General features: G+C 39.6%; 1 pseudogene; it reads left to right on the top strand.

Annotated features, from left to right (window-relative positions):
* Positions 1 to 30,939: 30,939 nt before the first annotated feature.
* Positions 30,940 to 52,861, top strand: LOC145045798 (uncharacterized; annotated as a pseudogene).
* The last annotated feature ends 19,228 nt before the right edge of the window (positions 52,862 to 72,089 follow it).

The following is a 72,089-nucleotide window of genomic DNA, read 5'->3' as shown; positions in this document are numbered from 1 at the left end:
TAGAGTTATGTGACAGAGTTATCGTATGCTATTATGTGATGTATTGTACTGTATTATTTCTATGTGGTTATATCATGTGTATATCAGAGTTAGAACCGAAAGGTTTACAGAGTTAGGACCAGAGGGTCCACAGAGTTAGGGCCCACGGGCCCACAGAGTTATAGCCTCGAGTGGCTAGTATGTGTTATGTATGGTATTTTGGGGAACTAACTAAGCTTTATACTTATAGTGTTATGTGTTATGTGTTTCAGGTACCAGTGATGATCGCGGGAAGGCACCCGCATGATTCGTACACACGCATGGATTTTTATGTATTTTGATCTTGGGAAATATTTTGTGAAACAAAGTTATGATACAATGGGATTTTGTTGATAAATGTGTTTTGGAAAAATGTGTTTAAAAATGTGAAAATTTGTTTTAAATTTTACGACGTTACAAATTGGTATCAGAGCCTTGGTTTGAGGGATTCAGATGCATCTTCGGGCGTATCTGAACTCAAACTGAGGATTTGAGGAAAAATTTGATAATAAAGTAATTTTTAAAAAAAAAAAAGTGTAAAAAGAGTTTTGAAACAGACAGAGCATAGTCGTGTGTACGACCAGCCAACGCCTAAACGGTGATTTCCCAAAATACCCTTACAATAAGTTGTAAAAGAAATGTTATGCTATGCTATATGAATTATATTATGCATGCTAGAGTAAGACTAGGTATTCTTATTAGGAGTAGAGTGGCCTGATATATGATACCTTAGTCTAGGGATTTTGCTATTAGGAATGCTTGAGAGTGTTGAGATAGCAGCAAGTAGTTTATGAGATATTTGCTAGCGAGTAGCACATGATCAGAGAGAATAGCGTACTTGGGATTTGTGGCTCTAGGAGGAGGACTTGGTGTGAATGTTGAGTCGGTGTGGTCGGTAATGCTAGGCCCGTACTATCGAAGGCACCGGGTCAGTGCGCAACCCAAGTAAGAATCCTTACGACACCAGAGATCAAGTAGGGTTGGGATATCGAGTGTGTGTACATCCGAGCAAATTACTGATATATTATGTTGTATTTTAGAGAGGCATCATGGTAGGGACACGTCACAGACCAGGGACCAGTGGAGGGGGTGTGAGCGACGAGGAGCTCCGCCAGATGATTCATGATGAGGTGGCTGCTGCCATCCGTGATGATATTCCAGAGATGTTCGGGTCTATTAAGACCATCCTGATAGAGACATTTGATGAGAGATATGCTGCTCTTTCTAAGGCTGCTGTTGTTGCGGCCACTGCAGCTGTAGCTGCAGCTAGACTGCAGGGTGGTGATGCGTTGCTGTTCCGGGAGTTCAACAACACAAAACCACCGGAGTTTGATGGGACCCAGGACCCGATTGCAGCGATGAGGTGGATATCAGACATAGAGGGATGTTTCTTTACTTGCTCATCTCCTGATCATTTGAGGGTTCGGTTCACGATGAACCAGCTTCGCTTAGGAGCGAAGGATTGGTGGAAGTTTGTGACGGCACATTATTCGTCTACTGAGCTTCAGGAAAATGACCGGAAGAGGGTGATAGAGCTGGAGACCCGGGCTAGGGAGGAGGCTGAGTCTCAGGCAAGGGATCAGGCGAGGGATCGACGACCGGCACAGTCTCAGCCGGCAGCCAAGCGGGCCAAGCTCACTGATTCGCGATCTAGGAGTCAGAAGGGCCGCACTTGTGGCAAGTATGGCAAGAGCCGCGAGGGGGTGTGCAGAGCGGGGTCTTGCTACACATGTGGCATGGAGGGGCATATGGCCAGGGATTGCCCTAAGGGGTTTCAGTATGCTTTCACTGCAACCAGACCGGACACCGCAAGGCAGAGTGTCCACAGTTACGAGGGACTACCCACGAAGCACCTCAGGGATCTACCCATGTTTCTATCAGAGCTACTGAGAGCCGGCCAGTGATGACCGAGGTACCGAAGGCGCGAGGGAGAGCCTTCTAGTTGACTGCAGAGAAGGTCCGCGCAGCACCCGATGTCGTGGCTGGTATGTATTCTTTCGTATATTTACTTTTCTGTTGAGATATTGTGCTTATATTATGATATGCATAGATACTTTTCTTGTGAATTCTTTACATGCCTTGGTGTTATTTGACTCGGGTGCGAGTCGGTATTTTGTATCTTTGGCTTTTAGTCAGCATATCAGTATTAGTCGAGAGGTGATGAGTCGACCTCTAAGAGTTTCCATAGCTGACGAGAGAGCGGTGTATGCCACCAAGGTGATCCGAGGATGTGTACTCGAGATTTTCTGTGTCGAGTTTCCGATTGATCTAGTTCCTATTATGATGGGAGATGTATGTGTCATCGTGGGTATGGACTAGTTGAGCAAGTTTGGAGTGGTTATTGAGTGCGAGAGATAGCTAGTGACCATACAAGACCCCAGTGGGGGAGTTCTTACCGTGTACGGCGAGGGTACGCATTCTGGGTCGGCATTTTGTTTAGCCGCTAGAGCGAGACAAAGTCTATAGCAGGGCTGTAAGGGGTTTGTAGCATATGTGATGGATGCAAGGGTTGATTCAGAGAGACCGACGTCAGTTGATGAGGTTCCGATAGTGCGTGAGTTCCCGGATGTATTTCCGGAAGAATTACCGGGTGTGCCTCCCGAGAGGCAGGTTGAGTTCAGCATCGATTTGGTTCTGGGAGCTGCACCTATCGCCAAGGCACCTTATCGCCTTGCGCCTCCAAAGATGCAGGATTTATCCTCGCAGCTTCAGGAGCTGCTGGGAAATGGGTTTATTCGTCCGAGCAGTTCGCCATGGGGAGCGCCTATCCTTTTTGTTAAGAAGAAGGATGGCTCACATCGAATGTGCATTGATTACAGGGAATTGAGCAACCTGACGGTCAAGAAATGTTACCCGTTGCCGAGGATCGATGATTTGTTCGATCAGTTACAGGGAGCATCTTGGCTCTCCAAGATCGATTTGAGGTCGGGATATCATCTGGTAAGGGTGCGAGATGAGGACATCCAGAATACAACGTTCAAGACTCGTTACGGGCATCACGAGTTCGTGGTGATGCCTTTCGGGCTCACCAATGCGCCGGCGGAGTTCATGGACCTCATGAACAGAGTATGTAGGCCGATGTTGGATCGGTCGGTGACCGTGTACATTGATGACATATTGGTGTATTCGAGATCCAAAGAACATCATGAGGAACGTCTGAGAGAGATCCTCGGAGTTTTGAGATCGGAGAGGCTTTACGCCAAATTTTCCAAGTGTGATTTTTGGTTATGAGAGGTCCAATTCCTAGGGAATCTCGTTAACCAGAAAGGGATATTGGTCGATCCGACCAAGATTGAGGCGGTGATGAGTTGGGAGGTGCCGAGGTCACCTACAGAGATAAGGAGTTTTCTAGGATTGGCAGGCTATTATCGGAGATTTTACAAGGATTTCTCCTAGATCGTCGTGCCAATCACCATGTTGACCCGGAAGGGTGTTGGTTTTTCATGGGGCCCAGAGCAGTAGGCCTCCTTTGAGACACTTCGTCAGAGGTTATGCGAAGCACCGGTGTTAGCCCTTTCGGAAGGAATGGAGGACTTTGTGGTATATTGGGATGCATCGATATCAGGGTTGGGAGCGGTGCTTATGCAGACGGGGCACGTGATAGCATATGCATCGAGGCAGCTGAAGCCTCATGAGGCAAGGTATCCCACCGACGATTTAGAGTTGTAGGTAGTGGTGTTTGCCCTCATAATCTAGCGTTACTATCTGTATGGGGTCCGGTGTACCATATACACGGATCATAAGAGCCTGAAGTACTTGATGGATCAGCCCAGCCTAAACATGTGGCAGAGTAGATGGTTGGATGTGGTAAAGGATTATGATTGTGAGATCCTATACAACCTAGGTAAGTTTAACGTGGTAGCCGATGCCCTGAGCCGTAGGACGGAGAGTGTCCCGATGCGAGACGTTTTTATGAGATTGACAATGATGGCTCCGGTGTTGGACACCATTCGAGGGGCCCAGGCCAAGGCTGTGAGACCAGAAAACCAAAAGATGGAGCGAGTTATCGGGCAGGTATCGGAGTTCGTTACTGATAGTTGGGGACTTATGACATTTTAGGGTCGGATTTGGGTGTCGTTTGTGGACGGGACGCGTACCATTTTGATGGAAGAGGCACATCGATCGAAGTTCTTGATCCATCCTGGGGCCGCTAAGATATATCTGGACCTAAAGAAGGAGTATTGGTGGCCCTGTATGAAGAGGGACATTGCATGGTTCGTTGAGAGGTGCTTAACCTGTCGCTGGGTTAAGGCCGAGCACCAGAGACAGCATGGTAAGTTGCAACCATTAGAGGTTCCCGAGTGGAAGTGGGAACAGATTACTATGGAATTTATCACCAAATTGCCAAGGACAACGAGGGGCGTCGATGCAATTTGGGTGATTGTAGACCGGTTGACGAAGAGCCTCACTTCCTTGCTATTAGTGAGAGCTCTTCTACGGAGAGGCTGGCAGAGTTGTATGTGAGAGAGGTGGTCTCGCGGCATGGAGTTCCGATCTCGATTGTCTCGGATCGAGATGTGCGTTTCACTTCCAGATTCTGGAAGAAATTTCATGAGGAGTTGGGTATGTGGCTGCATTTTAGTACCGCATATCACCCACAGACTGACAGGAAGAGTGAGGGGACAATTCAGACGCTCGAGGACATGCTCCGACCATGTGTGTTGGATTTTGGAGGGAGTTGGTGTTGGATTAGTGTCTAAGTCCATAACTATTTTGGTATGTACTTGACCCGATGGTGCATGGTCCTTTTGGGTTGCCTTCACCAAAGCAACTTGATAGGATGAATTATGGAGAGAAAGGATTAAATATGATTTATTAATATATTATGGGAATAATATATTAAAGGAGAAATCATATTGTTTAATTAATATTAGTCAATAATTAATTGGTAATTAGTTTTGTGACTAAAAGAGATTAATTAAACTTAAGGGACTGGAATTGTAATTATAACATAATTGCAATTTGGGCCATGGATTGCCTTATATTGTAAGGTGGACGAATTCTATGGGGAAGCCTATATGAAATTGTCCAAGGCCTTAAAGAAAAGGCTCCATGGGTTGCTTAGGGCTTAAGCATCCAAATTAGGGTTTCCTTGTTAGATAACCCTAATAGCCTTACTATATATAAGACCCTTATGTCCCAAAAACGGGGCTAATGATATTTCTAGGGTTTCACACGTTTTTGGGTAGCCTCTAACCTTTCTCCTCTTCATCCTCTTGCTTATGGTGTTTGTCAACCATTAGAGGAGTGACACTTGTGACTCTAAGCCTTCCAAAGTCAATTCAAGGAGATTTGGGATTGTTATTGCTACATAACAATCAAGGTAACATTATAAACTCATTCTTATGTTAATATGATTACTTGCATGCTAGAATTAGGGTTTATAGTCTTGGATAACTTGCATGTACAATAGAGAAACCTAGATCCAAGCATTAGGGTTTGTATGAGCATATAGGATGTCTTATGACCAAAACCCATCAGCGGTATCAGAGCCTAGACTGGTTTCTATTGTATTGATGCATTACATGTTCAAAAAATTCGATTTTTGGTGTTTTGGAGGCTGGACTCGCCGAGTCCATAGCTGAACTCGCCGAGTCCATGCAGACTCGACGAGTCCAAGCCTGACTCGACGAGTCAACTCGTCAGATGGAGGGTATCTCGGGTTTTCTTGCTGTTTTTGCTTATGGATAGTTACCTTATCATGTTAGATCAATATTAATCCGATTATATGATATATTTAACTATAATTTTGATATAATTGAAGATATTTATCAATTAATAAGATAATTGTTTCCTTATGTGATAATTGATTAATTATTTTGAGTAAATTGATAAATTGTTTTGCAAGAAATCATTAAATAAATCAATATGGATAATTATCTGATTAAATGTTAATTTGAATTATTTGTTATTTGATCCTTGTTGTTATGAAAAGTTTCATATTTTGCCCCTTAGGTTTTATAGTTTAAATTTGAACCAAAAAGTTTGTTGTTTTGAAATTTAAATAGTTGAAACCCTAATGTTTGAAAAAGGTTCAAAACTTGCCCTCAAGTTTTGGAATTTAAAAGTTGATTAAAAGTTTAATTAGGAATGTTAAATTCTAAAACCCTAGTAATGTTTTGAAAAGTTCAAATCACACCCTTATGGTTTTATTAATTAATTAAGGTGTATAATTAAAAGAAGTTTAATAAATCCATAAAAGTTTAGGTTTACAATTTAATTGAATTAAAAGTATAATTGTTAAATTTGATCACCTAATATTTTAAAAGTGTAAAATACACCCTATACTATATATATAACATTAAAAGTCTAACATTATATATATGTATGAGTAAAAGTCAGTCTTATCGTTAGTAGGCCTCATTCACGAAGCTGGTCTATAAGGGGTGTTTAAGGAAATTGCCTATAATATGGCGATTGAATGGGTATCCACTCTTACCCACCGCACTCTTGACTAGTGGAGGGTCATTAGCCGAACGGGTAGGATAGGACGAAACCTTCCATTATAAGTATAATGAAATACAAAGTAACTAAATGTTTTTCAATTTCCCAATCTTAGTTACTTAGGCAAAAGTGAATTGATGCAATTCCATGAAATTACACTTTGTGCCCTTGCGAAGACGTTAGTGGAGCATGTATGGTTTATCGGCACACTAAATGGTTCTAAGCAAAGGTAGCAAAGGGTGACTCAATGTTTGTCATAGTTCGGTGGAGCGTGTGTGGTTTACCGGCACATCGAATAGGTGACTGTAACATGTGAGGGCACCATGTAACTTTGCATGGTTATTCACACCCGCTTTGTGATCCTCGGCATCCCGGTCACAAACAAGAGGGGCATATCGAGATTTAAACATGCCATTGAAATGTTCAATGAATCTCAAAGGATCTAGGAGTTTTCATAGATTTAAAACTTAAATTTCTTTTTCGTTTTTCATGGTGGAAATTAGTGCATCGTCATTCACTTACCTTCAAATATTTTGCCACTAGATTACGGCATCCCTTTTCTAGGTTGTAGCGTATTGTGTTGGGTCCTAGCCTTAGTATCTCATTTGGGTGATTTACTAAGGACTCAATCGATCAACTAACTTGAATTTGTTTTCTCCCATTTTGTAGATGTCAAAGTTCAACAACCATGGTCTTCCCAAATCCCGTGGAACAAGCATTCCACATGAAGATGGTATTCCACGATTCGATCGAGGAACAAGAAATCATGCTTCACTTCTTCCACCTCCTCCAATTGTTTTTCCTAACCCACAAGATCGAAGAATTGAAAGGTTCAATATCACTAAGGCCCTATTGGAAATGAAACATGAAGATGGTAAATCCGTGTGTGCTCACATTCTAGGAATGAAATCACACATCGATAGGTTGATTATGTTGGGTGTGTCATTTCCCGATGAGTTGGCTGTGAACTGGGTTCTGCAATCACTCCCTGAATCATATAATGAGTTCAAAAGAAAATATTATATGATGGATCATGACGAAAACCTCATTGACCTAACTTACATGCTCATTGCTGCTGAATCAGAAATGATTTGGCGAAGCAATGGAGCATATTTGTTGGGAAAGTCCACCAACCATGCTTCCGAGGACGTTCTAGGAGAACCGACCTGCGTTTGCTACCAAGAGAAAGGGCGTTGGATAGAAGTCTGCCCCAAGAGCCTGAAAATTCCAAAGATGGGAGAGTCAAAGAGTATGACTGCGCTTCAGGTAAAATCCACTATCTAACTTCGTTAAGTTCCTATTCATTGATTCAAATACATGATGTGATAAGATTGCATTTGAATGTTTTGCAGGATCGGTGAAAAGAAAGGAAGCTTGGTGAAAGAGCAAGATGAATCTAATCACAAGAAATGGATCTTGATCGCATGGACTTGAAGATTAGATTTTGAGCTTAGATAGTTATAATAGAGTTGTTAGAAATTTTCATTTTGAAATACATAGTTTTCAATGGATTTTGCATTGTAAGGACAAATGTTTTCCGCTGCTTTTATAAATAAAATAAATTTTGGTTTGACTTATTTATTTGTTTACTTCCTTGCAATGAAATTGTTATGAAAATTGATGTTTGAATATTTTTTTTCAACAAATGGATATGATTCTTATGGAAAAAGTCGAGATTTTACCAAATAGGGAGAGTTTCTCATCACCCAAATTTCAATTGGACAGAAATTTGGAATCACGCAACTTGGTTGCATGATGAATGAGAAATTTCATATTTGGAAATTAGACTAATTCGTTGACAAAGTGTCAAGTGAAAGGATTAGGAGATCGAGCACACAAAGTTGTGTGTTGATCAAGTCCACCATAAGAGTAACAAAGATATTCGTCATAATCTACTAAAGGTTTAGTAAATATGATTATACTCATAAGATTAAGTGTAATTCTGAATTGATTGAAAAAGTTTAAATCAAAAGCAAAACGAATAAAAATCAAGTAGGCAGCCAGATAAAAGTTTCTCCATTCTAAGAAGAAGGGAGAGTACCTTTTATGCTTTATGATAGGTCTTTATAATTAAGAACCATATCTCAATTGATCCTCTAAGTGAGTCTTAGTACAATTGTATGTTTAAGAAGAGGAATCAAGAATTGAAGAAATGGTTAAATCAAAAGGTCAATTATACTTCGTTCCAATAACAAGTCTTAAAGTTAAGATTGTGACAATGAGTGAAAAGTATTAAGAAGGTTTATAACATTCATCAAATATGGAAAGTTGTGATGTCTTGGATAAGACAAAGGCCAAATAGGATGAATTTATGAAGTGTTTTGATAAAAACTACACTAACTCTTGAATATTTGTTTGTCAAGAACTGTTTATTGACAAGAGAATCTTATATGTCAATGAGTCAGTGGGAGTCTTAATGGTCTTGAAATTTTCAAGAACAAATCAAATAAACCTTATCGATCATCACTAGCACACGAGTTGAGGTTTACAACCTATCATGTTGAGAATATTTTGATTCTGTGCTGTTCCAATTGAGTTAATTATGCATGTGAGTCCTATGAGTTCTCATTTTGAACGCATAAAAGGCAAAGCACTTTAATCAATGGAAGGTACATTGATAGGAAAAGGTGAGCTCCTTAACTACTTGGAAGACGTGGTGGGAAGCTGTGCTACCATAAGGCAAGAAATCAAGATTAAGAAAGTTCGGTCCATATGAGTTTGAATTTGTCGTAAACTCTGGTTTTAACAAATTCACATGGATAGGAACAAATACACCGCTTTAAATCTAAGTGTCATAAGATTTCCTCCTTCATGAAAATGATTGTGAGGAAATGCTTTCACTAAGAAAGATTTTAAGAAGATAGTGATTGTAAAATTGCATTTTCGAATTTGATTATGGTTACGGTATCCCTTTCCATGATTTGAATTGTGTGGTTTGGCAATTAGTCTTAATTGTTTAGACACACATATGATGTAGCACTTGGTTCCTGGTATGTAAATCTTGATTGGGTATTTTTCCTTTTTAAGCCTTGGACTCGGCGAGTCATAGGTCCGACTCGCCGAGTAGGGATGGGACCCGGGACATGTTTAAGTTGGCGACTCGGTGAGTCCATATCCTGGACTCGGCGAGTCACCGCTGTTGGATGAAACCCTAAGTTTCAGGGGTTTGCACCCTATTTAATCCCCCTTTCCGCCCCCAGCCAACCCCCATTCACCCTAAGAGCCATATACCTCGTTCTAAGCTTTGTTTTTTGGATTTGAAGCCATTTGGTGTGTCCTCTTGGAGATTGGAGTGTGTAGGGGAGGAGATCAAGAAGAAGAAGAGGAGGTCAAGCACTTGGGAGCAATTTCAGTGTGATATCTAAGTTATAGCTCGTTTTTCCCCTTGTCTCCATGCTTATGGCCCCATTAAAGTCCATCATGGCTCATTTCCAAGCTTGTATGTGCATAATATTTTGAAATTAGTTGATTGGTCCCTAGATCCAAGCATAGTTGAGCTCTAGGAGCTCAGATCCACTACCTTTATGAGCCCATATTTCATATAAACCTTAGATCTACTCTTTTGGTGCATTTTGAACCCTAAAAACCCCATAGATGGATATCTCCACGTAATGTTGGAAACTTTACGTGTTATTCATGCTCTAGGAGCCCAGATCTATGAATGACATGGATTGGATTCGAGCAAAATCGCATTTTTTAGCTCTTGCATGGAGCGGACTCAGCGAGTCGCTCATCTGACTCAGCGAGTCCAGTCGCGAGTCTTCGGGTTTGTCCCCTTTTTGTTATGTCGAGTCGTGTGGTGAGTCCAGGAGGGACTTGGTGAGTTGGAAGCCAAAACTCACCCATAGTGGAACTCGGCGAGTCGATGCCTAGACTCGGCGAGTTCAAGGCAATCTCCTTAGATCAAGATCAGACTCGGCGAGTTGTTCATACAACTCGGCGAGTCACAGTATAACTTGTTCATCGGATGAAGGTGAACTCGACGAGTGGGATGAAGAACTTGAACATCAGTTTGGAAGGAGAACTCGTCGAGTAGACGCCTAACTCGACGAGTAGAAACAGAAAATGAGGTCAGTCATTTGGACATGGACTCGGCGAGTTGGCGAGCCAACTCGGCGAGTCGGGTCAACTGGAAGTTGACTCTGACTTTGACTTAGGGCATGATTAGGGTTAAAATGGTCATTTTACCCGAAGGTCAGTTAGCAGTTTTGACTAAGTGTTTGGTGGGAATACAGCCGGAGGATTTCTAGAACAGCAGCAGCAGTCAGACTATTCCCACGAAGATCAGCAGCTACTCCGAGGTGAGTTACCTTCCAGTAGCGTTGGTCTAAGGCCACAATGCCGGCCCACCAGTAGGAGATGTATGATTAGATGATTGTCTCTGTGATATTCATCTAGGGTTGCTACTACCTGTGTTATGTTTATGTGGTTGTATGATATGTGATATATGTGCTATGTGGTAGTAGTAGGGGGTGAAATAGTCCCCGATACCCGATCGAGAGGACCGAAGGGGGGCCAGGACCCAGATATGCTAGGCGGTATCCGATCGAGAGGACCGAAGGGGAGGCCAGCACCCAGATATGTTAGGCAGTATCCGGTCTAGATGACCGAAGGGGTAGGTCGGGCACCCAGATATGTCTGACAATTTATGTATGTTATGTGATTGTATGGTTTGCGGTACAATGGGGGAACTCACTAAGCTTTGTGCTTACATTTTACAGTTTTGGTTTCAGGTACGTCTTCATCGAAGGGGAAGGAGCTGGCTTGGTAGCGGCACATCATGCACACACATTGGGTTCCACATTTATTAGATTTCCTTGGGATTTATACTATGATGTTTCGATTGGTTGTATGACTTAACTTTTGAACATGGTTATGTTGTGATGTAGTCTGGTCAAACAATGTTTTTATCTATTAACATTTTCTAAAGTAATGTTTTAAAAATGAAATTTTTGGACGTGAAAATTGGGTTGTTACAAGTTGGTATCAGAGCCCTGGTTTGAGGGATTCGGACACACCTTCGGGGGTGTTTGGACTCAAATCGAGGGATTAAAAGATTTTGGAAAGAGAAAATGTTTTCTAAAAGGGTTAAGTAAAGGGTTTTAAGAAAGAATAATGTGTGTGATGTGCGCAACCAGCCAAGCTCAAGTAAGTATTCCCCAATGTACCCATACAAGTTTATTTATGTTTATCAGTTTCTGTAGAACAGCATGCTAGAATAGGACTAAGGATCTAGGAATGATGCCTTATGTGCCTGCTTTATGTGCTTCAGTGTATGAAAGAGCTGCATGCTAGAGTTGAGTAGACAGCAGTAGGGTAGCCTATTTAGGTTATTCCTGATAATACGAGTTTAGCATTGTATGTTAGTTCAGTTCTCTCTTTGAGGATAGAGTTGCTTGAGATTGTTTTCTTACGTCCAAATGTTGTTTGCTTTGTGCTATGTGGGCCTTGAAGTGATGGGAGTTAACTGTTAGGTGAATATGTTTAAGTCACATGTGATCAGGGTTGAATAATATCAGAGTATTGGATTTGACTCTATTGCATAGCTCTTGTTTGAGTCTTAATCGTTGTAGAGATGAGTCCCTTACTCGAAGGATTATCCGAGCCTTAGTGAATGTGATTGTATTCAGGTAATAGTTAATTGGCTTCACCAAGAGGCCTTCAGCAGCTGAGGGCTGGGTTGGGTGGAGTTAGAGGTTTCCTAGGGTAAGCCTAGGATAATGAGTAGTAGTGATCAGCAGTAGGGAAGGGACCTGGTCGAGTCGAGGCGGTCTTTGGGTAAGGTACGGATAGATGTGGAAGGTAGTATGGGCCCGTACTACTGGAAGCAGAGGATCCGTACCCGAACCGAGGAAGGCTAAAATAAGACTAGGGAACTAGTAGTGGGTGGGCTCCCTCCAGGGGTATCAATATCGCTAACATTTGTTATTTCTTTGTATTTCAGAATGGTGGTACTACGGCCGAGACCAGCAGTTGGCAGTTCAGGAGAGGGATCAGGTTCGGGATCAGGTTCTGAGCCAGTAGATGAGAGGCTACGCGAGTTCATCGTGTCAGAGATCACCAGAGGTATCTTTGAGTCTACCCCCATTATCTTCGGGTCGATCAAGGAATGGATCATCGAGTTGATGGAGGATCACCTCGTGGCATTCAGGAGCGACATGGCATCTGGCCAGTCGGGATCTCCCACGCTGTCCTTTAAGGACTTCAGGGGCAGCGGTGCGCTGGATTTCCACGTTGTGAAGGACCCCATTTTTGCCAGGCGGTGGATTGCAGACATCGAGTCTGCGCAGTTGACTAGCTTCTGCCCTGAGGGGTCGAAGGTGAGGTATGCAGCAGGGTGTTTACGAGACCGAGGTCGAGATTGGTGGGAGTCAGTGGGTGATTCTTTGGGAGCCTCAGCTATTGAGGCTATGACCTGGTTGGACTTTGTGACCAGGTTTAGGGCAGAGTTTGCGCCAGCTGTCGAGCTTTAGCAGCTGGCCAGGGAGTTTTTGGATATGAGGTAGACGACTGAGACTGTGGCGGAAATCACCGCCAAATTCAGGGAGAGGGCTTTGTTGGTGCCCCAGTATGCAGGTGACGAGTATATGAGGAGGACCCGTTATCATGATATGCTTTGGGCTGACATCCGAGAGCATGCTAGTTTTTCAGCTTGCCCCACCTTGGACTCCATGATTACCGGGGAAAGGGAGAGGGAGATAGATTTGGAGCACATCCGGAAACGGAAAGCAGAGGAGGGGCAGCCAGGAGGGGCTTCAGGGAAGAAGCCCAAGGGATCAGATGTGGGGACAAAAGGCCAACAAGGACGGGGCCGCTGCAGGAAATGAAGAAAGACGCACGAGGGGTCGTGCAGGTTGGATCATCCGGCTACTACAAGTGCGGAAAGTTTAAGCACTTTAGCAGGGATTGCACTGCTCCGGCAGCAGTTATTCAGACATCGGAGTTGCTGTGTTTCCACTGCAACCAGAGGGGCCACAAGAAGGCCAATTGCCCCCAGTTGATAGGTTCAGCGCTGGTAATGGCGCCAGCTCCATCGACCCTGCGGATCACTAATGGCCGACAGGGCAAGGCAGAGGCTCTAGTGGTGAGGAGCCGAGCATTCCAGCTGACCACCAAGGAGGCATGCGCAACACCCGATGTGGTGACGGGTATGATTCTGTTCTCTCTCGTTTATTTATATGATGTTATGATATTGATATGTGCCCGGTATATATATGTGTTAGGAAATGCGGCAAGTTTGGTCACTTTAGCAGGGATTGCACTGCTCTGGCAGCAATTATTCAGACATCTGAGTTGCTGTGTTTCCACTGCAACCAGAGGGGCCACAAGAAGGCCAATTGCCCCCAGTTGACAGGTTCAGTGCCGGTAAAGGCGCTAGCTCCAGCGACCCTGCGGATCACTAATGGCCGACAGGGCAAGGTAGAGGCTCCAGTGGTGAGGAACCGAGCATTCCAGCTGACCACCTAGGAGGCACGCGCATCACCCGATGTGGAGACGGGTATGATTCTTTTCTCTCTCATTTATTTATATGATGTTATGATATTGATATGTGCCCGGTATATGTATATGTGTTAGGATCGTTCCATGTGAACAGTATCCCAATCCAGGTGTTGTTCAACTCGGGTGCATCTCGATCGTTTGTGTCCCTTGCGCTTAGCAAGAAGTTTCCTAAGTCTTCGGGCATGCTGGATTGTCCTTTGGAAGTAGAGATTGCTGATGATCGATCGGTGCGAGCATCGATGGTATTTCGGGACTGCGTATTACGTTTGTTCGAGGAGCGCTACTTGGTGGATTTGGTTCCCATTCCGTTGCGTGGGAACAAGGTGATCATAGGCATGGACTGGTTGAGCCCTAATGGGGCGGTGATAGATTGTGCGCAACAGCTAGTGCGAGTCAAGACCCCAGGTGGGGGAGAGTTAGTGATTCGTGGCGAGGGGCCACAACACGGACCCGCTGTATGTTCAGCAACGAGGGCTAGACGTTACCTTCAACAGGGATGCGCATGATATGTTGCGTACGTGATGGATACCCGGGAGGCGGGTAATGCGACCGTGAGCGAGGTTCCGGTGGTGCGAGACTTCGCAGATGTTTTCCCAGAGGAGCTTCCTGGGATACCTCCTGAGTGACAGGTGGAGTTCAGGATTGACCTCGTTCCTGGTGCAGCCCCGATAGTGAAGGCACCATATCGGCTGGCTCCTCCCGAGATGCAGGAGTTGTCTACGCAGCTACAGGAGCTGCTAGACAAGGGATTCATTAGACCGAGCAGTTCACCTTGGGGAGCCTTGATTCTGTTTGTGAAGAAGAAGGACGGGTCGCACCGGATGTGTATAGACTATCGGGAGTTGAATAAGGTAACGGTGAAGAACCGTTACCCACTCCCGAGGATTAATGATCTTCTTGATCAGCTTCAGGGAGCATCTTGGTTCTCCAAGATTGATTTGCGTTCGGGTTATCATCAGATGAGGGTCAGGGAGGAGGATACGCAGAAGACCTCGTTTCGGACGCGCTATGGCCACTATGAGTTCGTGGTGATGCTGTTTGGGCTCACCAATGCTCCTGCCGCGTTCATGGACCTCATGAACCACGTATGCAGACCGATGTTGGATCGATCTGTGATAGTCTTTATCAATGACATCTTGGTTTATTCCAAGATGTAGGAGGAGCATGAGGAGCATCTGAGAGAGGTTTTGCAGACCATGAGTAGGGAGAGCTTGTATGCCAAGTTCTCCAAGTGTGAGTTTTGGTTGCGTGAGGTGCAATTTCTCGGACACCTTGTCAAGCAGAACGGGATTCTGGTCGATCCGGCCAAGGTCGAGGCCGTGATGAGATGGGAGGTTCCGAAGTCTCCACCTGAGATTCGGAGTTTCCTAGGTTTGGCGGGCTATTATCGGAGGTTCATTCAGGATTTCTCCAAGATAGCTGTACCCCTGACACGACTGACGAAGAAAGTCGTGGTCTTTCGGTGGGGGCCCAAGCAGCAGGCAGCATTTGAGATACTGAGACAGAGATTGTGCGAGGCGCCCATCTTAGCCCTGCCTGAGGGTGTAGAGGATTTTGTGGTTTATTGTGACGCATCTATTTCAGGGTTGGGCGCGGTATTGATGCAGAGGGGGCATGTCATTGCCTACGCTTCGAGGCAGCTCAAGCCTCACGAGGAGAACTACCCGACGCATGATTTGGAGTTGGGGGCAGTGGTTTTCGCCCTCAAGATTTGGCGGCATTACCTCTACGGGTTTCGGTGTACCATTTACACGGACCATAAGAGTCTGAGGTACCTCATGGATCAGCCGAATCTGAACATGAGGCAGCGTCGGTGGTTGGACGTGGTGAAGGATTATGATTGTGAGATCCTTTACCACCCGGGAAAGGCCAACGCGATGGCCGATGCGCTTATCCGCAAGGCGGCGCCGATCAGGGATTTTTGCATGAGGATGACTATAGTGACTCCCCTGTTAGAGTAGATTCGGGAGGCTCAACAGGAGGCTATCAAGGAGGAACATCGGAAGAGAGAACGTGTGGTGGGTCAGATTTCCTCCTTCGATTATGATAGTCGAGGACTATTGACACTACACCGCAGGGTGTGGGTGCCGTATCACGGAGGCGTGCGCCAAATCTTGATGGAGGAGGCGCACAAGACCCAATTCTCTATTCATCCCGGGGCGAAGAAGATGTATAGGGATCTTCGTCTAGATTATTGGTGGCCCTGCATGAAGCGGGATGTGGCATGGTACGTCGAGCGGTGCTTGACCTGCAGGAAGGTCAAGGCCGAACATCAGAGACCGCATGGGAAGATGCAGCCGTTGGACATCCCGTTGTGGAAATGGGAAGACATCACGATGGATTTTATCGCAAAGTTTCCCAGGACTGCGCGCGGAGTAGATTCGATTTGGGTCATCGTGGATCGATTGACCAAGAGCGCCCATTTTATTCCGATCCAGGAGAGCATCTCGGCCGAGAAGTTGGCCGATATCTACATCAGGGAGATGGTAGCACGACATGGGGTGCTAGTGTCAGTGATATCAGACCGAGATGTGCGATTCACTTCCAGATTTTGGAAGAAGTTTCATGATGAGTTGGGCACTCGTTTGCATTTTAGCACCGCCTTTCACCCGCAAACGGATGGTCAGAGCGAGCGGACCATCCAGACTTTGGAGGATATGTTGCGGGCATGCATGTTAGATTTCGGTGGTAGCTGGGATACCTACCTTCCCTTGGCTGAGTTTTCATACAACAACAACTACCACGCGAGTATTGACCGTCCCCCATTCGAGATGTTGTACGGACGGAGGTGCAGGACCTCGATATGCTGGGGTGAAGTTGGCCAGAGGGTCATGGGGAGCACCGAGGTGGTGCTCGAGACGACCGAGAGGATCCAGCAGGTTTGGAGCAGGCTTCAGACTGCTCAGAGTCGGCAGAAAAGTTATGCCGACAAGCGTCGATCAGACTTGGAGTTCCAAGTCGGGGATATGGTTCTCCTGAAGGTGTCGCCTTGGAAAGGCGTCATTCGATTCCGGAAGCGGGAAAAATTGGGCCCGAGATTTATCAGACCGTTTAGGGTTGTAGCCCGAGTGGGCAAGGTGGCGTATAGATTGGATCTGCCGGACGAGCTCAGCCAGATCCACAGCACTTTCCATGTCTCTCAGCTGCGGAAGTGCTTAATGGATGATTCAGCAGTAGTGCCATTGGAGGATATTCAGGTTGACGACAACCTGAATTACATTGAGCGCCCAGTTGCAATCCTCGACAGGAAGTCAAAGGATTTGAGAAACAAAAGGGTGGAGTTAGTGAAGGTGCAATGGCAGCACCACAAGGGTTCGGAGTGGACTTGGGATCCGGTGGATGAAATGATGGAGCATTACCCCGAGCTGTTCCAGGATCAAGCAGCAGACTTCGAGGACGAACTCGAAAATAAGTGGGGGAGATTTGTAGCACCTGGTTCCTGGTATGTAAATCTTGATTGAGTATTTTTCCTTTTTAAGCCTTGGACTCGGCGAGTCATAGGTCCGACTCGCCGAGTAAGGACGGGACCCGGGACACGTTTAAGTTGGCGACTCGACGAGTCCATATCCTGGACTCGGCGAGTCACCGCTGTTGGATGAAACCCTAAGTTTTAGGGGTTTGCACCCTATTTAATCCCCCTTTCCGCCCCCAAGCCAGCCCCCATTCACCCTAAGAGCCATATACCTCGTTCTAAGCTTTGTTTTGTGGATTTGAAGCCATTTGGTGTGTCCTCTTGGAGATTGGAGTGTGTAGGGAAGGAGATCAAGAAGAAGAAGAGGAGGTCAAGCACTTGGGAGCAATTTTAGAGTGATATCTAAGGTATGGCTCGTGTTCCCCCTTGTCTCCATGCTTATGGCCCCATTAAAGTCCATCATGGCTCATTTCCAAGCTTGTATGTGCATAATATTTCGAAATCAATTGATTGGTCCCAAGATCCAAGCATAGTTGAGCTATAGGAACTCAGATCCACTACCTTTATGAGCCCATATTGCATATAAACCTTAGATCTACTCTTTTGGTGCATTTTGAACCCTAAAAACCCCATAGATGGATATCTACACGTAAAGTTGGAAACTTTACGTGTTATTCATGCTCTAGGAGCCCAGATCTACGAATGACATGGATTGGATTCGAGCAAAATCGCATTTTTTTAGCTCTTGCATGGAGCGGACTCGGCGAGTCGCTCATCTGACTCGGCGAGTCCAGTCGCGAGTCTCCGGGTTTGTCCCTTTTTTGTTATGTCGAGTCGTGTGGTGAGTCCAGGAAGGACTCGGTGAGTTGGAAGCCAAAACTCACCCATAGTGGAACTCGGCGAGTCAATGCCCAGACTCGACGAGTTCAAGGCAATCTCCTTAGATCAAGATCAGACTCAGCGAGTTGTTCATACAACTCGGCGAGTCACAGTATAACTTGTTCATCAGATGAAGATGAACTCGGCGAGCTGTTCATGCAACTCGGTGAGTGGGATGAAGAACTTGAACATCAGTTTGGAAGGAGAACTCGTCGAGTAGACGCCTAACTCGACGAGTAGAAACAGAAATCAGTTCAGTCATTTGGACATGGACTCGGCGAGTTGGCGAGCCAACTCGGCGAGTCGGGTCAACTGGAAGTTGATTCTGACTTTGACTTAGGGCATGATTAGGGGGAAAATGGTCATTTTACCCAAAGGTCAGTTAGGAATTTTATGACTAAGTGTTTGGTGGGAATACAGCCGGAGGATTTCCGGAACAGCAGCAGCAACAGTCAGACAATTCCCACGAAGATCAGCAGCTACTTCGAGGTGAGTTACCTTCCAGTAGCGGTGGGTCTAAGGCCACAATGCCAGCCCACCAGTAGGAGATGTATGATTAGATGATTGTCTCTGTGATATTCATATAGGGTTGGTACTACCTGTGTTATGTTTATGTGGTTGTATGATATGTGATATATGTGCTATGTGGTAGTAGTAGGGGGTGAAATTGTCCCCGGTACCCGGTCGAGAGGACCGAAGGGGGGCCAACACCCATATATGCTAGGCGGTATCCGGTTGAGAGGACCGAAGGGGAGGCCAGCACCCAAATATGTTAGGCAGTATCCGGTCAAGAGGACCGAAGGGGTAGGTCGGGCACCCATATATGCCTGACAATTTATGTATGTTATGTGATTGTATGGTTTGCGGTACAATGGGGGAACTCACTAAGCTTTGTGCTTACAGTTTACAGTTTTGGTTTCAGGTACCTCTTCATCGAAGGGGAAGGAGCTGGCTCGGTAGCGGCACATCATGCACACACATTGGGTTCCGTATTTATTAGATTTCCTTGGGATTTATACTCTGATGTTTCAATTGGTTGTATGAATTGAATTTTGAACATGGTTATGTTGTGATGTAGTCTGGTCAAACAATGTTTTTATCTATTAACATTTTCTAAAGTAATGTTTTAAAAACGAAATTTTTGGACGTGAAAATTGGGTCGTTACATATGAACTATCTAAGGCAAAGGTGTATAAGTTCAAGGAGCTTTGATAAAGGATTATCAAAGTACTAAGTATTAGAAACATTGACTTAAGAAATTCAATAGGTATTGTTTTCTGAAAGTTAAGATGTTTATGAATACATGTTGAAGCTAGTGGGAGCATAAGTGTTATGTTTTATAATAATCATCATGATAGTGGGAGCATAAATGTTATGATTGTATGATTATTCAGGAAAGTATTGCAAGTTTGCAATATTAATTATAGAAAACAAGAGTCATTCTTTGCAAAGTTGTAAGGATGGAATAGTTGTTTTGCTATAATTAAGGGAGAGAATATTATGCACCATTTCAAATCTAAAGGATTAGGTTGAGAAATATTGATAAATTTAGTTAAAGGTACATAGTGTGTTTTTAAGATTTCGATTATGATTACGGCATTCCTCTTCACAATTAGAATTTTGAGAACATAGGAAATAAAACATTATGCGTCGTATCCTATACACTTCGGGTATAGGATCGATTGCAAATGCTTTAATATTTGACCATTCTAAAATTTTCCAAATGTCTAGCGCATTTAGAGGAAAAAGGGACTAGAATTGGTTTTGACTAAAATAATTAAACAACTATCAAAGGACAATCCATAGTTCGACGAGGATTGGTTGCTTATGAGTAGTTGGAAGAATGGTATTGGATGGACCATATCGACATCATTACGAATAGATAAGATTCTATTAAGAATGAGTTGTCATATGGAAAATATGGAAGCTTGTCCATATTGGGAATTGAATATTGAAAATCTATGTCTAGATTAGAAACTTTTATGCAAAAGAATGTTCAAAGGAATGTACTTTGAGTGAGAGACATCGTATCTAAGGAATTGTCTTGTAACAATCTCCGATAGAGGACTTTGTAATATCATTGGCAATTGTCTTTGTGACTTTGGTGCAGTGACATTACAAAAGGATCATTGCATAAAATGTTAGAATCTAGCATATTCTATAAGTAGCGAGAATTTGGTATTCTTTTACACTTATGAAAAAGGATTAGCAGTTGTGAAATGAGAATGATTGGAAATGTGCTCAATTTGGTCTATTTCACAAAGTAAGAACCATAAGTAAACATTGTGTGCATGCTAGGAGCATGGGACAAGTGTAATAATTCAGGTAAGAAGTTGATTACCCGAAACGACAAATAATGAGTAATTGATATGGTGATAAATAAAAAGGAGTTTTATTTATACTCAAAGGGTTGAGGCCATATGAGATTAGTATTATTCTTGTATTTCACTTTGCATGTTTTGACTTCCTAAATAATTTAATTGGTTTAGAACAGTCAAATTATTCAAATGGGCCACAGTCGTTCATATGTTGGAAGTAGGTATGAATGAAGACTATCGTGAATTGGTGTGTGGATTGTCTAAAAGAGTATTAGACATAAGCAAATGTTTGCTGCAACGTTCATGAGTGCTTATGAATATGAATTTGAGCATTGGATTAAACCCACGCTCATTTAGATCACTCCATGAATTGTATCACGAGTGATTGGTGAGACGATAACATCTTATATTCTTGAAACCGAGATGTGTGAGTTGTATCTTGCTAATCGGTTGCATATTGATAATATGAAAACACACTAGTAACTTGGTGTTATAAAACATATTATTGTGTGTGATTTGGTGAGTAGGTGCAAGCGAACATTGTATCAAAGTTTATCCTTTCCTTTTATCCAAAGAAGGATAAAAGCGATATCTTTGGGCCCCTCGATGATTTAGTGATGACAAACGTAAATGCTCGGACGGGCTAGGGATAATTTGATTTGTTCAATTAGTCAGTCGTCATAAATCGGAGATCGAGAGATAGTACAAAGAGAATGATTAGAAATAATATCTCATACGATATCTAGAATTGAGGAATATATGATCCCTTATCTAAGGACACACGTATCTGATAGGATCAGAGTTGACAGCGGCTTTGGAAAGCTACGATTGCAGATCAGGATCTGAAGTCATACACATAATAGTTATTAGACTTATCCAAGTGGGAGACTGTTGGATTAGTGTCGAAGTCCATAACTATTTTGGTATGTACTTGACCCGATGGTGCATGGTCCTTTTGGGTTGCCTTCACCGAAGCAACTTGATAGGATGAATTATGGAGAGAAAGGATTAAATAAGATTTATTAATATATTATGGGAATAATATATTAAAGGAGAAATCAGATTGTTTAATTAATATTAGTCAATAATTAATTGGTAATTAGTTTTGTGACTAAAAGAGATTAATTAAACTTAAGGGACTGGAATTGTAATTATAACATAATTGCAATTTGGGCCATGGATTGCCTTATATTGTAAGGTGGACGAATTCTATGGGGAAGCCTATATGAAATCGTCCAAGGCCTTAAAGAAAAGGCTCCATGGATTGCTTAGGGCTTAAGCATCCAAATTAGGGTTTCCTTGTTAGATAACCCTAATAGCCTTACTATATATAAGACCCTTATGTCCCAAAAACGGGGCTAATGATCTTTCTAGGGTTTCACACATTTTTGGGCAGCCTCTAACCTTTCTACTCTTCATCCTCTTGCTTATGGTGTTTGTGAACCATTAGAGGAGTGACACTTGTGACTCTAAGCCTTCCAAAGTCAATTCAAGGAGATTTGGGATTGTTATTGCTACATAACAATCAAGGTAACATTATAAACTCATTCTTATGTTAATATTATTACTTGAATGCTAGAATTAGGGTTTATAGTCATGGATAACTTGCATGTACAATAGAGAAACCTAGATCCAAGCATTAGGGTTTGTATGAGCATATAGGATGTCTTATGACCAAAACCCATCAATTGGGACACATATTTTCCCTTGGTAGAGTTTTGTTACAACAACAACCATCATTCGAGCATTGGTATGCCACCCTTTGAGCTGTTGTATGGGAGGAGGTGTCGAACCCCCATTTGCTGTGGAGAGGTAGGGCAACGTGTGATGGGTAGTACAGAGATTGTGCTTCAGAGGACTGAGCAAATACAGTAGGTCAGATAGAGGTTGTTGACCGTTCAGAGTCATCAGAAGAGTTATGCGGACAGGCGTCGGTCCGAGCTCGAGTTTCGGGTTGGTGACTTCGTGCTCATGAAGGTCTCTCCTTGGAAAGGAGTGATCCGACTCAGGAAGTGGGGTAAGTTGGGGCCTCGATATATTGGACCTTTCAGAGTGATCGCGAGAGTAGGCAGGGTAGCCTACCGTTTGGAGCTACCTGCGGAGTTGGGTTAGATTCATGACACTTTTCACGTGTCGTAGTTGAGAAAGTGTATAGCCGAAGAGTCGGCAGTGGTACCATTAGAGGATATTTAGGTGGATGCAGGCCTAAACTATGTTGAGTGACCAGTGGCAATTAGGAATCAGAAGTTCAAGGTTCTGAGGAACAAGGAAGTGCCTCTGGTACAGGTGTAGTGGCAGTATACGAAAGGGTCAGAGCTGACTTGGGAGCCAGAGCGCGAGATGCGTGAGCGACATCCAGAGTTGTTTGCAGAATGAGACTTCAAGGGCGAAGTCTGATTCTAGTGGGGGAGAATTGTAACATCCAGATTCCCAGGTATATTATTCTAATATTTAATTTTTGGAATTTGTGAGGGAACTCAGCGAGTTAATGTTTAGACTCGCCGAGTAGTGTCGCGGATTATCATCCGGGTTCGCAACTGGGCTCGGCGAGTCCACGCTGTTTAATGAAACCCTAATCCCCCAGGGTTGGAGCCTATTTAAGGGCACTCATAGCCTCCCATTGCGGCTACCAGTCCCTTGAGAGAACCCTAAGTGAGCTAAATCATTTGGGAGGAAGGAGAAGCCATATTTGATCTTTCTATCTTTGGTTTAGAAAGAAAAAGGTGATCAAGAGCAAGAGGAGACTGAAGGAGGTGTGATTCTAGTGGTTTCAGAGTCCAGAGACTTCAACTTGAGGTATTTATTCGGACCTTCTTCAGTTTTGGTATTGATTCTTAGACTTAGGGTTTTCTAACCTCTTTTGAGGATGGTTATGTGGAGCAATTGGTCCCTTCTCGAGTTTATGCTTTGGAGCTGGACTCAAAGATGTCCAGAGACCTTAACCCTTGGAGCTTTATGAATTATCTTGGGAGTCATGAGCTTAGAATGTCATTTTTAGGGATAAATCACAAAAAGAAACTATCTAGATGATATATGAGTGTCAAGGTCTGGACTTTACGTGATTATTATGCTTGGGAAGGCTAGATCTATGGATTAGAGGAACAAATCTGACCTCAGGAGGTCAATGGAGTTTTTGCATGGCATGTACTCGCCGAGTTGTTCTTAAGACTCGGCGAGTTGAGTCAGGGTGGCCCCACGATTCTTACCTAGGGACTCGTCGACTAAAGGGAGGGAATCGACGTGTTAAATGGGACTAAAGAGTTAGTGGACACATGTGGAATCGCCGAGTAGCCCAAGTGCACTTGACGAGTCGGGTCAAAGTTTGATTGTTGACTTTGGTTGATTATTAGGGTTTGGTCAACAATGAGGGCCTTTGAGCCAAAGGAGGGGTAAAATGGTCTTTTACCCTTCTGAGGGTACCTAAAGAGGGTTGAGTCTAGTTTTGAGAGTTATATTTATGAGAGTATCACTTTATGTGTTTAGGAGGATGCTAGATCGTATTTCTACCGAGTCAGTGATTTACTGGGACATCTAAGGTGAGTCTTCTCACTATACTTTACCTTGAGTGGTAATTAGAGTTATGTGACAGAGTTATCGTATGCTATTATGTGATGTATTGTATTGCATTACTTCTATGTGGTTATATCATGTGTATATCAGAGTATATCAGAGTTAGAACCGAAAGCTTCACAGAGTTAGGACCGGAGGGTCCACGGAGTTAGGGCCCATGGGCCCACAGAGTTATAGCCTCAAGTGGCTAGTATGTGTTATGTATGGTATTTTGGGGAACTCACTAAGCTTTATGCTTATAGTCTTATGTGTTATGTGTTTCAGGTACCAGTGATGATCACGGGAAGGCGTCGGCATGATTCGTACACACGCATGGATTTTTATGTATTTTGATCTTGGGAAATATTTTGTGAAACAAAGTTATGATACAATGGGATTTTGTTGATAAATGTGTTTTGGAAAAATGTGTTTAAAAATGTGAAAATTTGTTTTAAATTTTACGACGTTACACGAAGGTACTTAAGAATATTCTTGACTGCGGTCCAATGTGCTTTCCTAGGTTTCCCTTGATATCTGCTGACCATGCTCAAAGTGAAGGCCACATCAAGGCAAGTACAAGTCATCATATACATTATTGAGCCAACTGTGGAAGCGTAGGGTACTTGGCTCATCTCTGCTATCTCAACTTCGGTACTCAGACTTTGAGTCTTACTGAATTTGGCATTACTTTGGATTAGTGAATCCCCTTTCTTGGAATTCTCCATACTAAATCGTTTTAGTACCTTATCCAAGTAAGTGTTCTTACTAAGTCCTATTAGTCTTTTACTACTGTTTCTCACTATCCTTATTCCCATAATATAGGCAGCCTCTCCAAGGTCCTTTATAGCGAAACACTTCCCAAGCCAGGACTTGACTTCCTACAATGTCGGTATGTCATTTCCTATGAGTAGGCTATCATTGACATACAATACGAGGAAGCTTACTATACTCCCACTGGCTTTGACATATACACATGATTCACCCTCGCTTCACAGAAAACCAAACTCTTTGAATTTCTCATCGAAACAAAGATTCCATATGCGAGATGCTTGTTTCAGTCCATAGATGAACTTCTTAAGGTTACACACTATATTGGGGTGCTTCGCATCAACAAAGCGGTTTTGACATCCATCTGCCATATCGCATAGTCATGAAATGCAGCAATGCCTAGAATCATCCTAATAGTCGTAATTTTCACAATTAGTGAGAAGGTCTCATCATAGTCAACTTTGAGAGTTTCAATAAAGCCCTTGGCAACCAATCGCGCCTAATAAGTGTGTACCTTCCCATCCATGTTGGTCTTCTTCTTGAAGATCTACTTGCACCCGACCGTCTTAAGACTTGGCACATTGTCAACCAAGCTCTAGACTTGGTTGTCATACATGGACTGATCTCGCTGTCCATATCCTCTTTCCGTTTTGAAAACTCCGAGCCTTCCATGGCTTCCTTGTAGCTATTAGTTTATCAAAATTTATTAGTGTACTATCACTAATAAACATATCACACTCACTTGTTAATGAAAACCATACAACACGGGTGGAACACTAACTCTACTAGAACATCTAAGAGGTAAGGATTCGTCTATCGGTTCAACCGGAGTTTCCTCCTCGGGTTGAGCGCCAATGTTAGGGGTTCCTTCATCGCTCGACTCTTGAATCTCTTCAAGATCAATTTGCCTCCCATTGTCTCCTTGGCTTATGAGTTCTCATTCTCAGAAAAACCTATCCTTGCAACGAAGACAACGTGTCACTGGGTCTATAGAAGACATATCCAAAGGATTTCTGCCGGTAGTTGATGAAAATACACCGCTCACTACGAGGTTCGAGCTTGTCGTGAGTCTCTCGTCTTACAAAAGCCTTGCAAGCCCAAACCTTCATATGCGCCAACGAGGGAGCTTTCCTTGTCTACATCTCGTGAGGTGTTTTGGCAACCTTCTTTGTAGGGACTAAGTTAAGGATATGGGGGGCAGTTTCTAAGGCATACCCCCAAAATGAGATAGGCAGCGAAGCACGACTCATCATGGAACGAACCATGTCTAGTGAGGTTCTATTACACCTATCATCCACACTATTCAAATGCGGTGTCCTTGGCGGCGTAAATTGTGAAACGATTCCACATTCCTTGAGGTAGTTGTGGAATTCAAGACTTAGGTACTCTCCACCTTGATCGGATCGAAGCATCTTGATTTTCCTGCCCAACTGATTCTCCACTTCTTGTTTAAACTCTTTGAACTTTTCAAATGTTTTTGACTTGTGCTTGATTAAGTAGATATACACATATCTACTATAATCATCAGTGAAAGTCACATAGAAGCGGTTCACATCCCTTGTGGTGGATATAAAGGGCCCACACACATCAGAGTGTATGAGATCTAATAAACCCTCACCCCTTTCACAAGTGCCAGTGAAGGGTGACTTGGATATCTTTCCAAGTAAAGAAGATTCGCACTCGTCATCGTCCCTAAAGTCAAATGACTCCAACACTCCATTCTTTTGGAGTTGGGTTATGCATTTCTTGTTGACATGTCCAAGACGACAATGCCACAAGCATGCTTTATCCAAACTATTGGAAGAATCGATACAGAACACATCATTTCCTAAATTATCCAAAACCATCACAGTTTCATATATTCCATTACAAGTTAATGTTTCAAAATAGAACACACCATTAAGATAAGCATTAATAGAACCCTTTTCATTTTCAAATGAATATCTAACTCCTATCTATACAAACCATGAAAATAAATGATGTTTCTTGCCATATTTGGCGAATAGCAACAGTTATTTAATTCTAGTCCTAATCTATTACTAAGCACTAAAGATTAACCCCAATCTTGGTGATAGTAAACGATCTTTTGTTCCCCATGATCAAGATTATCTTCCCATGCTCCACATCCCTATTTCTTCTTAGGCCCTGCAAATAAGAACAAATGTGAAAAGCACATCCTGTATCAAGAACCCAAGAAATAGAATGTGATGAATCATTACATTTAATAGTTTAAATACCTGCGAAGGAGGGCATGATCTTTCCATCCTTGATATCTTGCAGATACTTCGGGCATCTTTGTTTCTAATGCCCTATTTCGTGGCAGTGATGACATTCTGCATCCTTGGGGTAGGAGTTGGGTTTAGTAGAACCAACCTTGGTTCCACTAGAAGAGGTATCATCATGGGACTTTCCCTTATGGTGGCTCTTTGAGGGAGCCTTCCTCTTCGTACCTTTTCCTTGCTAATTGTCAAGACTGGGGTAGCAGTAGGAGTTGGAGTTTGTGCAACAGACTTGTCCTTGAGGTTACTCTCAGTAGTCCTCAATAGGCCTTACAGCTTGCTCAACATGACCTCCTCTTTGTTCGTGTGGTAGGTCATGCGAAACTGGTTGAAGCAGGGCGAGAGCGAATGAAGGATGATGTCAATCGCCAGCTCTTCATTGAGGTTAACATTTAACTTCAGCAGGCGGTCAACATACCTCTTCATCTTCAATAGATGAGCAGTGATAGACTCTCCGTCCCTCATCTTGGTCGTGATCATCGAAGTGATGATCTCGTACCTCTACTGTCTCGCACTTTGGTGATACCTTTCAACCAAGTCCTGATGAATTTCGCAGGGATAGAAGTGTTCGTAGGACTTTTGGAGTTCAGCAGTCATTGTCGCTAGCATGATGCAATGGACTTTCATGGCTTCACACTCATGGGCCTCGAAGGAAGCGATCTCTTCGGGAGTGGCAGTGTTTATGTCCACCTCTTCCAGCTCCTTGTCTAGGACATATTCCTTGTCCTTGTAGCGGGTGACCATTCTTATGTTACGAATTTAACCATTGAAATTTTTTTCGTCAAAGATCACCCTCCCACACAAGTTCATGAGTGAGACTGAGCCGGAGGAATTTGAGCCAGAAGCGTTGTTGTTCAAGTTCAACATCTGAAAAGGAAAAGAGACAAATTTTGATTAGATAAGAATCCCCAATTAAACACCCAAATGAGAAATTAGGGCTAGGATCCAACAACATTATTTGCAATTTAGAAAAGGGATGCCATAATCTAAATAACAAATAATTTAAATGTAAATGAATGACGATTCACTAATTTCCACCATGAAAAACAAAAAGAGAACTAAGTTTTAAATGTATTGAAAACTCCTAGATCTTTTGAGATTCATTGAACTTTTCATTGGCATGTTTAAATCTCGATATGCCCCTCGAGTTTGTGACTGGAATGCCGAGGATCACAAAACAGGGTGTGAATAACCACGCAAATGTACATGGTGCCCCCAATGTTACAGTCACCTAATCGACATGCCGGTTAACCACACATGCTCCATCGATCTATGACAAACATCGAGTCACCCTTTTCCACCTTTGCTTAAAGCCCAATTAGTGTGCCGGTTAGCCACACACACTCCACTAACGTCTTAGCAAGGGTACAAATTGTAATTTCATGGAATTGCATCAAATTCACTTTTGCCTAAAGTAACTAGGATTGGGAATTTTGTAAAAACATTTAGTTACTTTATAATTCATTATACTTTTAACTAGGAAAAGGTTGCCTTATCCTAGCCGTTCGGCTAACGACCCTCCACCAATCAAGGAAGCGGTGGGTGAGAGTGGACACCCATTAAACGTCCATTTTATAGGTCATAACCTTATACCCCCTTATAGATCGGCTTCGTGAATGAGGCTTACTAACGGTAAGACTAGCATTTAAGTTATATATATATATATATAATAATTATTCTTATAATATTATAATAGTATATGGTGAATTTTAAACTTGTAAATTTCTCGGGTTTGGAATTTAATAATTTCACAATCAAACTTTTAATCAAAAAAATAAATTCTAAAACTTAAGGGCAAGTTTTGAAACATTTAAAAACTATCTAGATCAAAATTCAAATAAATAATTAAACAATTTATTATGGTGATTATCTAATTTTGACCTAATCCAATTTCATGCAAGATAATAACCAAATAATCAATTATTCATTTAATTTGAAATTATCTTTTATTTTGCAAGGATAATCATGTAATATCAATAAAATTCGTATTTTATCTATTAAAAATGATATGGTAATTTTCCGACAACAAAATAGGCATGAAATTCCGAAATACCCTCTGTCTGACAGCCCGACTCGTCGAGTCCCCATATGGACTCGGCGAGCTCATTCTATTCGTTGAGCCCACATTAGGACTCGATGAGTCCGTCAGTCAAATGGCCAAAAAACTATTTTTTTCAAGCATGAATGAAACACAAAGCATCAATTACAATAGAAACCAATCAAGGCTTTGATGCCACTGATGGGTTTTATATAAAAGAACATTCCTATGTGCTCATACAAAACCCTAAAGCTTAGATCTAGTCTTCTATATTATACATGCAATTCATCCAAGACTTGAAACCCTAATCTAGAATACATAGAAATCGAAATATATAATAAACTAGTTTAGATGATACCTTTCAATGTTTGCAATATTCCTTTGATCTTCAAGAAGCTTAGTGTGATAATTGTAACACCTCTAATGGCTCACAAACACCACAAGCAAGAGAATGATGCAGAGGAGACTGTATGAGAGGCAAAAATCGGCTCCAAGGTTCCAAGGGATCAAGTGGCCAATTTTCTTATCCCTAGGCATCTTTATATACTTGAGCTTCTAGGGTTTCAATCAAAACCCTAATTAGATGAATCAGGCCCTAAGTAATTTGAGAACCTTCTAGAATAAGACCTCTATAGTTGAAATTAAGATGCACTCCTCTTAATTTCGTCCATACCCTAATCCATAAGGATTCTCAACCCAATATTCAACTATCACACATTTGACAGTTCCAGCCTCTTTATTTAATTAATATCTTTTAGCTATAGAACTAATTCTTAATTAATTCTTGTCCAATATTAATTAAACTATATGATTTCTCCTTTAATATATTATTCATATAATATATTAATAAACCATAATAACCTCTCTCTTCATAAATCATCCTATCAAGTTGCTTTGGTGAAGGTAACCCAAAAGGACCATGCACAACCGGATCAAGTACATACCAAATATATATACAGGCTTAGACACTAATCCAACAGAAACCCTAGTAAAAGTCTAGGAAAACATGTAGTTAGGCCCTTGTAACACTAGCACTACTAGAAAACAGCCCTAATGACGTGAAAACAATGCCAGTGCTGATAGAGTACATGCATTTGTGTGTGCCCTAAAAAATAATGTTAGTTTTGCAAAATTTGAAGGATAGAGGACATGCATTTTTGCGTGCCCTAAAATTAATGTCCAAAAAAAAAAAATACAAACACGAAATGAGCTTATCTTAAATGTGTGTCATCTACAAGTGTCGCTTTATAATTTTTTACTGGAACCCGTGTTTTTAAAGGGGGGAAATGAAATCCTCTAAAATTCTACAATTTTGAACTACTCTACTTCTGCACTCTCTTTTCTATATCACCCTTCCTTCTCTCTATAAACTCTAAGCCATCTCCACCACCATTGAACCCTACAAACTCAATCCACACTTCACGCCTTCTGTGATTCTCTCCTCTTCGGCTCTCTAATCTACGATTTCAGTTTGAAAAAATCTATTGATCTCCCTGCTTTGATTAGAAATCCAAAAAAATAGAAAACGCCACATTGACAAGCGTGTTGGTGCCGGTGCCGGTGCTCTGGTGTACCTTATCACTGTTTTATAATTTTCCGACCCTTTAATTTTAGCAAACCTACCGAAACCCTAAGTCTTTCCTTTTACACTTTCACATCTTTCATTCCCTAATCGCATGTATTTAATTCACTATTTTAACATTTTGATTAGAGGGTAACGATTTCACTATGCCCATGGCAAGTCTCACAAATTCCGCCATGGAAGCAGCCTATCGCTTGTTAGCTTCTAACGATTGCAGTACCAAATTCACCGATGGTCGCCAATCCTTTTCGAGAATTGTTAGGGTTAAGCGATGTAATGGTGTGACTCGTGTTGTTGCAACTGAATTGTTATTGTCTATGAATAAATACTCATGTTTCAAATTTGAATTGTTATTGTCTGTAGAGAATGGAGACAGTTTCATAAGAGATTAAAAGAGTTAGGGCTCAGATGGAAGAGAATGAGCAACTAGCGATCAGAGCATTCTTCCTTATATTTACATAAATACATTCTTTATTACATTATCTCACATGAGTTCCTTCTTCAAACCCAAAACTTTCATCTAATGGATCTACTTTTTTCATTCATGGAGCCAACCCGTTCCCATAGTGCTTTGTTGGCTAGTTACTTCAGCAATGTATGTTGTTTAAAGTTAGGTGCTTTTTTCATTGAATATACGTATTATCATTTATTGTAAGGTAAATTGGATAAAGGGCATTTTGGGTAACTATTATATATGTTCTGTTGTGTTATAGATTGTGATATGCCTCATGTTGCAGAAGACGGTTCCACTTGTGAATTATGTTCAGGTTAGTAAGCTTATCTATACATGTTGGTGTAGTTTAATTTCTATCATGTTTAATACTCTACTTGAATATTACAACTTCTATTTTCATTCTTGAATATAATTTTCTATATGTCAACAGGTGCATCAAAATGTATTCCAACATCTAGTTGATTTGATTGGAATTACATCAATCATGGAGGTTAGTAAATTTTCTATCCAACATTAACTGTTTTACACTATTACGTTGATCTTTATGATTTCTTTAACTTATGAATAAATGATTACCTTTTTCTTTTTTCTAAATACATGTCTTGGTAAGACTTGTTGGAGTTGGTGATCATATGTATCCAGATTTTGTGGATGTGATGCAATGGTTAGTAGATATTAATCTGTTGGAGACGATTGTGCATAGATTACGTCCATCAGTGAATATAATTACAATTTCATATTTTATATATGTACTTATATATTATATGTTTACATGATTTAATATTGATGGATTGTATCTAAATAATGACTACAGAGTTCTCCTGAAGTACATTCAAACGTAGCAGAAACTTTATGTGCTATAACTAGAAACACATCATCTCCTCTTCCCTCTAAACTTTCTACCTCAAGGTTAATATCTTCATTCCTCTCATATATTATAATTTATGTTTAATGACTATATATATATATATATATATATATATATATATATATATATATATATATATATATATATATATATATTATGGTTTTCTCTCTCCCATTTTTGTTTCAAGGATTTTTGGTCATGCATTGGAATTGGATGATTTACATTCAAAATCTAGACTTGTGAGCTCATTTTCTGTGTGCATATCTTTATTGGATCCAAAAAGATCATTTCCTTCACCTCCATTTTATTCTTTTCATGGGCATCATGTATATGAGTCACCTGTTCAAGTCAATCAAGAAACTGTAGGAACAATGTTGCTTTAACTCAGTGAGTTTTATGCATACGATTTTCATTTTCTCATGCTTTACAAAGCATTGTACTGATTTTCCAAATGTTTCAGGTGACTTGTTGAAGTTGTTAAATGTTTCACTAGATGAAAAAGTCTTGCCAACTACATATGGCCAGTTGAAGCCTCCACTAGGAAAGCATCGGTTAAAGGTTAATTTTTTCAAAAATATTTTGCCTTTATCTGTTTCTTTTTTTAATAGCCATAAGAACAAATTTATATTAATAAGTTAACGCCCGAAATTAGAAAGGCCAAGAAAAGAAAGGAAAACCATAAGTTTAAGGGTTCGACTCGTCGAGTCCAAGGAAGAACTCGATGAGTCGAAGCGGGTTCCGTGTCGCAAATTAAGTGACCGACTAGACGAGTCGGGGTTTGGACTCGGTGAGTCTGGTCTGGGTTGGGAAACCCTAATTTCGGGACTTGGTACCCTATTTAAGCATCTTATTCTCTTCCCTAGGGCTCATTTGCAGCCCCTATAGTCCAGAACCCCAAACCCTAGCCACCATAACCATTTTTGGAGCAAGATCTACCCTTGGTGAAGTAATTGGAAGCTTGGAAGAGAAGAGATTCATAGTGGTGCAAGAGGAGGCCTTGGATCCAGAGTTGGTGGAACTTTTTAGAGCATTTGGAGGTAATGAATCGTTATCCTTGGCTTTCTCCCTTCTAAATCCATCTTTCATGGAGTTTTAGTATTTCTTTGAGATTATGTGATGAGAAATTGGTGCACAAGTTACACCTAGAGTTGAAACTCCAGATCTGAGCTCTATTTGGATCAAAGATGTAGAAAGACCTGTTAATTGCTATGCAAAAGCCATTCCCCATGAGTTAAGTTCCTTTCTAGCTTGGTTTTTGGTATTGTGAGAGAAGAAGCACGTAAAGGTAGCAACTTTATGTTGCTAATGGACGCTAGGAACCCAGATCTATTGTTTGGAGCAAAGGAGTAGCTCTGTGACTCGAGATTATGAGAATACATGTATGGACTTGGTGAGTCTGGGAGAGGACTCAACGAGTTGGGCTAGATACCAGACTTAAATCGTGTAGTAACTCGGCGAGTTGGATGAAGATAGGTAGGAAATCGGCGAGTTGGAAGAACAGGTTGGCGAGTCTGTTGAAGTTGCCTTAGACTCGACGAGTCTGTCCTTGGACTCGTCGAGTCAGGTCGTGAAACCCCAAACCCTTCTAGACAAGACTCGGATCAGTGAGTTGAGTGGAGACTCAGTGAGTTGGACTTTGTCAGAACTCGGAAATCAGTAGACTTGGCGAGTCATGGTCTGACTCGGCGCGTCGAGTCGTGAATGAAAGGGTTTTCTGAGCTTATGAACTCGGCGAGTCAGTAGGCTGAGTCGACGAGTAGGGTCAACCTGAAAGGTTGACTTTGACCAAGACTTTGACTTTGACAAGAGTTGACTTAGTTGACTTTTGGAGGACTGTCAGACTAAGTGTTATATTGATATTGGTAGCAAGGAGAGCCAGAGGAGCAACGCCTTAGAGGCTTGTCAGTTAGTAGCCAGAGGGTTATCAGTAGAGCTTAGCAGTTCAGGTGAGTTTTCCTTCCAGTAGGAACGGGTCTACGGCCACAATGCCGTCCCATTTAGTTAGCAGTAGTTCCGGACCATGGTCCGATGTAGTAGTTAGATTGCTTGATGTCTTTGTGATTCAATTATGTTTTGTGTTATGTGTTCCGAACTTCGGTCTGATGCAGTATGCAGTATATATGCTTATGCTAGTTGATATGTTTATGCTAAGATATGTTATGCTTAGTCAGTTTCCGGACTTTGGTCCGGTGCAGGGGACAAGGTCCCAGTCATTTACGGATTTCGGTCCGATGCAGTTAGTTTCGGACATCGGTCCGATGCAGGGACAAGGTCCCAATCAGTTTTGGATTTCGGTCCGATGCAGTTAGTTCTGGACTTCGGTCCGATGCAGTTAGTTCCGGACTTCGGTCCGATGCAGGGGACAAGGTCCCAGTTAGTTCCGGACTTCGGTCTGATACAGTTTCCGGACTTCAGTCCGATGTAGAGGGCAAGGCCTTGGTTAGTTACAAACTTCGGTTCGATGCAGTTAGTCTGGACCTCGGTCCGATGCAGTGGGCAAGGCCTAGTATGTGCTTTATATGTTACTATATGGTATGTGGTAGTTTGGGGGAGCTAAATAAGCTTTATGATTACAGTTTCAGTTTTTGGTTTCAGGTACTCAGTTTTTAAAAGAGGAGCTCGGAGAGGTTGCAATGCACACACCATAGTCAGTTAGCCTGGGAATGTTTTACTCTGATAATAAGATTATGTTTCGAATTAATGCTCGGAAATTATGTTATGACTTATGATATGGTTTTTTTTTTATAAATATGGTTTTAGTAATGTTTTAAAAGAAATTTTAGTAGTGATTTTTGGGTCATTAAAATTTGGTATCAGAGCCTTGGTTTGAGGGATTCGGACACACTTGAGAGTGTGTTTGGACTCAAACTAAGGAAACGGTAAAAGGTTTTCAAAAGAAAAAACATTTTCGAAAGGAATTTTTGGTAAAAAGGAGTTTGAGAAAAGAAAAGGGTTTTAGAAAAAACGAAAAGAATATTTAGAAAGAAATTACTTGAAAAGAGAAAAAGGGTGTAGTGCATGCAATCAGCCGAGCTCAAGTAAGTACTCCCAAATTACCCATACAAGTTAATGATTATCAGTTTCAGTTTCAGTTTTAGTTCCAGTTTCAGTTTCAGTAGAACAGCATGCTAGTATAGGATAAAGGATCTAGGAGGATGCCTTATGAGCCTCCTTATGTGTTTCAACATTATGAGAATTGCATGCTAGTATTGAGTAGACAGCAGTAGGATAGCCTGTTAGGTTATGCATGATAGCATGCGTTCAGCATTGTATGCTAGTACAAATTCTTGGTTATGAGAATAGATTTGCCTAAGTTAGTTTCCTTCTTGTTTGAATGCTTCTTGCTTTGTGCTTTGTGGGACTCTGAGTGTTGAGAGTTAGCCATTAGGTGAATACTGATGGGTTTTGGTCATAAGACATCCTATGTGCTCATACAAACCCTAATGCTTGGATCTAGGTTTCTCTATTGTACATGCTTTGAATCCGAGACTATAAACCCTAATTCTAGCATTCAAGTAATCGTATTAATATGTAATTAGGTTTAAGATGATACCTTGATTGTTATGTAGCAATAACAATCCCAATTCCTCCTTGAATTGACTTTGGAATGCTTAGAGTCACAAGTGTCACTCCTCTAATGGCTTACAAACACCATAAGCAAGAGGATGAAGAGGAGACAGGTTGTAGGCTACCAAAAACATGTGGAAACCTTAACACAAAGCTTAGCCACGTTTTTGAGCTTTAAGGGGTCTTTATATAGTTGGGCTATTAGGGTTATCTAACAAGGAAACCTAAATTTGGATGCTTAAGCCCCAAGCAACCCATAGACTCCTTTTAATCAAACCCTTGGACGATTTCCTTATGGGCTTCCCCATAGAATTCGTCCAACCCTTGATACAAGGCAATCCATGGCCCAAATTGCAATTATCTTATAATTACAATTCAAGTCCCTTAAGTTTAATTAATCTCTTGTAGTCACAAAACTAATTACTAATTATTTATTGACTAATATTAATTAAACAATATGATTTCTCCTTTAATATATTATTCCCATAATATATTAATAAATCATATTTAATCCTTTCTCTCCATAATTCATCCTATCAAGTTGCTTTGGTGAAGGCAACCCAAAAGGACCATGCACCAGCGGGTCAAGTACATACCAAAATAGTTATGGACTTAGACACGAATCCAATAGTCTCCCACTTGGATAAGTCTAATAACTATTATGCGTATGACTTCAGATCCTGATCTGCAATCGTAGCTTTCCAAAACCGCTGTCAACTCTGATCTTATCAGATACGCGTGTCCTTAAGATAAGGGATCATATATTCCTCCATTCTAGATATCGTATAAGACATGATTTCTAATCATTCTCTTTGTACTATTTCTCGATCTCCGATTTATGACGACTGACTAATTGAACAAATCAAATTAGCCCTTGCCCGGCCGAGCATTTACGTTTGTCATCACTAAACCATCGAGGGGCCGAAAAGATATCGCATTTATCATTCTTTGGATAAAAGGAACGGATAAACTTTGATACAATGCTTGCTTGCACTCACTAACCAAATCACACATAACAATATGTTTTATAACACCAAGTTACTAGTGCGTTTACATATTATCAATGTGCAACCGATTTGCAAGATACAACTCACACATCTCGGTTTCAAGAATATAAGATGTCATCGTCTCACCAATCACTCGTGATACAATTCATGGAGTGATCCAAGTGAACGTGGGTTTAATCCAATGCTCAAATTCATATTCATAAGCACTCATGAATGTTTGCTTATGTCTAATACTCTTTTAGACAATCCACACACCAATTCACGACAATCTTCATTCATATCTACTTCCAACATATGAACAACTGTGGCCCGTTTCAATAATTCGATTATTCTTAATAAACTCAATTACTCTGGAAGTCAAAACATGCAAAGTGAAACACAAGAATAATACTAATCCCATATGGCCTCAACCCTTTGAGCATAAATAAAACACCTTTTATTTATCACCATATCGATTACTCATTATTTGTCGTTTCGGGTAATCAACTTGTACTAGAATTATTACACTTGTCCCATGCTCCTAGCATGCACACAATGTTTACCTATGGTTCTTACTTTGTGAAATAGATCACATTGGACACATTTCCAATCATTCTCATTTCACAACTCCAAATCCATTTTTCACAAGTTTAAGAATATCAAATTCTTGCCACTTATAGAATATGTTAGATTCTAACATTTTAAGCAATGATTCTTTCGTAATGTCACTGCACCAAAGTCACAAAGACTATTGCCAATGATATTACAAAGACCTGTATCGGAGATTGTTACAAGACAATTCCTTAGATACGATGTCTCTCACTCAAAGTGCATTCCTTTGAACATCCTTTTGCATAAAGGTTTCTAATCTAGTCATTAATTTTCAATATTTACCTCCCAGTATGGACACGCTTCCATATGTTCCATATGAAGACTCATTTCTTAATAGAATCTTATCTATTCATAATAATGTCAATATGGTCCAACCAATACCATGCTTCCAACTACTCACAAGCAACCAATCCTCATCGAACTTTGGATTGTCCTTTGATAGTTGTTTAATTATTTTTGTCAAAACCAATTCTAGTCCCTTTTCCCTCTAAATGCGCTAGACATTTGGAAAATTTTAGAATGGTCAAACATTAAAGCATTTGTAATCGATCCTATACCCGAAGCGTATGGGACACGATGCATAACGTTTTATTTGCTATGTTCTCAAAATTCGAATTGTAAAAAGGAATTCCGTAATCATAATCGAAATTTTAAGAACACACTATGTACCTTTGACTAAGTTTATTAACATTTCTCAACTTAAGCCTTCAGATTTGAAATGAAGCATAATATTCTCTCCTTTAATTATAGCAAAACAACTGTACAACCCTTACGACTTTGCAAGGTATAACTCTTGTTTTCTATAATTAATATTGCCAACTTGCAAAACTTTCCATAATAATCATACAATCATAACTTTTATGCTCCCACTATCATGATGATTACTATAAAACATAACACTTATGCTCCCACTAGCTTCGACATGTATTCATAAACATCTTAACTTTCAGAAAGACAATACCTATTGAATTTCTTAAGTCCATGTTTCTAATACTTAGTGCTTTGATAATCTTTTATCAAGGCTTCTTGAACTTATACACCTTTTCCTTATATAGTTCATATGTGTGTCTTAACAATTAAGACTAATTGCCAAACCTCACAATTCAAATTATGGAAAGGGATACCGTAACCATGATCGAATTCGAGAATGCAATTTTACAATCACTATCTTTTTAAAATCTTTCTTAGTGAAAGCATTTCCTCACAATCATTTTCATGAAGGAGGAAATCTTATGACACTTAGATTTTAATGGTGTATATGTTCCTATCCATGTGAATTTTTTAAAAACAAAGTTTATGACAAATTCAAACTCATATGGACCGAACTTTCATAATCTTGATTTCTAGCCTTATGGTAGCGCAGCTGCCCACCACGTCTTCCAAGTAGTTAAGCATCTCACCTTCTTCCTATCAATGTACCTTTCATTGATCAAGGTGCCTTTCCTTTTATGCATTCAAAATGAGAACTCAAAGAACTCGCATGCATAATTAACTTAATTGGAATAGCACATAAACAAAATAATGTCAACACGATAGGTTGCAAAACCTCAACTCGTGTGCTAGTGATGATCGATAAGGTTTATTTGATTTGTTCTTGAAACTTTTCGAGACCATTAAGACTCCCATTGACTCCTTGACATATAAGATTCTTTTGTCAATAAACATTTCTTGACAAACAAATTTTCAAGAGTTAGTGTAGCTTTTATCAAAACACTTCATAAATTGGTCGTAGTTGGTCTTTGTCTTATTCAAGACATCACAACTTTCCACATTTGATGAATGTTATAAACCTTTAATACTTTCACTCATTGTCACAATCTTAACTTTAAGACTTGTTATTGGAACGAAGTATGATTGACCTTTTGATTTAATCATTTCTTCAATTCTTGATTCCTCTTCTTAAACATACTATTGTACTAAGACTCACTTAGAGGATCAATTGAGATATGGTTCTTAATCATTAAGATCTATCATAAAGCATAAAAGCTACTCTCCCTTCTTCTTAGAATGGAGAAACTTTTATTTTTCTGCCTACTTGATTCTTCTTATTCGTTCTACTATTGATCTAAACCCTTTAATCAATTCAGAATTACACTTAATCCTGTAAGTATTATCATATTTACTAAACCTTTAGTAAATCATGACGAATTTCTTAGTTACTCTTATGGTGAACTTGATCAACACACAACTTTGTGTACTCGATCTCCTAGTCCTTCACTTGACACTTTGTCAACGAATTTTCTAATTTCCAAATATGAAATTTCTCATTCATCATGCAACCAAGTTGCGTGATTCCAAATTTCAGTCGAATTGAAATTTGGGCGATGAGAAACTCTCCCTATTTGGTAAATTCTCGACATTTCTATAAATAACATAACTAAGAATCATATCCATTCGTTGTAGAAATATGCAAACATCAATTTTCATAATGATTTCATTGCAAGGAAGTAATCAAATAAATAAATAAGTCAAACAAAATTTATTTTATTTATAAAAAGCAGCGGAAAAACATTTGTCCTTACAATGAAAAATCTATTGAAAACTATGTAAAAGGAAAATTTCTAACAACTCTATCATAACTATCTATGCTCAAAATCCAATCTTCAAGTCCATGCGATCGAGATCCATCTCTTGTGATTAGATTCATCTTGCTCTCTTATCAAGCTTCCTTTCTTTTCACCGATCCTGCAAAACATTCAAATGCAATCTTATCACATCATGTATTAAGAATCAATGAATAGGAACTTAACGGAGTTAGATAGTGGATTTTACCTGAAGCGTAGTCATACTTTTGACTCTCCCATCTCTTAGATCTCTTAGGTAAATAGGGCAACTTCGTCTCCAATGCCCCTTCTCTTGGCAATAAAAGCAAATTGACTATTTTGGAACAACACATGGAACTTCTTCAAACATCGCCTTTCTCTTATGATCAAAATTTTCGATCATTGCATGTCTTTCATTTCCATTGTCTATATCCATAGAGGTCTTGAAGGCAGATTCACCAATCAACTTTGCTTTTCTATTGCTCCAAACCATTTCTGATTCAGCAGCAATAAGCATATAGGTGAGATCCATAAGGGCACGTCGTGGTTCATCATATAGTACTCTCTTACGAACTCACTATACGAGTTAGGAAGTGACTGAAGAACCCAATCAACAGCCATCACTTCACTGACAACGGATCCCATCATTCTTAACCTATCAATGTGTGACTTCATCCCTAAGACATGTGCACACACCGACTTTCCTTCTTTATGTTTACTTGCCAAAAGGGCTTGAGTGATATTGAACCTTTCAATTTTACAATCTTGTGGGTTAGGGAGTATAATTGGAGGAGGAGGAGGAGGAAGTGAAGCATGATTTCTTGTTCCTCGATCGAATCGTGGAATATCATCTTCATGTGGAATGCTTGTTCCACGGGATTTGGGAAGACCATAGTTGTCGAACTTTGACATCTACAAAACGGGAGAAACAAATTCAAGTTAGTTGATTGATTGATTGAGTCCTTAGTAAATCACCCAAATGAGATACTAAGGCTAGGATCCAACACAATACGCTACAACCTAGAAAAAGGATGCCGTAATCTAGTTGCAGAATATTTGAAGGTAAGTGAATGACGATTCACTAATTTCCACCATGAAAAACAAAAAAATAAATTTAAGTTTTAAATCTATGAAAACTCCTAGATCCTTTGAGATTCATTGAACATTTCAATAGCATGTTTAAATCTCGATATGCCCCTTTCGTTTGTGACTGGGATGCCGAGGAACACAAAGTGGGTGTGAATAACCATGCAAAGTTACATGGTGCCCTCACATGTTACAGTCACCTATTCGATGTGCCGGTAAACCACACACGCTCCACCAAAGTATGACAAACATTGAGTCACCCTTTGCTACCTTTGCTTAGAACCATTTAGTGTGCCGATAAACCACACACGCTCCATTAACGTCTTCACAAGGGCACAAAGTGTAATTTCATGGAATTGCATCAATTCACTTTTGCCTAAGTAACTAAGATTGGGAATTTGCAAAACACTTAGTTACTTTGTATTTCATTATACTTATAATGGAAGGTTTCGTCATATCCTACCCGTTTGGCTAACGACCCTCCACTAGTCAAGAGTGCGGTGGGTAAGAGTGGATACCCATTCAATCGCCATATTATAGGCAATTTCCTTAAACACCCCTTATAGACCAGCTTCTTGAATGAGGCCTACTAACGGTAAGACTGACTTTTACTCATACATATATATAATGTTAGACTTTTAATGTTATATATAGTATAGGGTGCATTTTACACTTTTAAAATATTAGGTGGTCTAATTCAACAATTATACTTTTAATTCAATTAAATTGTAAACCTAAACTTTTATGGATTTATTAAACCTCCTTTAATTATACACCTTAATTAATTAATAAAACCATAAGGGTGTAAATTGAACTTTTCAAAACATTACTAGGGTTTTAGAATTTAACATTCCTAATTAAGCTCTTAATCAACTTTTAAATTCCAAAACATGAGGGCAAGTTTTGAAATATTTCAGAAAATTAGGGTTAGAATTTAAATATACATCAAAATTAAACTTTTTAATCAAAATTTAAATTCCAAAACTTGAGGGCAATTTTTGAAACCTTTTTTCAAAACATTAGGGTTTTAACTATTTAAATTTCAAAACAATAAAACTTTTGGGTTCAAATTTAAACTATAAAACCTAAAGGGGAAAAATTAAAACTTTTTCACACGATAATTCAAATCTAAATTACAAATAATCAAACTTTATCTAATAAAACAAGTGATTATCTAAATTTTAACAATTATCTTCTATTTAGGTAAGGATAATCACCTAATACAGAAAAAATTCGGATTTTATCACAAAAACATGTTTATGGTAATTATCCAAAGCCAAAACAAGAAGAAAATCGCGAATCTGAGCTGTCAGACCCTTTGACTCGTCGAGTCTGGACCTGGACTCGTCGAGTACAGCTGAATCAGCGAGTTCACCAAGTGACTTGGCGAGTCAAACACTCAGAAGCTCAAAAAAACGATTTTCAGTGCTTATTTCGATCAAATATGCATCAATACAATAGAAACCAATCAAGGCTCTGATACCACTGATGGGTTTTGGTCATAAGACATCCTATGTCCTCATACAAACCCTAATGCTTGGATCTAGGTTTCTCTATTGTACATGCTTTGAATCCAAGACTATAAACCCTAATTCTAGCATTCAAGTAATCATATTAATATGTAATTAGGTTTAAGATCATACCTTGATTGTTATGTAGCAATAACAATCCCAATTCCTCCTTGAATTCACTTTGGAATGTTTAGAGTCACAAGTGTCATTCCTCTAATGGCTTACAAACACCATAAGTAAGAGGATGAAGAGGAGACAGGTTGTAGGCTACCAAAAACATGTGGAAACCTTAACACAAAGCTTAGCCACGTTTTTGAGCCTTAAGGGGTCTTTATATAGTTGGGCTATTAGGGTTATCTAACAAGGAAACCCTAATTTGGATGCTTAAGCCCTAAGCAACCCATAGACTCCTTTTAATCAAGCCCTTGGACGATTTCCTTATGGGCTTCCCCATAGAATTTGTCCAACCCTTGATACAAGGCAATCCATGGCCCAAATTGCAATTATCTTATAATTACAATTCCAGTCCCTTAAGTTTAATTAATCTCTTTTAGTCACAAAACTAATTACTAATTAATTATTGACTAATATTAATTAAACAATATGATTTCTCCTTTAATATATTATTCCCATAATATATAAATAAATCATATTTAATCCTTTCTCTCCATAATTCATCCTATCAAGTTGCGTTGGTGAAGGCAACCCAAAAGGACCATGCACCATCGGGTCAAGTACATACCAAAATAGTTATGGACTTAGACACTAATCCAACAAATACATCACGTCACAGGTGATCAGGGTTGAATAATCTCAGAGTGATGGATTTGGCCCTACGGTGCAGATCTCGTCTGAGTCTAACCGTTGTAGGGATGAGTCCCTTACTCGAAGGATTATCCGAGCCTCGTTACATGTGATGGTATTCAGGTAATGGCTAATTGGCATTACGAGGAGACCTTCAGTAGCTGAGGACTATTTGGGTGGAGTCAGAGGTTCCCTAGGGCAAGCCTAGGATGAAAGTAGCAAAGATTAGCAGTAGAGGAAAGGGACTTGGTGGAGTTGAGGTAAGTCTTGAGGAAAGTACGGATAGATGTGGAAGGTAGTAAGGGCCCGTACTACTGAAAGTAGAGGATTCGTACTCGATTCAAGAGGATCCGAGGCAAAACCAGGGAACTAGTAGAGCGTGTGAGAGGTCCCTCAGCAGCAGTGTGTATTGATTAGTAATGTGTTATGTTTTCAACATGGTGACGTTGCGCGAGATATCAGTTGGCAGTTCAGGTGCCGGGGAGGGATCTGGCTCAGGTTCTAGAGCCGGGCAGCTTGATGATCACATGATGGATTTCATTCCCGCAGAGATTATGTGCAACATCATTGATCAGACTCGATTGATTTTAGTTCGGTTAGAGAGGCCATCATGGAGCTTATGGATAGTCATCTGGAGGCCTTTAGGGCCGGGATAGTTTCAGGACAGATTGGGGATCGTCTAGAGCCCGATGCTTATGGAGTTCAGGGATCCATCAGGGAGGGAGTTCTCATTTTTATCTATTATCATCAGGGAATAGGAGTGAGTGGGGCACCCTGTCTCCAGGGGAGACCCTTGCATGATTGGGTAGTTAATGAGGTTTCGCTAGTCATTCGCGAGGAGTTACCCAACACCGTTGAACGGGTCACTGGTCGGTTGACCACTAAGTTCCAGGGACAACCAGTTGCTGTTCATATGATTGATGGAGTAGTAGGGGTTACTCAAGAGCATGAGATTGGTTTGGATGGGCAACTCAGAAAAAGGAAGTGGGCACGGGTTACAGGGAGATTAGTAAGAAATGTGGAGTCCTACACAACTGACTTGGGCGTTGGAGGTCAGGAGGACCTAGAGGTGTGTGGTAAGTGTGGAGGGACTCATGGGTTTTCTTGTCATAAGTTCAGGTGTTTCAAGTGCGGGGAAAGGGGGCATGTGTATCGGGATTGTAAGCGGGATCAGAGATGTTTTCATTGTCACCACCCGGGTCATTTCAATTCTCGATGTCACGTCTTGGTGGTGGAGAGAGTTTAGGGTCAGGCGCCCATCGTTTCGCAGAAAGTCAAGATCGAGCTGCACTAGATATCATGTATGAAGTTTGAATTCTTCCCTTTTTTTCTAACTCTATTGTTATGGTACTGCATCGATGTTAGTAAGCATGTATCTATGGGTATTATATTACCTGCTTGTGATTGAGTTATATGCCATTTTCATACCTTGGTTTTAGATTGATAGTCAGAGGTTGTTCCCCAATAGAGCGGGTTATTTAGGTTGCAATAGCTATAGGAAGATTATGTGGGAGTTGCAGTGTCTCGCTAGTTCAGGAATGGGTCGTTTTGGAGCTGGATTGGTTAGATCTCTAGCTATGGTAAGCTTGGGCTTTTCAGTGGGATTGATTACGGAATGGTGGTAAGGATTGGGAATCCTTTTCAAGCTTTGAGCAGTGAGGTATAGGCAGGACAAAGTGGGGGAGAACCCTCCGAGTATACAAGGGTAAGAATACGCAAATCTAGAATGAGTACACGAGCTTCGAGAAGAAAAGGTTGTAGCACAGCGATTGATGGATTGAGGAGTTCATGGTTGGGAGTTTGAGGAACTTCCCAATAGTTAGTTCATGTGATCGAGATGGTTAGTAGCTCATTGGGAATCCGGGGTTGGAGGACCACATGTAGGACTCTAGTGAGTCGGAATGAGGATCTTTAGAACGGTTAGCAAGAGATGCTTTCATGTTAGTAGTCAGTGGCAGAGACAGCCTGCAGAGCATGGTAGAGCGGCGGGAAAGTTGCAACATTTTTCCAGCAACAGCAAGTTAGTAAGGAAAGTGTTGTAAGTCTGCGGGGGGTAGCCATAGCATTCACTAGCAGTCAGATAGTAGTAAAGTGTTGTAAGTCTGCGGGGGTAGTCGTAGCATTCACTAGCAGTCAGATAGTAGTAGAGTGTTATAAGTTAGCGGGGGTAGCCGTAGCATTCACTAGCAGTCAGATAGTAGTAGATTGTTGTAAGTCTGCGGGGGTAACCGTAGCATTCACTAGCAGTCAGATAGTAGTAGAGTGTTGTAAGTCTGCAAGGGTAGCCGTAACATTCACTAGCCGCCAGATAGTATTAAAGAGTTGTAAGTCAACGGGTGTAGCTGTAGCATTTATCAGGTTGGTAGGCAGCATGAGCGCGTTGTTTGGATGTGGGGGAAGCCATAGTACCCACCAGTTCGGGTGCAGCAGTGAGGATATGGGAATCCACGGGTTACATTTCGGATTTCCCAAATGGTTCAGTTATGGTTAAGTCGGTGATTTGTCAGTGGATCGTCACCACAGTTATGAGATCAGGGAAGCAGTTGACCGCTTCGGTTCGTGTATGTTAAGGGCTACCGTTAGTCTGGGAGCCATCATTTTTAGTCTTGGATTTGATGATGCCAGGATTCGACGTATGGACCCGTTCGGTTGGATCAGGAGGTTGTTAGGGTCACAGTGACAGGATGACTAGTGGAAACTAGTTCTCGAGAAAGATTTTGTTTAGAAGTCGTGGGAACAACTAAGTAAGGAGTCACTGGGGCTCCACAGTTGAGTTGGAACTCGGTGTTGCAGATAACCGACGAATGATTGGAGACCAGGAAGGTCTTGAGATATTTTGGGAAGTAGCCATAGAGGCAGTTCAGTGTTTTAGGCAGTTCAGTGTTTCATGCAGTTCAGTGTTTCAGGCAGTTCAGTGTTTCAGACAGTTCATTGTTGCAGGCAGTTAAGTGTTTCAGATAGTTTCAGTGTTATGGACAATATTAGTATTTGTGTTGGAATGCAAGTGTTGACAGTATAGTTGGTTGATTTGGAAATGGAAAGTCCCTCTCAGCAGGGTCAGTTGAGTCTTCTGCCAAGTATAAGTGATTTGCAAGGATAATTAGGCAGGTAGCCTTTCTTTCAGGATGGAAGACTCGAGTTATTGGAAGCTGAGTAGTCAGATGAGAGATAAGCAGGCTGGTTCCAATAGCATCGACTCAGTATGAGTGGTAGAGTGGATAGTACAGTTATAGATAGTCAAAGTATCTTCAGAAGTCGCTGGAAGCGACTAGGAGATTGCGATGGGGTGTAGTGACCGGTGGGAGTCCAGTAACCCACATATCGACAAATTAGTTGGACCAGGGTGGTCTCAGAGCATCCGATAGGCGGATGGGGGCAACAGAATTTTCAGTCAGAGGTAGTATCGATAAGGGAAGTATGGTAAGAGGCAACAAGTTGACAGAGGGTACTACGCATCTCACAGCAGGGTTGGATAATCTCATAAGGGAGGGTTTTACCTTGTTGCGCAACTCTTGTATGAGTCTTAACTGTTACAGGGATGAATCTTTCACTTGAAGGATTATCTGATCCATTCGTTAGTACTGGTGCTCAGCACTAAGTTATGAAAATAAGAAGCATTCAGTATGTTCCAGCAGTAGTGACCAGCAGTGAGAGTCGCTGGAGTGATGGACATCGTGAAGGGTATGATCTTCACAATGACAAAGGAGGTGAATAGTTATAGAAGGCAGCCTCGGGAAGGCCAGAGAACGCATGAGGAAAATAGAGTATACCCCAAGAATGTTTAGCCTAAGTACTCAGGGAGTACCGGAAGGATTGTCAGTTAAACAGTGTTCTCAGGAAGGTAGAGGATTGGATTATACTCGGGGATTTTAACTACAAGGATTAGGCCATCCAGAATGACCGGGCAGAAGGTCAAAAGGGTTAGAGTCACTAGTCAGGGTGTCGGAGGTGGGTTGCAGGCCAGTTGGACATAGCGAACTTCGAGGACGAAGTTTAGTTTAAGTGGGGGAGAGTTGTAACATCCGAAATCAGAAAGGCCAAGAAAATAAAGGAAAACCATAAGTTTAAGGGGTCGACTCGTCGAGTCCAAGGAAGAACTCAACAAGTCTGAGCAGGTTCCGTGTCGCAGATTAAGTGACCGACTCGACGAGTCGGGGTTTGGACTTGAAGAGTCTGGTCTGGGTTGGGAAACCCTAATTTTCGGACTTGGTACCCTATTTAAGCATCTTATTCTCTTCCCTAGGGCTCATTTGCAGACCCTATAGTCCAGAACCCCAAACCCTAGCCATCATAACCGTTTTTGGAGCAAGATCTACCCTTGGTGAAGTAATTTGAAGCTTGTAAGAGAACAGATTAATAGTAGTGCAAGAGGAGGCCTTGGATCCAAAGTTGGTGCAACTTTTCAGAGCATTTGGAGGCAATGAATCGTTATCCTTGGCTTTCTCCCTTCTAGATCCATCTTTCATGGAGTTTTAGGGTTTCTTTTAGAGTATGTGATGAGAAATTGGTGCACAAGTTAGATCTGGAATTGAAACTCTAGATCTGAGCTCTATTTGGATCAAAGATGCATAAAGCCTTATTAATTGCTATGCAAATGCCATTCCCCATGAGTTAAGTTCCTTTCTAGCTTGGTTTTTGGTATTGTGAGACAAGAAGCACGTAAAGGTAGCAACTTTATGTTGCTAATGGACTCTAGGAACCCATATCTATTGTTTGGAGCAAAGGAGTAGCTCTGTGACTCGAGATTATGAGAATAGACATAAGGACTCGACGAGTCTTGGAGAAGACTCGGCGAGTCGGTCTAGATACCAGACTTCAATCGCGTAGTAACTCGGCGATTCACGTGGGTGGACTCGGCGAGTTGGATGAAGATAGGCAGGAACTCGGCGAGTCTATTGAAAATTACCTTAGACTCGGCGAGTTTGTCCTTAGACTCGGCGAGTTAGGTCGCGAAACCCCAAACCCTTCTAGTTAAGACACGGATCAGTGATTTGAGTGGAGACTCGAAAATCAATAGAATCAGCAAGTCATGGTCTGACTCGGCGATTCGATTCGTGTAATGCTCGTGTTTCTGGGCTAAAAGCATTAATAAAGTTATAATAGTCTAGGTCAACCTTTGTAACTCATTTTGAAGTAGTAAAGAGGAATTATGTGAATATTATGTGAATTATATGCTTATTTTCTTAATTATTATGATTTAATTATTTAATAATAAAAATAAGCATTTAAAATAAATATTATAAAAATCTGATATCTTTTAAGAAAGTTGTAGTGGCCGAAACAAGGATTCTGGAGATATAAAAAACGTTGAAATCCGAGTTATAACGAAGAAGTTATGACCTGTCGAAGTTTCGCGACAAAACCGGCACGGCACCGGGAAGCGTAAAAAGTGAATATTGCGATAAAGTGCTTTTTAGCCTTAACCATCTAAACTAATGTTGTAGTATTCGTTAAACCGAGAAGTTCGATAAAAAGAACGCCCAAATCTGACTTCGTATGAGGAAGTTATGATTTTTCTAAGTTTTAGCTTAGCAGTAGACAACTAAATACTCGAATTTAAGATCGAGCGAAATTTAGCCGACACAACCTAAACAAGAATCAAAGGTCTCGTCAATAGTAGTACAATGGTAAAAAGACTGATGAAAACGGACGTCGGATGAAGAAGCTATGAATTTTTAACGGATTTCCTGTCCCTGTCTGTTAAAAATAATAATATTAAAATTAAACTTAAAGTTAGCCGATGAAGTCTAAACGGAAGTTGTAGAGCATGATTTTAGCTACGCATGCATATAAAGAACGTCAAAAACGGAGCTCGTATGCGAAAGTTATGGATTTTAGAAGTTCGGGGCTCAAAATTCGGAAATTTTTGCATAAATAGTAACCGGACACGTCATCGAGGCCGAAGCTGCTGCATCACTGAAGACGTGGCCGAATCCGGACTAGATGCGTGTCCCAATTCCCTCAGACCGAAGCCTCGGCCAATCAGAAGCCGCCTCGTGGCCGCCGCGTGTCCGAATCTCGCAGAGCCACGTCCGAGCCTCGTAGCCGCCTCCGTGTCTCGCCTCGCTGCTGCCACGTGCCTCGTTCCCTCGCAGCCACCTCCTCCCTTCGTGACCGAGCCTCTCAAGCAGCTACGTGGAAGCTTCTCAGCCACGGAGACCTCAGCCTCGCACCCTATAAATAGGGGGGTTGCGAGATCTCCCGACTACTTTTGAAAACTTGACATTTTTCACCCCTAAACTTATATTTTGACTAATTTGACTTCCCTCGAAGCCCCGGTATCATTTTTAAAGCCCGGTTTCTCAATAAAACTCCCGGTTTTATCAGAAACGATCATTTTAAGGAACGAATTGCTGTCCGATTATCATCAAATCAAGTGAGTCTATAGTCACTTTCATCTTACACATAGATATGAAGTATTTTCTATAAAGTACGTGTCATGTGTAATTATATTGATTGTTTATTTGAGATGATTGTTGAATACAGTGTTTTATACAAGTTATAAACTGTATATGTATTTTATCTACAAATATGTTGGGTAGAACATGGGTAGACAAAATAGTTGATGTGTGCTAACATGATGAAAGGCCTCGATGTTGTTGTTGTTCCAGTCATCTAGCAGAGTATCGATGACGACCACGGACTCTTCTAGACAGTCCAGTGGAACGCTAGCAGGTTCGCAACCTGTAGGTGTTGTGAACGATGTGTTCACTGGTGTACTCCATCCCCCTCATGGTTTCCTTTAGGACATTTATTATTGAGGAACCCCCTTAGCAGTAGTGTCCATCCCGATGATAAAATCCTTAGACTAGGTCCCTTGTATAGGTGTTTAGGGACGTAAAGTGAGGATAACGGGAATGGGTAATCAGGGTTATTGTTGATTGATGAAATTAATAAATTTATTGTTGATCGATGAAATTAATAAATTTATTATTATTTGTGGGTTGAAAACCCTATATGCTCACCAGGCTCCCAAGCCTGACCCACTCAGCTTACTGTTTTACAGGTAGTAGACTCAGAGCATAATTATGATGATGATGAGGGAAGTTTGGATTATAGGTCATTAGTTGTAAATAACTATTGTAAGGCTTATAGTGTACTATTTATACTTATGTACTGTATCGAACATGACATCCCAATTCTTTTAATGAAATACATTTCTAAGGAAATGCTTTTGATAAATCTTTATCATATTATTGTATTGGGACAAATTCCGCAATTCTTTTATTACAAGGTTACTCTGATTTTGAAATAAAGTATAAACAAAACCGGTCTTTTCTGGCCGTGAAATTGGGGATGTCACAATTCGCAAATGAAAGGGGTTTTTGAGCTTATGGACTCGGCGAGTAGGGTCAACCTGGAAGGTTGACTTTGACCAGGACTTTGACTTTGACAAGTGTTGACTTAGTTGACTTTTGGAGGACTATCAGACTAAGTGTTATATTGATATTGGTAGCACAGAGAGCTAGAGGAGCAGTGCCTCAGAGGGTTGTTGGTTAGCAGCCAAAGGGTTATTAGTAGAGCTCAACAGTTTAGGTGAGTTTTCCTTCCAGTAGGAACGGGTCTATGGCTATAATGCCGGTCCGTTTAGTTAGCGGTAGTTCTAGACCACGGTCCGATGCAGTAGTTAGATTGCTTGATGTCTTTGTGATGAAGCATGTTTTGTGTTATGTGTTCCGGACTTCGGTCTGATGCAGTATGCAGTATATGTGCTTATGCTAGTTGATATGTTCATGCTATGCTATGTTATCCTCAATCAGTTTCCGGACTTCGGTCCGATGTAGGGGACAAGGTCTCATTCAGTTTCGGATTTCAGTCTGATGCAGTTAATTCCAAACTTCGGTCTGATGCAAGGGACCAGGTCCCAGTCAGTTCCGGATTTCGGTCAGATGCAGTTAGTTCCGGACTTTGGTCCGATGCAGGGGACAAGGTCCCAATCAGTTTCGGACTTCGGTCCGATGCAGTTTTCGGACTTCGGTCCGATGTAGAGGGCAAGGCCCTGGTTAGTTCCGAACTTCGGTCCGATGCAGTTAGTTCGGAGCTCGTTCCGATGCAGTGGGCAAGGCCCAGTATGTGCTTTATATGTTATTGTATGCTATGTGGTAGTTTGGGGGAGCTCACTAAGCTTCGTGCTTACGGTTTCAGTTTTTGGTTTTAGGTACTCAGTTTTCAAAAGAGGAGCTCAGAGAGGTTGCAGTGCACACACCATAGTCAGTTAGCCTGGGAATGTTTTACTCTAATAATAAGATTATGTTTTGAATTAATGCTCGGAAATTATGTTATGACTTATGATACGGGTTTTTTATAAATATGGTTTTAGTAATGTTTTAAAAGAAATTTTTAGTAGTGATTTTTGGGTCGTTACAATAAGTGATAAATATATGGTTGCAGATTGGGGAGTTTATTGCAGTTTTATTGAAAAGTGGAAATGAAGTTGCAGAAAAGGAATTAATCAGCTCAGGAACCACAGAAAGAGTTCTTGATCTTTTCTTTGAGTAAGCCACAACTACATTACTAAAATGTCAAATTTGACCCTGATCTAAATCTAATTAGTTAACTGTTAAATTTTCCTAGCTACCCTTTTAATAATGCTTTGCATCATCACATTGAGAGTATAATATATTCCTATCATGGGACTCTCATGCTATAACATCGAGACTACAATTGTTGTACCCGAGGTTCAACCTTACACTCACACTCACACTTACAGACCCTATCAACAACAATCTTCAATCATTCAACGTGAACGTGATCCTTATGATTTTCTCCTCCCAATCCCAAAGTCAACATTAATAATATTAATAATTGTATTTTTTTTAATTTGAGATTTATATTTACATTTCAAAATGTTTTTGAGACTTGTGTAGAAGTGTTGGACATGATGGCAGAGGTACTGCTGTTACTTATGTTGGAGATAATCCTTTACCCACTTTCTTTCTATCTCAAACTTTTAACCAACTATCAATTTACACTGTTATTGTAAATTTTAATAGATATCACCAAATCATAACATTTTTTTTAATTATAGATCCACCATTTTCAGCCTCTCACGTGCAAAATCACACCAGCTACTACCAGCTTTCTCTCTCTTTCTCTCTCTCTCTCTCTTTCTCTCTCTCTCTCTCTCTCTCTCTCTGTCTCACACGCATACAAATAGTGAAATGATTGAAGATTGGTGGTTTACTTTTTTTGTTTGATAAATGTAGGGTGGTGGTGGTGGGAGTTACAGTGGAGGTAGTTACAGTACTAGTTCTCATCAACATAATTCTTTTTTCTTTGTATGGCTAGTTCTCCTTTGTTGAACATGGAGTAAGCAAGTTGTCTCTTCTATCAAATGTTAGAATCACGAATTACAATCAAGACTTGTGATTAGTGGTATATGTTGAACTGTAGATTATTTGACATTTTTTGCAACAGGTGTTAGCAGTGACTTTAGATTCATTCAAAAGGGTGCAGATGACAAGAAAACATCATTCAACCCCAGGCCATATTTCAGGTTATTCATTGATTGACTGCTTGACCTTATGTGACATCCCCAAAATCACGGCCAGAAAAGACCGATTTTGTTTATACTTTATTTCAAAATCAGAGTAACCTTTTAATAAAAGAGTTGCGGAATTTGTCCCAAAACAATACAATATAAGCCTTACTACATTATTTCATATCTACAGGCCTATATTCGTAATCCTTCATCCCAATACATCACAACTATGCTCGAGCGTCACTACCTGTATTACATAAAATTGAGTGGGCCAGGCTTGGGAGCCTGGTGAGCACATAGGGTTTTCAGCCCACAATAAATAAGTTTATTAATTTCATCAACCAACAATAACCCGATTACCCGTTCCCGTTATCCTCACATTACATCCCTAAACACTTATCATAAGGGACCTATCCTAAGGATCATCATCGGGATGGACACTACTGCTAAGGGGGTTCCTCAGCAATAAATGTCCTAAAGGCAACCATGAGGGGATGGAGTACACCGGTGAACACATCTTTCACAAACACCTACAGGTTGCGAGCCTGCCAGCGTTCCACTGGACTCTCTAGAAGAGTCTGTGGTCGTCATCTATACTCCGCTAGATTACTGGATCAACAACAACAACATAGAGGCATCTCATCATTTTATCACACATCATCTTATTACATCTACCCATGTATTACCCCAATATTTTTGTAGATATAAAATACATATACAGTTTAAATCATTTAAAACTTGTATAAAAACATTCATCCAGCATAGATAGCAAGTATACAGATAATATGCACACATAGCACGTAATATATAAAATACTTCATATCTATGTGTAAGATGAAAGTAACTATGCACTCACTTGAAAAGGTGGTGATTCGGTACTCGGACAACGCTTCGTTTACTTTAAAATAATTTCCTTCGATGAAACCTACTATTATTACCACTAGATTTTAGTCTAATATTTACCGTGACTAACTATTAGTCTTATTGTTATTATTATTATATAAGCGTTTAAACAATACTTTCCAACCATTATGTACAGACAGGGGCCAGACATAAAACATCGGAGGGCAGGACCATTTTGGCGTATAGCACTTCTGAAATCCAACAACCCTATGCGACCCTTTAAACCAGATTTCCCGTACCACGAGTAGTTAAAAAGATATTATAACGACACTTATATAAGTCATAATAATAGCTCAAATATTTATTATAAGTTCATAATAACAATATTAATTTTAAATATAAGCTATATTAAAATAGGGTAAGCATAACTTACTTACAGGGGAATTTTAGCTATGAGTCGGGCTCTGCAGGGGCAGAACTTCGTCGCTGAATCTTTCTAAGAAAGATTCGTGCAGCGATTCAGCGCTCACCTTACTATACTAAAAACTAAAGAAAGAGAAGTCGAATCACGAGGGACCAAAATGCTAGGGGATAAGGAGAGAAAGACTCTTGAATCAAGAGAATGGTGCAAGAAATATGAGAGCCCAAGGCTCTTATTTATACTAATTGAATTTTCAAAAACTACCCTCCATAATTACTTAATGACTTTTTAGTTATATAAACAACTAAACACCCCTCTATAATACTATTTTAAATGGATTTAATGATATTTGTACTAAACTAATGTCGAAAGAGCTCAACATTAGTCTTATAATGACCGCATCATTGATACCTTTCTAATGATATATATATATATATATGTATATATATATATGTGTGTGTGTGTGTGTGTGTACGTATATATGATTTATACTTTATTTTAATACGTAAATATGCTATTATAATTTGTAACTCATTCATACGAACTCCGTTTTTGACGTTCACTATATCCACGCGTAGGTGGAGACGTACTCTACAACTTTCGTTTAGACTCCGTTGGCTAATTTTGATTTATTTTTAAATTTATAATTTTAACAGGCCGGGATAGGATTGGTCCGTTAAAATCTCATAACTTCTTCATACGAAGTCAGATTTGGGCGTTCTTTTTATGGACACTCTCAGTTTAACATATTCTACGACTTTCATTTAGATTTCTAAGGCTAAAAGTCGCTCTATCGTAATTTCATTATTTACGCTTTCTGGTGTCGCGCCGGTTCCGTCCTGAAACTTCGACAGGTCATAACTTCTTCGTTATAACTCGGATTTCGGTGTTCTTTATATCCCGGTAATCCTTGTTTCGACCACTACGACTTTATGTAGAGATATCGGGCTTATCTCACACTTTAATTTTGATGCTTATTTTTATTCTTTATTAATTATACATTTATAATTAAATAATAAGCACATAAATACACATAATTCACACAATACTCAAATATTTCATATTTATTACTTCAAAAAGAGTTAAAATAGTTGACCTAGACTATTACATTGTTAAAAATGCTTAGCACCAAAACCCGGACGTTACAATTCTCTCCCCCTTAGGATGATTCCGTCCCGGAATCATGCATCAGCAAACAGATGTGGATAGCGACTCATCATGTCATCCTCTGTTTCCCAAGTGAGATTCGACGCATTCGAATGTTTCCATCGGACTAGAACTAAGTCGACCATCTTGCGTCGTAACTTCTTAGTCTTACGGTCAACAATTGTCTCAGGCTCTTCGATCAGCCTCTAATTCTCATCCATCTTTAATTCTGAGATTGGAATTATGTTGGGCACTTCTCCCGTGAATTTCCTCACATAACACATATCGAAGGTGTTATGAATACCATCGAGTTCTTCAGGCAATTCTAGCTTGTAAGCTTGGTTCCCAATCTTCTGAAGAACTTTGAATGGTCCAATAAACCTGGGACTCAGCTTCCCTTGTTTCCCGAACCTTATAAGTCCCTTCCACAGTGAGACTTTAAGAAAAACTGAATCCCCAACTTCGAAGGTCATCGGTCGCCTTTTCTTGTCAGTATAGCTCTTTTGACAATCCTAAGCTACTAACATTCTTTCTCTGATCACCTTTAGCTTTTCACCAGTCTCATGGACTATCTCAGGGCCCATAAACTACTTTTCTCCATCTTCAAGCCAACAAGATGGCGTATGACTTCTTTCCGTACAACGCTTGATAGGGGGCCATCTTGATTCTCGAGTGGACATTGTTGTTGTAGGAAAATTCTACCAAAGGTAAGTGCTCATCCCAGCTACCTTGGAAATCAACGGTACACGCTCTCAGCATATCCTCAAGTGTTTGAATTGTTCTCTTGCTTTGACCATCAGTCTGCAGATGGTAAGCTGTACTCAAACACAATTTTGTACCTAATTCCTCCTGTAGACTTCTCCAGAACCTTGATGTGAAACGACTGTCACGATCTGACACAATTGTTAGAGGAACACCGTGAAGTCTTACAATTTCCTTCACGTAAGCATTTGTGAGCTTATCCATAGACCACTTCTCGTTGGCTACTATGAAGTATGCACTCTTGGTGAAACGATCTACGACCACCTTGAAATCGTCCAAGCCTCATTTCAGAATGTTCCATTGGAGTGCTTAAGGCCTAAGTTATTCAATTAGGGTTTTTGACTGAAACCCTAGCAGCACCACTATATAAGGGACCCACAGAATCCAAAATCGGCTACCAGAAGAACCGTAAAGTCCTTAGAGCTGATTTTGTGCCTGCATATCCTCTCTCCAAGATTATCCTTCTTGCCTTCGTTTTTGTAATTGATTAGAGGCATTACATTGGTGATACTAGGCTCTCAAAGCTTGAAGATTCTTGCAATAATCAAAAGGTAATATTCTAAACTTGTTTTATATGTTATTTCGTTTTTGATATGCTAGATCTAGGATTTATAAGATTTGGATAATTTTTCATGTACAATAAAGAAACCTAGATCCAAAGTTTTATGGTTTTGCATGTGAACCATAGGATTGATGTTTTGCTCAAAAGCCATCAGTGGTATCAGCGACATGTTTGGTTTCTATTGTATTTGATGCAATGTGTGTTTATTCTTTACTTGAAATTGAAAAATATGCCCTCTGCCTGGCAGACTCGTCGAGTCACCTGCTGAACTCGATGAGTCAGATGAACTTGGCAAGTCCTGTTAGTGACTCGACGAGTCGGAGTGTCAGGCGAAAGGATTTTCAAGATTTTGGCTTATTTTGACTTGGGAAAATTACCAAAAATGTTTTTAACTAATAAAATCAGATTTTTATTGATATCTTATGATTACCCTTGTCAAAATAAAAGATATTTATTAATTAATTAGATAAGTATTGCCTTATATGATAAACCTCAATTATTTGAATTATTTGATTAAATTATCTTATATGGAATAAGATTAGGTTAAAATTAGATATTCACCAATTAATTGTTTAATTATATTATTTGAATTTTGATCTAGATAGTTTTGAAAAGTTTCAAAACTTGCCATCAAGTTTTGGAATTTGAATTTTGGATTAAAAGTTTAGCTTTGAAATATTTAAATTCTAAACCCTAGAGTATGGCACTTTCCCAAAAAGGTAGCAATCTCGTCCTTCATGTTAGGCCACCAGTAAAGTTTCTTAAGGCCCAGATACATTTTGTCTAAACCTAGATGAATGGAGTATCGAGTTTTGTGTGCTTCATTCATAACCACATCTCTGTAACCATCAAACTTTGGTGTCCAGATCCGGTTTATGAAATAATAGACTCCATCACTTCTTAATTCAAAGTTCTTATCCATTCTTCTCGGGGTTTCACCTACAACGTTTTCATGTTTTAAGGCCTTGAGTTGAGCCTCTTTGATCTGTGTGGACAAATATGAATGGATTGTCATGGTCAACGACTTTAATCGGCGTCTCGAGTATTCTTTTCTACTAAGGGCGTCAGCTACTATATTGGATTTACCAGTGTGTAAACAAATCTCGCATTCGTAATCGTTCAGTAGCTCCACCCACTGCCATTGTCTCATGTTCAACTCCTTCTGGTTGAAGATATGCTGAAGACTTTTATGGTCCGTGAATATTATGCATTTAGTGCCATATAAGTAATGTCTCTAGATCTTCAGAGAAAATATTACTGCTCCTAGTTCAAGGTCATGTGTTGTATACTTGACCTCATGTGTGTTGGGTTGTCGCGAGGCGTAGGATATAACCTTTCCTCATTGCATAAGAACGCATCCATGCCCTTGGTTAGAAGCATCACGGTACACTACAAAGTCTTTTGCGCCTTCAGGAAGAGACTAGATCGATGCACTACACCGGGCTCATTTTATCGTTTGGAACGTTGTTTCCTGTTTTCTCTCCCCAGCTAAAAGGTTTAGCAATTCGGGAGAAACTTTGGATGAATCTGCGATAATAGCCAGCAAGACCTAAAAATTGTCGGATTTCTATAGGTGTTTTGGGTGCTAACCAGTTCTCAATTGCCTTTATTTTGGAAGTGTCCATGTGAATTCCCTCTTGAATGAACACGTGGCCCAGGAAATCTACCTTCCTGATCCAAAATTCACATTTTGAGAACTTCGCATAAAGTATTCTCTGTTCTCAGAGTTTGTAATACTTAACGAAGATGTTGACCATGCTCATCTTCTCTTCATGAGTAGATAAGGATGTCGTCAATGAAGGCTATGACGAATCAAACGACACACTATGTTCATTAAGTCCATGAACACAGCAGGTGCATTCGTCAATCCGAAAGGCATCACTACAAACTCGTAATGACCATGATGAGTTCTGAACTCTGTTTTGGGAACATCTTCCTCCAGAATTCATAACTTGTGATACCCAGATCTTAAGTCTATTTTTGAGAAGTAGCTCGCACCTTGAAGTTGGTCGAACAGATCGTCAATTCTAGGTAGAGGATAATGATTCTTAACGGTAAGTTTATTCAGCTTGCAATAGTCTATGCACATACGAAATGATCCATCCTTCTTCTTCACGAACAAGACCGGTGCCCCCATGGTAAGATGCTTGGTCTTATGAAGCCTTTGCTAAGGATTTTGTTCAGTTGGCTGGAAAATTCCTGCATTTCTGATGGTGCAAGACGATAGGGGGATTTGGCTACAGGGGTAGCCTTAAGGATTAAGTCGATTCTGAATTCGACTTGTCGTTTAGGTGGTGCTCCTGGGAGATCATCGGGAAATATGTCAGGAAAGTTGCAAACCTCAGGAATGCTCGCGATGTCTTTCACTTCTTGCTTTTTGTCTACCACGTGAGCTAAGAAAGCACCAAGAATAATTACCAATATTCACAAAGAAAAAATGTCCACACACAAGATAAGGCCAAAGTGGCAAGGCATGATACTAGGACATCACAAAAATATAATGGTTCATGTTATAGATGTGGTAGCATAGGCCATTGGTCAAGGACCTATCACATACCTGCACATCTTTGTCAACTTTATCAAGAGTCCATTAAAGGAAAAGGAAAAGAAGCAAACCTCATTGATAATGTTGAATTCACTCCGCTAAATGTTGCTGCTTTATGCAATGACATGGAAGACATAAACTAAAAAAAGTCTATTATTGTTCTAGTAAAACAGTTTATCCTTCGTTTGTATTTCATGTAATGTCTTTCCTATAATAAATGAACTTTCTTTTTAATAATAATTATGATTATGTTTATTCACTTATTATTCCTTTCATATGTGAAGTTTAATATGAGTCCAACTGGAGCACAACACCAAGAAAAGATTGGAGATCTTTGTATAGCAGATAATGGTAGTACACATACTATTCTGAAATGAAAGAAATATTTTTCAAAATTAGTACCAACAAAATCAGTCATACATAAAATATCACGTCCTATACACTTGATAAAGGGAACCGGGAAATCCCATTTTATATTACCAAATGGTACAAGCTTTTGTATAGAAAATGCCTTATTTTCTCCAAATTCTAATGGAAACTTATTAAGTTTCAATGACATATCTTTCAAAGGGTATGACACAAAGACTGTGACCATTGAAAATAAGAAATATATGTATATTATAGACAAAAACCATGTGCTTTAAAAATTACCAGCACTTGATTATGTTCTGCATTATACATATATACATATGATTGAATCAAATATTGTAATCAAAGGAAAACATTGTGATCCTAGGACATTTAGTTTATGACATGATAGGTTGGGCGACCCAGGATTAACAATGATGCGAAGGATAATTGAGAACACACATGGGCATCCATTTAAGGACCAAAAGTTCCCTCAATCTAATACCATAAAACCATGTACATCTTGTTCTCTTGGAAAGTTAATTATAAAACGCTCTCTAATGAAAGTTGAAAGGGAATCACCTAGATTTCTAGAAAGAATTCAAGGTGATATATGTGGACCGATTCACCCTCCATCTAGACCATTTAGATACTTTATGGTCTTAATAGATGCATCCAACAAATGGTCTCATGTTTGCCTATTATCAACTTGTAATATGACATTAGCAAAGTTTCTTGCCTAAATTATTAAATTAAGGGCACATTTCCCTGATTATACTATCAAAAGAGTGAGACTTGATAATGCTAGTGAATTTACTTCACAAGCATTTAATAACTATTGTATGTTTGTCAGAATTGTTGTTGAACATCCAGTTGCTCATGTACATACCTAAATGGTTTAGCTAAATCACTAATTAAACATCTCCAGCTAATAGCTGGACCATTGATAGTGAGGACCAAACTTCTTGTTTCTGTTTGGGGCCATGCAATCTTACATGCTGGATCATTGATACACATGAGACCAAGTCCATATCATGTATATTCTCCAATACAACTTGCTTTCGGTCAAGAGTCAAATATATCTCATTTGAGAATTTTTGGGTGTGCAGTATATATCCCTATTGCACCATCTCAACGGACAAAAATGGTTCCTCAAAGAAGGTTGGGAATATATGTTGGTTATGAGTCAGTCTCTATTATAAGATATCTTGAACAATTAAAAAAGTGATGTTTTTACAGCAAGCCTAGCAGATTGTCAATTTGATGAGGCAAATTTCCTATCATTAGGTGGAGAAAAAAAGATTCTTGAAAAGGATGTGTCATGGCATGAGCATTATTTACCATATCTTGACCCTCTCACAAAGCAATGTTGCATGGAAGGCAAAAGATAATGCATTTCCAAGAAATTGCAAATCAATTACCTGATGCATTTACTGACACAAAAAAAGGGTGACTAAATCATATATACCAGTTGTCAATATTCCAGCTCAAATTGACATTCCACATGGACAATCTGATGATAAAGTCACTCAAGAGTCTAAAATATGCCTAAAGCATGGAAGGCTATTTGGTTCTAAGAATAAGAACTCACGAAAAAAAAAGATGAGCAGAAAATGCACTAGATCATGAGGAAAGTGTTCCTGGAGAAACACAAATGATTCAAATTCCCCCAGGAAAGCAGGATGATGCACAAAATTATGGTCATAAAAATAGAATATGTGACCAAAATGAAACTGACAATATAGGTTCAATATTTTCTTGTTCAGTTGCATGTGATATTATGAATGATGATCCCGAACCACAATTTGTCATTGTATGTCAAAGAAAAAATGATTGGAATGAACCTATGCAAGTTGAATTAAATTCTCTTAACAAGAGAAACGTTTTTGGGAACATTACCCTCACACCTTAAGTTGTGAAACCATTAGGATATAGATGGATATTTGTACGAAAAAGAAATAAGAAAGACGAAATTGTAAGATACAATGTCAGGCTTATTGCTCAAGGTTTATCTTAAAGACCTAGAATTGATTATGAAAAAACTTATTCACCAATAATGGATGCTACCACTTTCAGATATTTATTCAGTTTGGCAGTATCTAAAAATTTAGAGATGCGTCTTAAGGATGTTGTTATAGCTTACTTGTATGGATCACTTGATAGTGATATATATATATATATATATATATTTTAAATCCTTCAGGGTTATATATATATATATATATATATATATATATATATATATATATATATATATATATAACCCTGAAGGATTTAAAATGCCTAAAGCGTTAAGTGCAAAACCCAAAGAAATGTGTTCTATAAAATTACAAAGATCTTTGTATGGTTTAAAGAAATCTGGGTGCATGCGGTACAATCGTTCAAGCGATTATAAAAATAACACTATTTGCCCATGTGCATTTATTAAGAAAACAACATATGGATATGTGATCATAGTAGTCTATGTTGATGATTTGAGCATCATTGGAACGAATAAAGAAATCCTTGAAGTGATTGAACTTTTAAAGAAAGAATTAGAAATGAAAGATCTTGGAAAAACCAAATATTGTCATGGTTTAAAAATTGAGCATATGCCTAATGGAATACTTGTGCATCAATCAAATTACACAGAAGGAGTCTTGAAACGTTTCAATATGGACAATGCAAATCCTTTAAGAACTCCAATGGTTGTTAGATCACTAAATATTGCCAATGATCCATTTCGTCCATGCGAAGAAAATGAAGAAGTCCTTGGTTCAAAAGTACCATATCTAAATACAATTGGAGCTCTTATGTATCTTACCAATTGTACTAGACCTGACATTTCTTTCGCTGTAAACTTGCTAGCAAGATTTAGTTCAGCCCCAACAAAAATACATTGGAATGGAATCAAAAATATTTTTCGATACCTTCAAGGAACTAGTGATTTAGGGTCATTTTACCCTAACAATTCAAAACAAGGCTTGATTGGTTATGCAAATGCATGTTATTTGTCTGATCCTCATAAAACTAGATCTCAAACTGGATACGTATTCATGAATGGAGGTATTGTAATTTCCTGACGTTCTGAAAAGCAAACACTTGTTGCCACATCCTCAAATCATGCTGAAGTAATTGCACTAAATGAAGCTAGTAGAGAATGTACATGGTTAAGATCGATAACACAACTAGTTTTAACTTCATGTGGACTTGAAAAGGATATATGTCTAACTTTATTTTATGAAGATAACTCAGCATGTGTCACTCAAATGAAAGAGGGATATATCAAGAGCGATAGGACAAAACATATATCTTCAAAGTTTTTTGATACACTCGAGAGCTTATGAAGAACCATCAAGTTGAAATCGAATATGTTCAATCCAGTAACAATGCAGCAGACCTTTTTACAAAGGCACTTCCTACTGCAATCTTCAGGAAACATGTCTATGGCATCGGAATGCGAAATGTGCATAGAATATAATGTGACAGATGTCTAAATAAGGGCGGATTCAACTATACACTGCACTCTTTTTCCCTTCGCTAAAGTTGTTTCCCACTGAGTTATCTTTAGCAAGGTTTTTAATGAGGCGGTACATCAAAGTTGTACGCTAAAATGATGTCATCCAAGGGGGAGTGTTGTAAATAAATAATTGGTGGATGGCATAATAATTGGTACATGGTAAATTTGTCAACATTTCTAACTAGTTACAATGATATGTTAGTAAAATTTATAGTATAAATACCGCTTCATTGTAAAGAATGAGATACACCAAAAGTTATAAGAGATATAACTTTCATATTCTTTCTAAATATTATTTCTTGTCAATTAAAGTTATTATCAAAATTTACTAGTTTGGTTTGGTTTTAAGTTATATTAATTACACTTAATTCATATATATATATATATATATATATATATATATATATATATATATATATATATATATATATATATATATATATATATATATATATATATCGGGAAAAGTGAATAAACCCTTAAGGGTATATAAGCTTAGGTATCCAAACTCACGATACTACATCGTTTTGTATTATATATATATATATATATATATATATATATATATATATATATATATATATATATACATTGTAATTGTCCAATGTTCTTATAATTCAACTTCGAACTTGATTTACTTCCAACATTTTTATCAATTTCATATTTATATTCCTGTTACATAATTTTCATTTTCAACTATAATATATATAACCTAGTAGTTGTTCGGCAAAAAGATTTGATTTAAGAGGAAAATAACAATGAAATTTCGAAAATTTTGAAACTAAATCAAGTCAAGGGTTGAAGTTTAAGAACATTATAATGAATATATTAAAAAAATAATATATTATAATGGGTTTGGTACTTAGGCTTATATACCTTTAAGAAATGTATATTTACTTTTTTCATATATATATATATATATATATATATATATATATATATATATATATATATATATATATATATATATATATATATATATATATATATATATATATATATATATATACCGCCAGAAAAGGGGTGGAAGAATAAGACGCGTATAAGGATGTATAACTTGTTAGACATGTATGATAATTACATTTCAACCTAATTATTATACTTAAATCAAGGTGAATGACAAGTGCCCATACTTTTCACAACTTCGTGGGCATTTCGAGAAGTTATTTATTACTCTTAAAACATGTGAATTTATACTTATTCAGCTTTTATATATATATATATATATATATATATATATATATATATATATATATATATATATATATATATATATATATATATATATATATATATATATAAAAGTTTAGGTTCATTTGATACCATTTTAATTTTATGAGATCACGAGACCAAATCTAAAAATAATTTTAAAATGCAAAATAAATAGAAAACTCCAAAAATTCTTTTTTTAAATATTATTTTCGGAACTTGAATTAACTAAAAAATAAAATATAATAAAAAATAAAAAAAATCCCGTTTTTTTTTTCAAAATACGTGAAATATTCTAATAGAATATTACACTCACATAATTTAAAAAATAATTTTAAAATGCAAAATAAATGGAAAAATCTAAAAATTTATTTTTTAATATTATTTTCAGAACTTGAATTAACTAAAAAAATAAAAAATAATAAAAAAAATCCCAATTTTATTTTGAAAAATACGTGAAATATTCTAATAGAATATTACACTATATATATTATAAAAAACAATTTGAAATGCAAAATAAATGGAAAAATCTAAAAAAAAATTTAATATTAATTTCGGAATTAAATTAAAAAAAATTAAAAAAATGCATCTAACGGTATTACAAAATTAGGCCGTCTCACATGAATCTAACCCTATATATATATATATATATATATATATATATATATATATATATATATATATATATATATATATATCCTCTTTTCTAATAAAAGACTCTTTAAATTGCCACTTGTCATCTTTCTAAACCCCAATCCTGCCACGTGTCATTCTTTTGGACCCTCTACATTATGTTTTCCCGCTCATGTATTTTCCTCTTCAACTAGATGTTTCAAAACCCAAAAAATCAAGAATTTATTTTCAAAATTTTCAATCATATCTTAAATCTCTCCTTAAATTTCGATCACTTGAATATCTCTACAATTTAATTTCAAAATCCATCGCTTCCTCAGGTTGTCAAATCTATAAAAGCTACCTTCTCAGAATCTCCATTTTGGCTGCTACAATATTTGATGCAAACCAGAAAACCAGTTGCCTACGGCTGACCCTTCCCTTCACCGCAACCAACCTTGATTTCAGGTACTCTTCATGTTTAATGGCCCTAAGTTACCATCTACGACCCCTTCTCCATCCTTCATTATTTCTTCTAGATGAATCTGACATTAAAATTCTAAATTTGAAGACGGTCTTATCTTTTCTCTCTTTTAGAATCCTATCCAGATTTTGATTATGGGGTCTCTACGACCCCTTTTTCATCCTTCATTATTTCATTGAGATGAATCCGACATTGAAATTCTAAATTTGAAGATACTCTTATCTTTTCTCTCTTTTAGAATCTGTGACAACCCGAAATTTTCAATCAGTCAAACCCTAAACGTCAATCACTTCAATTTATAAGTCAATTACTTTATTCTTATTTTTAGCAAATTTAAAGTTCGTTTGATTATTTTAATATTATTCTTTAAACGAACGGGTGAAAGGAAGTGTCGTCTCGGGTCTTGAAATTGCTAAAACGTAAACACCCCAAAAAGTGTATATATGTCCCATAAAAGTCCCATGGTTATTCCTTATGTCTAAATCTAGCCTAGACTATTGCTATGATTGAGCTAAGGACTTGAAAAACCCAAATACCATAAACTTATGAGTTTAAGGTAGTAAACTCATGGAGAAATGGTCCGTAGACCGTAAACACCTCTTAGGAGTGTTTTGATGCCACACAACACTTCCTAAAGCTTAATCATGAAGTAGGAATGCATGGATTGGCTTAGAAGTCTTCAAAGCAACAAATGGTCAAAAGGTTAGGAGTTTAATGCCGTAAACTCAAGAGTTTACGATCGTAAACTCAAGGGGTGTTGGTCCTTACGGAGTAAACTCATTTTAGGAGTGTTCCTCGAACCCCAAACACACTAGCCCTTCCCTACAACACCTAGATGCAACCCTTGAGACTTATAACACTTGTATAAGGTGTTTAGCATGTCCTAGAGTCTCTTAACTTTGTTTATTAGTTGTTTAAAGACTAATGGTATTCATATATGTGATATTATATGTTAACTTGGATCATAGAGGGTGTTCAAGACTTCACTTAACACCTAGCCATCCTACCTCTTCAGTTCATCCGTACCACTCACAACAGGTGAGTTCATACCCCTAAATTAACCTTTTAAATGTTTTCAAATGTTAATAAATACTTTAATGGGGGGGGGGGGGGGGAATACAAGTAAAGTTACGATAGTTATTATCTCAATCACATGTGATTAATAACTATCGACAAGTGAACCTCTTACGTTCAAACTGTTTTACCAAACTGTTTTACTTCAAATTGTCTTAAAAACTCTTTTACATATCAAATGCTCTTATGAAAATCCTTTTATACTTTTATATTATCAATTGAATGTCTATGTATGTATAGTTATATAACAAATGTTTAAAAGGCTTAGGAAGGTCTATCCACCCTATTTCCTTTTTGCGCTTGAGATGTGGTCTGGTGGGATACCGGGTACCCGTCCGAAGGCCGTTTAAATATTAGTTATATATCATGTGTACATATATAGTCATAAAGGTTCTTCCAGTTCATTTAGTACCCTTGGGTAGCAAGGGTATACTCCCATGTTCATACGTACAAGTTATATTACTAGTAAACTACAATAGGCGTAGTTTAGGGTTTTACTAATACTAATACTAGAACAATGAATCATACAAAGAGTCAGTTCATACATGAGTCATAACTTATAGTGATGAGAAACAAACATAGAACAGAGTGATGAGAAACAAACTTAATACATAGTGATGAGAAACAAACATAATACATAGTGATGAGAAACAAACATACAAGCTAGACAGAGAAAGAACACACAATACAACTAGCACAGACATTACATATACATTACATTCAGTTATGTAAACCATTAAACGGGTCATGGCACTACCTGCCATGACCGTTTTTGTATCCAAAATCTCCTTAATTGGGAAGCGTATGAGTTTGCGTATAGATCTATACCGGATTGACTATCGTACACGTTGCTGCTCGCTACAGTGGGACTTGCAAGTCTACGGGTGCCAAATGTCATTTCTTACGGCGTCTTACATCGTCGTTTTACTATTGAGTCGTTAGCAGGGTACAAGTCGATCACATGGTACTTTAAATAAAAATTGATTTAGGGTAGTTAGTACAATAGTATTTACTTAATACAACACTACAGTACTATAATATTTTCCTATTACATTCACTTCGTGAACATTCACACGATGCACGGTAATGTAAAAACTATATTTTTGGTTAATGATAGTCGGATTTGGGAAAATACACACTCTTACCAGAAACACACGCAGTTACTAGATGCCTTGGTAGAAGGCTACTTTTAGTAGGAAACATAAGGTTTTCTAGGATAGTTCAAATAAATACAAACTTTACAAAACTTAAACATTACATCTTACAAATGCTTTCATACAAACACAGACACTAATATACTTATGATCTCACCAGCATTAAGCTGATACTCGCTTTCAAAATAACTTGTATTCTCAGGTCACCACTAGACAGGTACAGGTGCCGGGCTTTCGAGACGATGGAGTTCGTTCAAGACTCATCTTTTATTTTGATATGTATATTTTTGGTGTCTATAACTTTGATAGAACACACACATATGAAATTATATTATTAATGCAATGGATGATGTTGTTGCTTGTTTACTACTATTCATTGTAGTGATACTGTACATGACGTCCTCCACCCCCGAACGATTCCGCCGTTCAGGTTTTGGGGTGTGACAGATTGGTATCAAAGCATTGTTTATAGTGAATTGAGTGTATCAACCCATAAAAGATATACGAACTATAAACACAAGCGGGATTAAAATACTCTGATTTAGAGTTTATACTTTTAAATAATAAAATATTTAACTAAGTATACATACCTGCATTGATACTAAAATCAGTGTCACTAGGACAACACAAAAGTATTATGATTGTTGGACAACACAAGTAGACTTAGAGACATATGGTCAACCCTAGGAAGATGTAGCCTGATCAACTACATTATCCGAGGAGTAACTAGCATGTGCCTAAGGATGGTTGTGAGGTTGCAACAAGTCTAAAAACTTACCAACACTACCACAATAAGAAGAGTAGAACATAACATTAAACTTAAAATACTATAGGAGTATTTGGTGTTACTATAATTACTTATCTAAGAACTAAAGGTGTTTATTAGTATGTCAATGGTTGTCCAGTGGATACACTAAGGTTATATGTACCTAGGGTGTCATAGACTAAGAATCTGTGAATCTTTGCTTTATTTCCTATCCTCGTTGGGTTGTGGGCTTAGGGTTAGGATCACTTATTCGAAGGTCTATCGTGTGCCGGAATACGTATAACTGGTATGCCTAGACAAGTATTGGAGTAATTGATAAAGATCACCTTATAACTGGTCTACTAATTATTTCCTTACCCCTTTTCTCGCATAGATATCATGGCTGGATTCCATCATCATGACGACCCGTACTTTCCACCCAACGGCAATGTTGGATGGCTTGAAGCAGAGTCCGATGATGAGCATCAAATCCCTTTGGATGATCATCAAGAGTTGTTTCCTTGTGAGTTTGAATCATTTGGTGTGATCTCTTGAAGTTTTGGAGTGGGAAAAAGAGTAGATCAAGAAGAAGAAGAAGAGGTCAAGCATCTTTGAGCTTTTTCAGTGTGTTCCCTAAGGTATGACTCGGTTTTCCCCTTGCTTTCATGCTTATAGTCCCTTATAGCTCCATTAAAGTCTTTCTTGAACCATTTCCAAGCTTGTGTATGTGTGGGGGTTCGTAATAAGCTGAGTAACCTCTAGATCTAGGCATGGTTGAGCTCCAGGAGCTCAGATCTACTGCCTTTATGGACCCATGTTGCACGAAAACCTTAGATCTACTCTTTTGGTGCATTTTGAACCCTAAAACCCTCATAGATGGATATTTACACGTAAAGTTCGAAACTTTACGTGTTATTCACGCTCTAGGAGCCCAGATCTACGAATGGCATGGACTGGATTCGAGCAAAATCGCGTTTATGGCTCTTGCATGAAGCAGACTCAGAGAGTTGCTCATCTGACTCGGCGAGTCTGGTCGCGAGTGTCCGAGATTGTCCCCTTTTAGCTGTGTCGAGTTGTGTAGTGGGTCCAGGGTGGACTCAGTGAGTTGGAAGCCAAAACTCACCCATAATGGAACTTGGCGAGTCGATGCCCAGACTCGGTGAGTTCAAGGCAATCTCCTTAGATCAAGAACAGACTTGGCGAGTTGTTCATACAACTCGGTGAGTCACAGTATAAATTGTTCATCGGATGAAGATGAACTCGGCGAGTTGTTCATACAACTCGGCGAGTAGGATGAAGGACTTGAACATCAGTTTGGAAGGAGAACTCATCGAGTCAACGCCTAACTTGACGAGTAGAAGCAGAATTCAGGACACTCGTTTGGACATGGACTCGGCGAGTTGGCGAGCCAACTCGGCGAGTCGGGTCAACTGCAAGTTGACTCTGACTTTGACTTAGGGCATGATCAGGGGTAGAATGGTCAATTTATCCAAAGGACAGTTAGCAGTATTTGACTAAGTGTTTGGTGGGAATTTCAGCCGGAAGATTTCCGGAGCAGTAGCAGCAGACAGACTATTCCCACACAGATCAGCAGCTACTACTAGGTGAGTTACCTTCCAGTAGCGATGGGTCTAAGGCCACAATGCCGGCCCACCGGTAGGAGATGTATGATTAGATGATTGTCTTTGTGATATTCATCTAGGGTTGCTACTACCTGTAATATGTTTATGTGTTAGTGACAGTAGGGGGAGATAGTTCCCCCAGAACACCGGTCGATAGGGCCGAAGGGGCGGTCACGCCCAACCATGCTAGATAGACTATGTGATATATGTGTTATGTGGTAGTAATAGGGGGTGAAATAGTCCCCGGTATCCGGTCGAGAGGATCGAAGGGGAGCCAGCACCCAGATATGCTAGGCAGTATCCGGTCAAGAGGACCGAAGGGGAGGCCAGCACCCAGATATGCTAGGCAGTATCCGGTCGAGAGGACCAAAGGGGAGGCCAGCACCCAGATACGCTAGACAGTATCCGGTCGAGAGGACCGAAGGGGTAGGTCGGGCACCCAGATATGCCTAACAATTGATGTATGTTATGTGATTGTATGGTGTGTGGTACAATGGGGGAACTCACTAAGCTTTGTGCTTACAGTTTACAGTTTTGGTTTCAGGTACCTCTTCATCGAAGGGGAAGGAGCTGGCACGGTAGCGGCACATCATGCACACATGCTGGTTTCCGCATCTATTAGATTTCCCTGGGAGTTATACTCTGATATTTTGATTGGTTGTATGATTTGGGTTTTAGACATGGTTTACGATGTGTTGTGGTTGATCAAACAATGTTTTTAATTATTAACATTTTCTAAAGTAATGTTTTAAAAACAAAATTTTTGGACGTGAAAATTGGGTCGTTACAGTTACGAAAAGGTTGTTCACCTTAATCTACCATCTGGCAAATCCCTAATAGTATACGTCGACAAACCTGGCACGAACCTTCGTATTATCTCGAGCATTCAAGCTCAGAAATTCTTGCGAAAGGAATGTCAAGCATTCCTTGCTCATGTGGTCGATGTGAGCCAAGAAACGAAGGACATTCAGAACATTCCAGTAGTACGTGACTTTCCCTACATTTTTATAGAAGAACTCCCAGGATTACCTCCGCAACATCAAGTCGAGTTTCGAATCGACTTAGTTCCAGGGGCTACCCCCGTATTCAAATCGCCCTATCGTCTAGCACCTGCAGAGATGCAAGAACTGTCCGGTCAACTTAACGAACTGCTCAGCAAGTGCTTTATAAGACCAAGATTCTCACCCTGGGGAGCTCCAGTCTTGTTCGTCAAGAAGAATGATGGATCGTTTTGTATGTGCATCGACTACAGGGAGCTCAACAAGCTGACGGTCAAAAACCGTTATCCTTTGCCTCGGATCGACGATTTGTTTGACCAACTTCAAGGGGTGAACTTCTTTTCAAAAATCGACTTGAGATCTGGATATCACCAACTACGAGTGCTAGGGGAGGATGTTCCAAAGACAGCCTTCCGAACTCATTAGACATTACGAATTCGTAGTGATGCCCTTCGGATTGAAAAACGCACCCGTAGTATTCATGCACTTAATGAATCGGGTGTGTCGTCCTTACTTGGATCAATTCATCATCGTCTTCATCGATGACATACTTATCTACTCTCTTAGTAAGGAGGAGCATGGTCAACATCTGCAACAAGTCCTCGAAACATTACGTTCGGAGAAGCTCTACGCGAAGTTCTCGAAATGCGAATTTTCGATTTGACGAGTCGAATTTTTAGGCCATGTGGTTAGCGAGGAGGGAATACACGTGGACCCTTCCAAAATCAAAAGCATTGAGAACTGGTCAGCACCGAAGACGCCTACATAAATTCATCAATTTCTAGGCCTCGCTGGCTACTACCGCATGTTCATTTAGAACTTCTCCCGCATAGCGAAACCTCTTACAACACTGACCCAGAAGGGCGTGGCCTTTGACTGGAAAGAGAAGCAGGAGAGAGTGTTCCAAACGCTCAAACGAGCCTTGTGACCGCACCACTACTATCCCTCCCTGAAGGGATAGAAGACTTCGTAGTCTATTGCGATGCATCGAATCAAGGGCTCGGATGTGTTCTGATGCAGCGAGGTAAGGTCATCGCCTATGCCTCGAGACAGCTGAAGACACATGAGGTAAATTACACGACCCACGATCTTGAACTTGGAGCAGTTGTGTTTGCTATGAAGATCTGGAGACATTACTTGTACTGTACGAAGAGCATGATCTTTACAGATCATAAAAACCTGTAACACATTTTCGACCAGAAGCAGCTCAACATGAGACAACGACGGTGGGTCGAGCAACTCAGTGACTATGAATGCGAAATTCGTTATCATTCGGGTAAAGCCAATGTAGTAGCTGACGCCCTAAGTCGAAAAGAATATTCTGGTGGTAGAGTCAAATCATTGACTATGACTATCCATCCACACT

Source organism: Lactuca saligna, chromosome 5 (assembly GCF_052625555.1).
Source record: "Lactuca saligna cultivar CGN05327 chromosome 5, ASM5262555v1, whole genome shotgun sequence".
Lineage (NCBI taxonomy): Eukaryota > Viridiplantae > Streptophyta > Magnoliopsida > Asterales > Asteraceae > Lactuca > Lactuca saligna.
The sequence above is the reverse complement of the archived record's forward strand: the minus strand, read 5'-3'. Positions and strand labels throughout refer to the sequence as shown.